Source organism: Argopecten irradians, chromosome 3 (assembly GCF_041381155.1).
Source record: "Argopecten irradians isolate NY chromosome 3, Ai_NY, whole genome shotgun sequence".
Lineage (NCBI taxonomy): Eukaryota > Metazoa > Mollusca > Bivalvia > Pectinida > Pectinidae > Argopecten > Argopecten irradians.
The window spans coordinates 9,216,119-9,277,827 of record NC_091136.1 but is presented as its reverse complement, the minus strand read 5'-3'; the positions used below and the strand labels follow the sequence as shown (position 1 = coordinate 9,277,827).

Here is a 61,709-nt window from a genome sequence, read left to right as displayed (position 1 = left end):
TAAGTACTGCTTCCGTCACTAATTCCTTTTACCATACACATTTAATGGTGCCGTGTTTTTAAACAAAAAACCTTGCGATGTTTATCATAATATTAGGATTGAATTGGACTGTATTCATAGCTATTTGCAGGGATTAAATTTTTATGTTCCCTTATACGTGTATCTGGTTATTATCGAGCAATGGTTTGATTATGAATGCAGCTTACATAGAAATAAAAGCAAAAAAGGAAATGAAACGGTTTCGTTTTTTCTCTATTTTTTTTTTATATTTGTGCCACAAAACCATAATTGTTTTTAAAGTGATGAAATGTTTATTGGACTGGTCAGATTAAGGGAAATTCAAACAAGCTGAAACATATACTACTCGTTTTTTATTTAAAAATTCCAGACCATCTTTCTAGGGGGCAATAAGAACATCAAAACGGCATTTGTTATGTATTTGTTTAGGATGATCGGGTGGTGGTAGATACACTTGCGTTTTACCTAGCCGTTCGGGGTTCGATCCACGGCATGGACGTGAAAAGAGTCACCCGTCCGATCACGTAGGCTTTCTCCAGGCGCTTCGGTATCATCCCACTCTAAGACCCTTCGCACGCTTTAATCTGGCCATTTAACGTGATTTGAATATGTTTTATATATATATATATATTTTGCAATCAATGAAAAATAAAGGTCATGCTGTATAATCTATTTTGATAGAGCTTATGACTTCGAAAGGTGAAGCTATTTTTTCCAGAATTTGAACTAGTCCTTTATTATTAACCCTTTAACTCCTTTGTATCAAATCCAGTCTTTTTATATGATAGTACTGGTGTTGAAATGAAAAGCAAGTGATCTTATGCGTGCATGGGTTATTTTTCAGAATGGATAGCGTTGGCGAAAAACCGAGAAGCCATAGACAGGCGAAGCGAAGTTCCACTATATCATTTAGGCTTCCTTATACAAGCGTTCGTGAGAGAAGAAAACATGATAAAAGATGTCGTTGAAGAAACGGGCACAACTTTCATCGGAAGTCGAGCCAATAATCTGAAAATTTCTCTACGTCACTCAACGATGGCAGACGTGGATTGTTGCATAAAGCGAGATATTTCCTATTTGCAATATAGGTCTGTGGAAATCAGGCCTGATATCCTGGCAGTTCCTTCAAAGGACAAAGCAAGGGACGTAGACGTTATTATGATAGAAACAGAGCCAAAGCGACCTGGGTATATACGCCTCCAAGCTCTTTATCCACAGTATCATAAAGACCATACCTACTGGATTGATGAATCGACTGCACTCATAAAGTACAATAAACAACCGAAACAGAAAACGTTCACAAAACAACACCTCATACATCAGGGAGTGACATGTCTGGAGTGGCCAGAAGTTGCATCTGAATGGCTATCACGTTATCGCCCTAGTGGCTGGCCAGATCAAAGTTGTATTGCATCTGTGAAAGAGGGTGGGTGTTTGGCCCTCTCCAGATCTCATCCGCTATCTCACCAACGTGAAGTAGAATGGCAGCTGATCTTCCCGAATGCTGAAAGTGTTCTAATGAGAGCCTTAACAGATTCTCAGCGTTATTGCCTTCAGGTCTTCAAGATTCTTGTTGACTTCCACCTTCGAGAATTTAATATATTTCTGAAGACAACAACATTCAAAACCATAGTCTTCTTTGCCTGCGAGGGATTGCCATTAGATGCTTGGGACAGGAACCTCAGCGGCTGTTTATTGTACTTGTTAGACAAGTTGTATGTCCATTTGAGGAAGAAATGGCTGCCAAATTACTTCATTCAATCGAACAACATGTATGACCACCTAACCGAATACGAACCCCTTGCAGATTCAATATATGCACTGAGAAGTTTCCCAGCTATCGGGTTATTTTTCCTGGCAGATCATCATGACTTGCAGCTGATGTCATTATTTGATGATACGTTAGAAGATTTCAAAGATTACAGAAAACATCGAGATATTCGCCGCAGCTACCATGATGTCTTCTTACCTAATTCACTAAAGCTCGTTAGTCTGTATATGTTGCACGAACGGTATGGACACGCATGTAGGATCTTACAGTCTTCATACGAGGAAGTTTTAAACGTTGCAAAAGAGCAAGAAGAAACTCCGACATTTCAAGAGTTCGTGAAAAACGTCCTAGCAACTGAAAATGTAGAAGATAGGAGGTATATGTTTCGATTTATGGACAGTGAATATGGCATGCAGCTTGAAAAAACTTTGAGGTCCGATGGGGAATGGGTTACTTTGAGTGAAGTTGACGGCATTGGTGACTTGCAGCATTGCCGTGATGAAATAATTCCAAGGAAATGCTTAGGAGATGAAGTGCATGAATTAGCCTACATTTTACCGATTGCAAACGGCTTTATGAAAGAGCAAAGATATTCCGACGCTGCGGTCCTGCTACAGAAACTGGCCATTAAAGCAAAACGTTTTATAGATAACTTTATGGTGCCAGATATCGTTGACGACCCTGCATTGAAACGTGACTTGATCGAACAAACTACAATGCAACTAAAAACTATGAACATATGTCAGATTATGACGTATACTAAATTGCATACTTGTCTCTCAAATCTTAATGAAATTGATACATTTAGGGAACATATACAAGACTACGAGAACTTGGCGCGCGAATACGACTTCTATACAACCCTAAATGATATTGCAGATATTTGGGAGACTTTAGGGAACGGAGAAAAGGCGGAGAAATTAAGAGACGAGGCTAAACGAAGCAGAGATGAGAAAGTAAACGACATGGCCAGAGCAATAATGCATAAGTTAACTAACTTAACCGGAAGTAGTGTAGACAATATGTTACGCCAATTTATGCAAAGGTAGAGAAAAAAGGTACACGTTTTAATTACATTCTATAAGGCGGATATTCCTTGTTTAAGTTGAATAACAGTTACGTTTTATCGATTTTGGTGGAAACATTGAATACAATGTTAATTACATTTATTTTTTACATATGTGGTGTAGGTGTATAGGCCCAATGATACCAGTACATGTATTTCAATCAGCCACGATTCTCCCGCTTAATTACTAATTTAGCTCCAAACATGGAACAAAAATTTAAAGCAAAAATAACATTGAATAAACAAATGCAAACAATTACGATTGAAAAATTAATAGGAAATACTTTATTTTTAGTTTGATGTTTAAAAAATGGTATCGTTGCGAAAACGATATTTTCGATGTAAATACTGTGTTGTCATTGTTTAATACTGAGTGAAAATATCAAAATTATAAAATAACACATATATATTCACCATTATCCTTTAATCTTGAAAAATAATGTAGTCATATGATTCTATCGGTAGTTTAGTTTAAATCAATAATCGATACATGTTAAAAGAGTTTTCTATGACATAGTATATATTGTAAACCAAACTACGTTTGCGAAGACCTAATTTCACGTTTTAGTTCTTTTTCTTTCATACCTCAACGTGTAATACTGGCTGGTCTAGGGCAATATCCTTATGCCGCCTGAAGCTGTATTGCATGGCTACCCATTCTATAAAGCCTCGTGACGTCACAGCGTCGACAAAATTAATACTTTTTCGGTACAATTTGAACATTTTTTCCAGAAACTATGTTGTATTTACTTTAAAAGATACAAACAATAGAATTTTCGTTTGAAAATATCACGCAATTACCATTTATGGATATCGATTTAGATATCAAAATTTCAAAGATTCACTGCAACATAATACACATGTATCCCTTACATATTTGGGTCATATTGAATAAACTGAATAGAATGTGTGAGGAATCCATTGCTATCCCAATGTAATGTTCTAGTGTACCTGAATATCATCACAATAGTATTAACAACCCTAAATTTGTCACAGGTCTCATGACACTTTCACTTATACATTGACTACCATTGATAGAGCTTCAACTGTTAACATCAACTAAAAACCAATCTGATTAGGAAAAATGCAGATCCATATTCTCACAAGTATAATTGAGGGAGTGACGTCATCCCATACGTGTTACGTTCCCATACTTCAGTTCAAACGCATTTTTCAATCTTGCTGCATTAAAAATTAACATTTGTAGTCATAACACACAAATGCATGTAGTAATGTTGTACTGTGTGGATGAAATTATAAAAAAAATTATTTCGACAATTCGCCGTCCATCTATAGTTTTTAATTTTATAAGTAGTAATTTGATTGGTCAATTTAAAAGGTCAACAGAACGTGACCGCGTATAGGATGCTGTCAGATTCTCAGTGAAATGGAATAGGGAGTTGAATCTGAGTGAACTTTCACCCCACCCCCTTTATAAGGACCTATAAGTTTGTACATAAGAGAGATCTTCCGTGTGTAACAGAACGCAGAATTTCATATATATTTAATTAGGGATCGAACTCGGGACCACTGGTTTACTAGTCTAACGCTCATCTGACGAGCTAAAGAGAAGCTCTCACTAGCTGAGAAATATTTTGCGACTAGTATTACCAGGATTACTCTCCATCCAGGGCAAACTTCATCCAGGTGGTAACAGCGGTACTTTTAGGCATAGCTGAGTCATTAAGATACGAACTCGAAACCTCTAGGTTACTAGTCTTACCTTCATCATTGCAGCTATTTGTTATATATATCTGTTACATGAATTTTTGTTACATTTTATTTCACATATATTTTTGTTTCTTTACAATAATTTACCAAAAACATTTTCTAATATTTCAAGTACAAGGTAATCTGATGTGGCTGTAAAGTAAACCGTTGATATTCTGACCAGAGATCAAGGACGAAACGTTGGCATACTAGTATTCAATGTTGCTCATCAGGTTTTTTTTATTTTCTTTTCGACGGGAGTCGTGTAATTTTCACGTTGCAGGCGTTGGTGGCGTCAACATTTGACTCTAAAGTTTTTTTTATTAAGAACCCCCGTCTTTTCTAAAAAATGCGTTCAAAGGGGAACTGATGAAATTTGATGTGGATAATATTTTGGAAGAGAATATTTATCTTATTCAAGAGCTGGGGAAAGAATGGCTTAGCCTTATTCTCGTCGATATCTTTATTACCATAAATAAGTTGATAAATATGATACAAATAAATTACTAAAAAAATAAAAAATAAACAAAATAAAACTAAATAGATAAAATAAAAACAACAAAATCTGGTCATTACTTATTTAATTGGTAAATAATGTAAACAATAATTGACTCATATTAATCACAATTACCATTCTACTGATGTTGTTATCACTGTCTATTATTTCCGTAAGTTGACACGCATGTATTCTTTTCTGTCTTTCAGATGTTGAGGATTTAGTAAGGAATCGTTCGGCGATCGACAGCCTGAGTGTGATCCCTATGGCACATCTTTCCTATCTAGTGAACACTCTAATTGAGCGGAGGTATCTTATCACGTTTTCAGCAGACAATGCCGTTTACCAATTTGACTTATCACGGGAAGACGATGACCCAAACTATAAAGTATTTCATTTTGGAAGCGTAGTCGAGGAGATGGTAACGAATATATTGGGTTGTGGAGAGAAGCAACCCACATTCCCTCAGATACCTAAGATGATTAATTACACTGTAAAAAGACAACCAGTGAGTTTTGGGAGTAATGCTGATAACGTGAGTGACGACACTGTGTACCTTACTGACAGTACGGAAACTCGGCCCGGTTATGTTCGTTTAAAATTTCGTCTTGGAGAAATGGATAACCTACCTGAGCACTTACGTTCACAAATATCAAAATATTACCTCCATCCTGAGTCATCTGGAAAATGTTTTGTAGGAATTCGTTGTTCGATCTGGCCAAATGAAGCGAGGGAATGGTTCGAACGTGACAGACCAGTCGAATGGCCTGGCGAACACATTCTGCAACTAGCGAAAGAAGACGACTGTTTCCTTTTAAGTCGACACCACCCGCAGAGTGACTTTCCAGAAAGTGAATGGCAGTGGATCTTCCCTATAACGGAGCGACGGCTAGCACTGGAAGCATTATCAGAGGATCAAAAGTATTGCTTCAGAGTTTTTAAACTCTTGGTTGACTTCCACACTAGGAATTTACCTGTGAAGCTGTCAACAACGCATCTTAAGACAATCATGTACACAACATGCGAGATAATCGCCTTTGATCTTTGGAAATTAAATCCTGGTGGTTGTCTTCTGTTTCTGCTTCAGCGGCTCATCACATGCCTTCGCATGGGTGTCATTTCAAATTACTTCATTGCAGCAAACAATATGATAAATCATTTCACCACAAAACAATTATGTGCTCTCCGACAGCGACTCTATGCTGTGAGAGTGTTCCCCGTTCCAGCTTTAGTTATGTTGGTCGACAGTCATAATCTATTCGGGACATGTTTCCTTGATCGAACCCTTGCTGACATCGAAAGGTTCAGAAAGCACCGAGATCTTTATCGGTCTTTTTTCGAGTGCTTCCTCGTAAACTTCTCTCTTTGTTATCGCGCTCACGTTTTGAGTATGTACTTCGAGAACGCAAAGCAGATTCTAGAAGAGGCATACTTTGTGAAAACGGAGAAACTGGCGACTAACCAAAGCGAAGAGCTTGACTTTGAGCAATTCCTACTCGATGTTACTGGAGATGAGTTTGGTGATTTGAAGGGATTGGTTGTTTATGAAATAGACATGGTATGCAATAGTTCATTCTCACATTCACTGCGTAACTCGACAGACTTTGTTGCTTTCAAAGACATCTTAGAATCGACAGATTGCATGGAATATTCGGAAGTCCCAGTGCCTAGAGACGTCCTCGATTCGCGATACAAGGTGTTGATGTTCCTGGAAACCTTAACGTCACACTTAACCCATCAACGCCAGTATCAAAAAGCCGCCCACTTTGTGCGTTGTGCTATCAAGAAATCAATGGAAGCCATTCAGTGCAGTAATGAGGAGAGAGAAGAGCTACAAACTGCATCAAATCATGAAAACTTGTTCCATACACAAATGACCTTGTATAATTGTGTCCTTTTGAGATTATACAATGACCTGTATAATATCTACAAGTCGATGGGGCAGACAGAACTGATGCAGGAGTATATCGCAGACTATGAGGTGGTATGTCTGGCCTCTGATTATACATACCATTACAATCGAGTGGCCAAAATCTGGCAGAAGCTTGGAAACAATGCTAGGGCTCAGGAATTAAGAGACCAAGCCGAATCGATAAAATCTTCTAAAACATCCTATTCATCAAACGTTTCTCGATATAGCAGCATTGACGATGTAGACTAATCGCAAATTAAACCAAGTCACATCAACCCTCATTAGTCATCAATAGCATTTAACTAATGTGTATTTGCTTCAATGACATGGTATCAATTTCATTATCATTTAATATTGAACTGCTTTTTGTACTTGAATCTATTACCAACTATTTTTAAAGAGGTAAATAATGTGGTGTAAATCATTATTATGTGTAAATTAAGCAAACTGTGATATGAAATGATGTGCTTTGTTAACGGCACGGTCTAGATTACATACTTATATAACTCAAATACATTCACTGGTTTTCACCGAATCCAAACTGTATGTGTGAGGTGTCTAAATATAATGTGTTGATGTGAAATTTATTTATCAACCTCTGTATTAATACGGGCTTAAACACGGTAATTTAAGCAGTTTATGATCAAGCTGAGGTCAAGTTAATACATTCCTGAAATGAAATGGTATTATTTGACATACTTTTACAAAGGGAATTCTTTTCAGCTTGCAAATAAGAATTACTGACGAAGTCTACATAAATGTATGTACTACAGTAAAACATGTTTATAACGAACCTCTGGGGACAAACACACGTTATGATCGTGTTTCGTTCACACATATTATAGAATACTTGACGGGGAATTAGTACGTTAAAACCATGATTCCATTGTAAATGCGATTCCATTTGAATGTATAATTGTATTATAATTTTTAAAGTAGTTCAATATTATTGAATATCCCTCATTTTTAAAAAGGGTAACATAAAACGATGTTTTATTGTGCTGATTAAGTGAGCGTTTTGTTTTAAAATAATTCCGATCCGGATCGAACAAACTGGAAAGCTTATGTGAAATTGTCCGTTCTGGATAATAATATTTGAAATAGGAAAAAAGTATACATGACAGCAAAGATATCTAATTGTTATTCTATTTCTGATGCAAACGTTTTCATTTTTTCTTTAATTCTTTTTAAAACTCCATTGTGTACATGTTATGTTAGGCAGATATCCTATTGAAAGTGTTGGTTTAAGTAAGAGGTATTATTGGAAATCGGCCATCAGTAATTTAATGTTGTGATATTTATCTCGGTAACATGAGTTAACACGACGTCTATCATGTATCGCATCGTAATAGTATAAGTCGACATTCCGGGATGCAAGTCGACTTCTCATGATGTACATGTAGGCCGACTTGCCGACAAAGATATCTCTAGGTTACGTTAAAATAACTCGACCTAAAATAACACGATGGCAGAAATATTTCACCATATGTATCAGTACAACGATTTAAGAATGACCCTCTCTTGTATGATCGTCATGACAGCATTATTATTTCAGTACTTTCGTTTCAATGGATTTGTTACGTCAAGTATACGTGTAGTTTTGATCTTTCTGGCAAAACTACCATTATAATACATGAATATAATGGTTTTTTATATTAAAGAGACAATTCAGTCTAAGAGAATATTTAAATTTGTACATATATCGGGAAAAATCAAGTTTTAATGGAAATTATATCAGTCGGTTTTTCTGTAATATGCCTGAAAAGCCCATGGTTGTGACATGTGTAGATGTTCAAACTCGCTCGCTGTCCACCATTACACATTATGGTCGAACTTCTTGTATGCCGAACCCTGTCCCTTGCTCGTACAGTAATGCAACTTTTGTTTAGAACTGCTCAAATCGCCATGAGAGTAGTGTGTTTACCTTATTAGGCCAATTGTCTTGCCTAAAAACCATTTTATCACCTTCTCAGTGGTTATGTAGTTTATTTTTTTAACATGCGTGACTTTGGCTCGGGTATGGGTACAACGTCCATATTGTACCTACTTAATCCTATTGATCAACGATTAAGTGTTTCAATGATATTAATTAAAATACTAAACAATGACGTGGAATTTGTCAATATTTTATATTATACGTTTCATAAGAAATGTAGAACAATACATTTATGCCATATTTTGCTTTTTGCTTATGTAAAATTAGCCTGAGTGAATTGTCCCTTTAAGTTTATCTAAGTATGATTTAATCTTGCATTTAACGGTCATGTCCATTAGCTTAAGAAGTTAATGAAGAAAATTGACGTTGCTGTTTGTAAAGTCGCTTCTGATTGGTAGATACAATGACATAATGATTTCAGAGAAAAAGAAAAGAGTCCCAGAAATTCGAAATTCGATAGAGATCATCTATATTTGATTGAAGCAACATTATTACTTTGAATATATTTTATGTTATTGATATAATAATATAGAAATCTGAGTGTACTGTCATTATGAAGTATACTCGGATATTTGTGTTGTCTTTTAAATATTAAATATCTCATCAAGTTACTTTTCAACCCCGTTTCTCTGACGTTTTGCTAAATGAAACCAACGAGGGTTTACTTTATTATAAATGTGATATGCATCCCGTCATTGCTTGTTACCCAGTTTGCTCCCTTGTATGTAGGTATCGATTGTCACGTCATTATTTTGTGAGCGCAATTCACGTCGTTTTCTCCGAAAAGTATTACGTTACGCTCGCAAACACATGATGTCACAATCGATACCTATCCGCAAGGCCTATAACTCTGCAATATGCAAATATAGAATACGTGCAAATGTGCAGTCGCTGACAGGTTAATATGATCATTTCAGATAATTATATAATTTGCGTTTGTTTACATCATACACTACACTAAATAACATTATTGTATAAATTATAACGAGTTTTACCGATGAAAAAAACGAAGGCTTCGAAAAATAACAATAATCGACTACGAAAAAATGAAAATAAGACGGTCTTGAAAATTGGTTGACGTTGAAAATAAGCCTAAGATTCCTTATTATTAAGATTTCAGGGTAGAAGCGAATGCGCTTTTCGTAATTGAAATGAATTCATCCCATCAGACTCTAGTTTATATTGCCTGTCAATAACAATGTTAACATATAGCTGTTTCTTCAACATGAATTCAAATGTTATGTATGTTGCTTTTCCTGATTATAAATTATTATTTAGGTATCATACGTGTGTGGTGTTTTTTATAATTAAAAATACATATTATATTACCTCTCAAGATGATGCAGCGGAACCATTGTCGTCTTGTTTGGAATGGATAGCATTGGGGAATCGGTGATCGACTTATACTGGCTGTTTAGGGAAATGGTATATGTAAACAAAACTGTGAAATTGTTTGCCAGAAGTTTTCGGAAAATCTATTTTCAGGCTACACTTAGTCTGTAAAAGTGTATTTTACATTTGTACCGTATTGAAACATAAATCAAATGATTTATAATGTTATCGTCTTATTAACAGCCAATTCAGGACGGCTTGAATGGTGAAAAGAGTGCGCGTTAGGAAAATATATCTTTTGTCCATTTTATTAATATTGAAAATTTAACAATAGAGGTCGAAATTCATAGCTATTTCGCTAAATATTTGGATTAATATAATTTGAAAATTAAAAGCACGTATATATCATTTGTGATTCATGCTTTAGAATCTTCAACCTTTCTGATTGGATAGCCAAACATTTTTGCCATCTGCAGTTGGTTTACTTGGAACTCCATACCTTTAAATTTCATAATTTATGGACCATATATCGGTTCATATGTGAATGACTTCACTTTCGAGATGAATATTTTTGCGGATATTTCGGCATTTATCGATACGCTTAATGTAAAAAAATAGATATATATACAAATAAAAAAGTCATACAATTTTGGTGTGTCTGAGCCTTGTGTTATCATGAAACAAGGTTTGATCGATTTATGTAAATATATATCATGATCCTTGGTTCACAGTTGTCACATTCATCAGGAACCCTAAGTAGCTTTATTTGTGGTTTGTGGTTACCGTTCGTCTTAAAAAAAACTGCTGTGTACTATCCTTTGTCTGTGACATATTCATTTATATAAAAAAAGATAGTTGTTTCTGCTGATAAACATTCAGAGTTAGAGGAACGTAACCTGATGTAATGATGAGGAAATGATTGCTCCCCATTATAACTTTCTGATGATTATAACACAGATGGGAAAATGTTGCATGTAAAAACACCTGATATCAAGCATTCGTTGACCATCACTTATTGCAATATAAATGAAACTGTTAGTTGATTAAATATAAGTTGCAATTCCCTTTTGTCTTATTTCTGAATGGTCAACAACAGGTCTTATTTCTAAGTCCTACCATGTATCAGACAGGGCCCAGTTTCATGAACATTCCTTAAATTTAAAGGCCCACTACCTTTCCGGAGCAAAATTTAAAGGTTTCTTAAAAACTTTAATAACAAAAGAAAATATATATATATCGATGGCTTAAGATGAGGCTACAACACCAAACATATGCAAGATTTCCTGTCTAATGTACGATAACAGTGCAGATTCATTTCGCTGTTTTGCCGTCTGGCGCAGTGATAGTCAACTACCGCGCGGCATTTAGGACGACGGCGGGAAACATAAATGACCCGCGTTATGAAAATAAACATTTTATTTATTCTAATTAAACAGTTCTGAAGGTGATGATAAGTGTGCTAGTAAACGTATAGTTAATAACATCTGCGACTCTACAAAATGATTGATCTCGTTTTACATTCCTATTTTAAAAAGTAAAAGCCGTTTCGGAAAGGTAGTGACCCTTTAAGGAATCCCTTAACTTAAAATTCTACATAGGAAATCATTACAGAAGATAAGGAAAAATCTTAGGTTAAGGAGCGCTCCCTTAAATCCGTAATGCTTTCCTAAGGTGATTTTTAAGATAAATTATTCCTTAAATTTAAGACATGTTCATGAAACTGGACCCAGATACCTAAAATGGGCCTTTAAACCTGATAACCGACATACCTTTCCATTTTTCATCACAAATACTTTGACCAGAATTCAATGAAATTTTGCTTGATTGTTAGAGACAATGTTTGTTATGATATGGACGACCACAAGTATTATATCTGTAGTTTGTTTTGATATTACAACCTTTCTTTTGTTCCTCTAAACTAAACACTACTCTTTTCTTTTGCCTATTCGGTTTCTGGATTGACAGATAAAAAAGACGATGTTCGTAATTTTTGTCTGATTGGCCATATATCCGAGTTCAATCCATATCAATAAAAACACTTGATATTCGTGGAAGGCATTTGCATTCCTGTATGCCATTTCCAGAAAAAATAATTTCGAATGTACTCCTCCGATCTGGAGGTTTGATATCGAAATTCAACCAATCACAGTTGTTATTTAATTAACTGAATCACGAAAATAATTGATTTGCTGATTTATTCCTTATTTTATCCGCAAGTTATCCACAGAATATGCATCATTGTGTAATGAATTGTTGAACTTATTAATTCGAATGAAAATCGTGATACCGGGGTTGGGACTTGCCTATTGTAGCCTATAAATTGTATGAATTGTATTTCTAAATGACACCAGGTTTTGTCAGTTACACTGCATGCGAATTTTCTCTTTTACAGATTTGATGCAGGTAGCTGTTGACAAGTACAGTTGTGACAAGGGAATGAGTGGTGTACCTATGCCGCACCTCAGTTTTATCATCCGCTATCTTATCCGACCAAACTACATCATTGATCTTCCAAACAAGAAACAGACTTTGGCTGCTACAGAAGGAGCAACAGTTGAATTTATTGGAAGTAGTAATGACCGTCTCAGTGGGGTTTTGAAAGACTTCGGCGACGAAATAAGAACTATTGAAAAGTTCCATAAACCTGTTGTAGCAGGAATCAACGAGGATGCAGTTGTTTACATCGAAGAAGATGTGACTATTTCGCCTATAGACCTTCGGCTTGACACAGCAGAATGCCATCCTGGCTACACGAGGCTGATACCAAATGATCCTGTATTCTGGAAGAACGGTGTCTTCAATTGCACAAACAAGGGTGTCTGTTGGTTGAAGCATATGAATCTAAACATGTCCATCGCAAAGCAACAAATTCGATTGGTTTCTGGATTTAGGTGTGATGGACTTCCTGATGACGCCATGGAATGGGTTACACGTGACAGGGTGACGTCATGGCCACCTCCGTCACTCATAGAGATGGTTGTTGAGTTTGGATGTATAGTAGTGTCAGTCGCGCATGAAAGCAGTCCACTCAAAGACGTAGAGTGGCAGTTCGTATTCCACGACGCAGAGAGATTGCTTATCAAACATCTGACTACACGCCAGAGATATTGCTTCAGAGTTTTCAAAGTTTTAGTAGATGAGTGCACTACAAAATTAACAACGAAGTTAAAATCGGTGCACTTGAAATCTGTTATGTTTTTTGCATGCGAAGTGATTGGCAGCACAGTTTGGGAAGATAATTGTGGTGGGTGTATAATGTATCTACTCAGTTCACTAGAATCATGTGTATCCGAAAAATGTCTTCCCAACTACTTCATTCGAAACAACAATATGATTGACCACTACTCCGAAGAAGACTTCAGCGTTATCGCTAAATGCTTAAGCCATATCAGACTGTTCCCTATAGCGACTTTGTCATTTCTGACAGAATCACACGGTATCAACCAAACTTTCATGCTGCACCCTGTAATCGCGGATATTCCTAACTTCAAGCGGGACAAGGACTTAAGCAGAACAGTCACTGAGGCGTTTGTTCCAAGTATCATCCTTTTGGCTAAAGCATATCTAGGAAATGACAATGTAACGGTAGGTTCGATGTTTCAAAAAGCGTTCAAAGAATATAAAGATAGTGCATGTGATAACCAGTTGCTGTCTTTTGAAGATTTTTTGTTGGAGGTCTTAAATAAGGAAAGTATGGAAGAAAAGTTTGCTCTTGCTAAAGTATTGGACGACCAATTCAACATGAATTTGAAAGCCACGATGTATCAGCTCAATGACGTTGTAGTTGTCAGAGATATCGCTGGGCCGCATTACGATGGACCAATTGCAGACCAACCCATCAACAAGGGGGTTCTACACTGCACTCTGTCGCAGATGAAGTTACTGGATGATTTCGCTTTCCGCTTTTTTATGACAGGACAAATGACTGAAGCCGCTAAACTTTTAGAATGTGGGATATCGAAATATGACATTGCCAAATCAGAACTTTTAGATGTAAGTAATATAGAGGACCACCAAGTAAAAGCCAACATACAGCGACAGAATGACGACAAACTTAGGGAAGTTAACGATCAGCGCAGCGTAATGCAGTCTCATCTAATGCATTGTCGTCATGCGTTAATGAATGTAAGAATGCCCAATTGTTTTAGGTAGCTAATCTAAGAAGCAGTCTCAAAGTGACCTGTTCTAATCGCCCTTTGTCCGTTGGCGTGTGTCCGTTTATATATTCGTCTTCTTCAACACCATTGAAGCAAATTCGCTTAAATTTTGCACAAACATTCTGAGGCATAAAGCCAATCAAAATTGTAAAGTAAATGCCCACAGCCCTCGAGGGGCTGTTGCCACTGGCCTCCTGTTTTTTCTAGTCAAGCGACATGTCATTGCTTCTAACCTATTTCAAAATACATGCATAGGAATTTATACATTGGTGTTTTAATGTGTTAATCAGTGTAGACTTAGAAATTCAATTATTTGTCGAAATAACAATCAGTTCCACCAGTTTGACTAAGCGGCGCTTCTGCCAAAGTCAATTTAGGAATACCAATTTGTATCGTGTATTCATCATCAATATTTTAAAGTATGGATGCTTTGTCAGTTATAGTGAGGGTAAATATAACGTAAGGCATTCTCCTATGAACTATATCATATTTACGTGGGAATACCATTGCTCAAGAATTCTTAGCCTCTACTTGTTTCAAGTACAACTGTCACCTAATCGAGATTGGTATGTTATACCATGAAAATATTTTTGAAAAAAAAAATAATTCAAAGATACATAGAGGTTACACAATGAGTGGTTGTTGAATATTGAATTTATTCCACACGAGTGAGTTATTTTAAAAGTTACAAAAGACACGAGCTTTAGCGAGTGTCTTTTGTAACTTTTAAAAAATAACGAGTGTGGAATAAATTCAATATTCTACAACCACGAGTAGTGTGACCTGTTTCTACCACAATCATATTCGTTTTTAGTCGATAGAAATACGGCACGATACATTAACGTGTGTTTACTGAAATATGCAAATAAGGTGTAGTAATATTTTTATCAGCAAAAAGACACTAATTAGTATTCAAAAGTAATAGTTTGATAGATAATCCATCGATATCAAATTCTTCTAATTGGGAACATCTTTCGGGTGAAATAATACTCCTATAACGTCTTATTGAGTTCAAATCTTCATATTTGCTTCCAGAAAATAAAACTCAATGTAGGACTACATGTATACATGTAAAAGCATTCGCACGACACGGCATCGTCAATATTTTCCGCCAGATAATCAGCAAGCCATAGTACCATCAAGATCAAGTTCGTTTCATACACGTTAAATCTACGAAACTCATCAGAAAAAAATTTGTCCGTAAAGATGTATTATTAGTACTAAAGGTCAATTTAATATGTATGAAAATGTCACGTATTTTGACACCACGACCACGACGATTACACTTTCAAACAGCAGTTTTGGACGTCAGGCGGCGATCACAACATAGAATGACGTCATTTGATTATTGGTGACGTTGACAATGATGACGTGACACTGAGAAATAAGAAGTTCGGTCAAAGTTCACCGTGTCAGCCAATCAGAATGCGTACAGGGTTTATACCACGTGTGGTATACCCACGTGTGGTATAAACAAATTGTTAATCAACAGCTGCAGTGTTTATTCAATGTCCTGAGAGTTGAATAACACCGCCTATTGTGGTAAAAAAAGTTATACATTTTGGAAAGTTTTATGGTAGACTTGCGCAAGTTCCTATTTGTTGGGGACTAATGGTACATATGCAAATTATATAATATATATATATTTAAATATAAGGAGTCACTGCAATTATACCGTTATACGGGTTTGTTTAATGACAAACGTACCTAAATAGGTTAGGAGAACTGAAGCAGTTCATGCTGAATTTGACTTGAGCTACATTGAGTTGTATACTTGTATAAAGGTGTATAAAATTAGTCATTCCTTAATTGTTTTATCATTGTCATAACGTAGTCATAACGGATACATTGGTTTGCGCTGAAAGCCTCTTATAAAAGTTTAATTGCCATAAGTCAAAGTTGAGGAGGTTAGGAGGCAGTAATGCACATTATCAGGTAAAACAAGTCAAAGTTGGGTGTTTTCAGATTGGCAGGTACGTGTAAGTATATTTCAGGCATTGCCTTTTACTTGAGGCACACGTCAGTATTAACTAATGTAACGTAATGTGTCTAGAGCCATAGTCAATTGACCTTGGAGGGAGGTGAACGAAGTTGGTATAAATATTGGCTCTGACAGGAGGGTCAATATCTATGTAACTCAGTGAATATCGAATGTGTAATTATTTTGTTATAACTACGATATAATTTTGATTAAAGGCTGTTGTCCTTGATTTGTATATTGATAGAAAAGAGGACAATGTATATGATCATTCCATGGGATTCTACACTTTCCCTTATCTCCTCTCCAATGTAAGTTGTTTAGCAGTGCTAAACTGAGTTTCAGAGGTAGATTACAGGAGTAGGTCATTTATCCAACATAACAGCTACAGCTTTCACTTTCCCCAATATTTTAAACTTTCTTTTTCTTTTAAATTCTACAGTTCAGGTTTAGCTCAAAATTGTTTTCAGTAGCTTCCTGAATTTCACAATTTGACATGATATTTATTAATGTTAAATTGACCTCAACTTTAGGTAATGCTCTTTTCACATGTGAAGTATTTTGCTTGCATATAAAATTGTTTAAATTGTATCAATTTTGATTTTCTTTACATGTAACGAAATATGAAATGATATTAGTTATGTATGAACACTCAGTGACCATAATACAGTAAGCTAATGCAAAATGTGCAATTTTTGTTTTTGATTATTATCCTAACGTCATTTTGTAGCCATTTATTTCGTAACGATATTTTATGTTACAGAGGTATAATGTTCTCGTGTAGTCGATGTACTGTAACATTGTTTTGATTCAATTTATTGAATGCATTAAAATCTTCTAATCTAATGTGATAAAGCAAGTCATTTTATGATTAGGTTTTCTTTTTTATTTAGATAAATTCTGTTTTATTTGTATGTGGATGATCATTAAATGTCATTTGATCATTCTAACCTATTATGATATTTTAGCTTGTATTGGTAGTGTTGGATTTATTGACAGTTTGTTGCCATGTATTTGAATAAATTGACAATGATAAGTGCATTTGTTATTTTTATTTTCTTATAATTGATGTAAAATGATTATAATCTAAATACAAATCCATATTCTAACTTTGTTTCATTGAAGTTCTGATGACTTTTACACTTCGCGTACTTCAGTTTAAGCATTTTCTCAATCTTGCTACATCAACTAGTTCCTCAACATTTCGTCCTACCATAAATCTGCTTGTAGCTCTATTGTGATTTATGGGCGAAATGACTGTTACATCACGGAAATGATTCTTACAGCTCTGTATACTATTTCGTCTCCATTTAGAATTAAGAAGCCACGTTTGCAGATCACTAGATCATTATCCTAATGGGGAGAGTATTAGAACTTCTTTGGAGAGGACTTGACTAACGATTTACATTTTAAGCATACTGCAGTTTCGAGGATTGCTTTCGATTTTTTTTCTATTTGAAGAGTTTCCTGCAAACATTAGACAAATCGTGTTTTATTAGATATATCGACGGGGAGACAATTACCACCTGCAACATCTACAACTAGGGTTTGGACTGTGACCTATTGAATTGTCTACATGTAAAGGTAGGTGTTGAAATATACAGTATAGAGTGAATCTTTTTAAATCGCTACTTGTCATCAAGTAGTTGATGTTTTTACACCAAAATCGGTAAATTAACCATTCTAGGAGAAAAGGGTTCCGATTTTGGCGTTAAATCATTTTGCTTCCACTATCATTCTTTAAAGAGAAATAACTAATAAAAGCGAATTCGTTAAAATCTTCATCTTTAAAGTGTATTATTTTAGCATAATCCAGTTGATCAATAAGCATTCTTTGGTCAGTAATATTAAGACTATGATTAATATATTAATATAATATTTGAAACTTTGTATATTCTTCCGTTATAGTTATAGTTAAGGATATAAAATAAAAAATCAATAAAAAATCATTATACCTTAATAATTTCATAGTCTTCAGTCTTCATTAATTCCTGTGATATTTTCGTTTAGATAAGAACTCAATTCAACGATCATAGATTAAATTCATATTTAGAATGGTGTGCAAATTTATGTAGATTTTGATCTCCAAAAAGTAATTTGTATACAATATATTCTTCAGTAAAGCGATAAAGTGTAATATCTATTTGATATCATTTAAGTACAACACGAAAAAATATGTACCTTTTCACCTTAAAGATATAAAAGCATGTTGTTACGTCATTTCGAATTTTATTTATCCCGTGGCTTCATAACATTGATTGCCTACACGTTTCACTTAGAATACTACCAGTTTGTACACTATGTCTAGTGTATTCTAAGCATCAGTTTCCGGTTATGACGCTGTAGTGTTTCCGGATTTTGTGACGCGCTGTTAGCGGATAAACAACACTTAGCGCATGCGCCGTTACTGAATGGTAAATTCTACAGTAACAGTTTCTGTCTGTTAGTTTCTTTTCTGTTTCAGAACTCAAGATGAACGTTCAATTCCTAGTTGTTTGTTTCCTGGGATTTCTCTGTCATTGGTAAGACATCTCAATAATTTAAGTTCATTTAGCACTATGGAGTTCTGCGGACATTTCCAAAATATACATTATTTTGATGTTAATTTCTATATACTATACAAGAAAATAAGCAATCTCTCATTTTACCATTTTGAAACTTGTATTTATTATGTAAATATGTCCTAACGATAATGTTACCGGAGACGGTCGATGAAAATGCCCTTCGCTTCTCTTCATTTTGTTTACCTAGCATCTTTCGATGCCTCTCGAGCAGATGAGAAAACATGGTGACGTTTGACAAAGAATGATATGAGTTTCAAGATTGATATCCCTACCTATCCCGATGCAAATAGGCACAGTTTCTTCCACATTCCTAATATTAAGAAATTCCTTTTCTTAATATTCTCCATAGCAAAGCATTAGACAGTTAAGGATAGGTCCCTTAACTTCTGTAAAAGTTTCCATGGAGAGTTTTAAGTTAAGAAATTCCTTAAAATTAAGGAATATTGATGAAATAGGTCTAGATATATGTGCCCTCCTGTACGTCTCTAGATGTAAAATTTGTCTCCATACTTGTTTATTACATTGGTGTACGTAAACTTTACATTTTTGTTGCCTCAGATCTTTTAAATGAGTTGGAAAATATATACAAAACTCTATATTAAGTTTCAGCTCATCATGATTGTTTTATTTTGCTAAAAATTAAACATTTATTTATTTATTTATTTATTTATTTTGGAAAACAGAAACATACTCCCACTAACATATATTTCTGTAACATGCATTTTAGGAAAAAGAAATTCCCAGAGAGTGAACAAAAATCTGATCAGATGTTGAATTGTGTAGTGTGTCTGACCATTGTTTGCTATTTTTAGTAACAGTTAAAACTGTACCAGGAAAAAACAGTTTTCATGTAAGAGGGAAATAGGATTATTGCTCAAAACAATTGAAGACCATTGCCCGACCTTGAATTTTAAGTGTGGCTTTACTGTAACTGTGCGATTTATGTTCGTGTTTTCACGAATTTCAACTTCTCCACGACTATCTATTTGGCGATATCGACCTATCAGCACTACTTTACCTTTATTTGAAGTATTTTCACGACTATTTATTTGGCGATATCGACCTATCAGATACTACTTTACTTGGATTTGAAGTAATTTCACGACTATTTATTTGGCGATATCAACCTATCAAGCACTACTCTACCTGGATTTGAAGTATTTTCACGACAATTAATTTGGCGATATCGACCTATCAGCACTACTTTACCTTCATTTGAAGTATTTTCACGACTATTTATTTGGCGATATCGACCTATCAAGCACTTCTCTACCTAGATTTGAAGTAATTTCACGACTATTTATTTGGCGATATCGACCTATCAGGTACTACTTTACCTGGATTTGAAATCATTTCGCGCCAATTCATTTTCACGATTTCTTACTGTCGGCATTTAAAGCATTTGGTAAGTTGCATTGTCATCACGATGATAGAATTACCTGATTCCTCAAATACAATTTTCTCTCAATTACGAGTGTGGTCAATGACAAATCTGATTAGAATAACTCCTTATTCCCACTAGAAGATCTGACAATACCCATTAGGGTCAAATCATCAGCCATTGTACTTTGTTCTCCTATCACTTTATTTTTTCACTATAAAGTGAATTATTCTGTCAAAGTAAAATTGCTGAATGAATTTGCGACCCGAGTTTTTGGTCCTATTCTTAATGCAAATTTTGCATAAAGAGAAGATATTCAGTACAATTTGCTTTTAGAATAGGATCAAAACGCAGGTCGCAAATTCACTCAGCAATTTTACATTGATAGGATATTCTTTGGAAATCATATGTTTCCTGTAGTTGGGAGTTATTCATGTGTACAATGATTATTTATAATTTTGTATTAATAAAGCATTATTAAAGAATTTAATGTATGTAAAGTACATATCGCTGTGTTGACTGATTCTCCTCCTGTGTGAGGGCACTTAATATTATGTTATATACTAGGATTTTTCTATATAATAAAATTTGATTTTGAACCTAGAAATCACCCATTAGGTGCGACGTTTTGGTGACAGAATCATTTTCGCGTACATATGACCATAGACTACAGAACACAATATAATTACATACACATGTGTGCTGTGACTCAATGATATTTGATATATATGATGCAATTGAAATGAAGTACATAAATTGTAAAGTTTACCAGAATGTGACCTCTACTGGAATGTTGTCAGATCCTCTATCAAAGGGAGCGATACTATAATCAGATTGATCATCGACATATCGCCATTTTGGAAATACTACGCTATTTACGTTTTTCCTTGAAACTGTAAGTTGTTAAGAAAAAAAATAATTCAAAGTTAGTTGATTTATAAATATGTAAAATGAAAAATTATAACACATATGCTGTTGTTAACATTCTCGGAAATAAAACCACGAAACAAAAAACAATTACTTAAAGCAAAAAACTTCAGTTTTCTCCTTCTGAAACGCATGTAAATATTTTAAGCACTAACTTAAATCCGTTTTAGGCTGTTAAGTTTGATTCGAGAAATCGGGGGTCGAATGTATTCACTGGCCATGACACTACAAAGATGCAGGCGTATAGATGAGTAGTTTTAAAGTGTATATTTGCAGTTTTCATAGACGTACAGGCGTGGTTTGTGTATTAATTTCCGCTTTCTTGATTCAATATTGGTCATACCTTCATGTCTACTATATCTTGTGACGACGTCACTGTTTGAGTAAAATATAATATTTTGACAGTGTTTAATTCATGCTATGTAATTACGACATGGTTCCATCAATCTTTTTAATGTTTCCTGTATTAGTATACGATGTGTATATTTCATCATTTGTCACATTAGCGTATATGTTTATCGGGCACTGTGGTTTTATTTGTAACATAAATGGGGGCCGCGATGAAGATATCTAGACACATTACCACAAGCTCTTCACCTCTAGATCGCAAGTTCGAATCCCATATGAGGCAGTTGCAAGGTACTGGCCACAGGTTGGTGGTTTTTCTCCGGGTTTTCTTGATTTCCTCTACCAAGAAACCTGGCACGTCCTTACAAGACCATGGCTGTAATTAGGATATTAAACTCCTTAAACATATAACTTCATTATGAATTTTATGATTGCACTACTTTAAGATAGAAAATATTTCTTCTCTAATCTCACAGATATAGTATACGTATGGGATGATATCATTGCATACACATGTCATATCGGACACTTGTAAGAAGTGTTTATGACTCATAGTGCTGTCGACATGATATAAGGTCTATTGTCATTCTACATACTATACCACTCGCACCACTAAAATTCTGAATATTTCAGAGTTCAGCTATGTATTTAAAGTTTTTTTGATAAAAATGCAGATGTTATAAGACATTCGTTAATTTATGAAATCTGATTTATCTAAATATAATGCTGAACTCGAACATTACTAATATCATTGGAAATATTTAGGCATATTCCATTTCTTCAACAGAAAGATAAAGCTAACACAGCGTAACTATATCAAATAGAACAAAACATTACAGATTCCTTCATATTGAATATCTGAATATCCAACCTCTGTATATATTCTGGTTCAAAGCTACATACCTACACCAAAATAGTTTTTAATGTTAGAAATAAGAATGTAACACTAGTTTGTTATTTTTGGAGATTCGCAAATAGGGGCCGCGGTGGCCGAGTGGTTAAGATGTACCGATATATTACCACATGCCCTCCACCTCTGGGTCGCGAGTTCGAATCCCATGTGGGGCAGTTGCCAGGTACTGGCCGCTGGTCGGTGGTTTTTCTCCGGGTACTCCGGCTTTCCTCCACCAACAAACTTGGCACGTCCTTAAATGACCCTGGCTGTTAATAGGACGTTAAACTAATCAAACCAAAAAAGATGCGCAAATGTTGTTTACTTACCGTTAATACTACACTTAGAACCACCTCCAGGACAAGATAGTTTTTATGTTATATTTTGGTTCGTCTTGTTCGTTATTGTTTGTTTTTTGTACCCTTAAAAACAAAATTACGACGCATGTACCTTATAATCCAATAATCAATTCCATATAGCGTAAGACTTTACAATAGAAGACTGTTTGCTGTCATTATTAATTTCAATTTTTATCACAACAGTTCATCTACATCAACACCTGATGACATTGAGTATTCTGGCGATGGATCAGGAGACGAAGACATTATTATATCTACCAGACGTGCACCACCAACAACAGTAAAAATACTTAACGACAATAATGATATTGATGACGTCATAATCGATATTACCACGACACGTGCAGAAACAACATATATTAACAAAGAGCTTGGTAGCAGCCCACCAGTTGATTGTAAGTAATAGTGCATCATGTATAAGTTTAAGTATACTGACTATACATTATATAGAAATACAACCCTTAATACCTAAAGAAGATGGAAGATGTGTTTTTATTCTCAGCATGTAATACAAACCCCTTATAGTATATTTAAACATTATACATTGTGAAACATGTCTTTTATTTTCAATATCATTTAATGTGTTGAAAGAAGTATCACTAAAAGGTCGGGGAAAAATACGACGATAACTTTCTAAACGTATTTTTCTTCATTTACAATGGCAAGCAACTCATAGCATTGTAAATGTGCTATACTCACCTACAAACTATTATGAACGGAACAATGTTAAAAGACAAAGAATTTTAAATCCGTCATTTAAGTCTATTAAAACGTATATGATGATGATAATATGGCCAGGGCATATAGATACATACTTATCGATAAAGGATCTTATCTGTCGATCTCTCTTATTTCAATTTTACTTACCTGAAATATATAGGAGGAAGATGGAGATGTGTTTTTATCTTAATCCTTATAGTCATTATACATTTGATCTCTTTTATTTTCAATGTGATCTCTTCTTATTCCACTTTTACTTGATTCGCGATGTTTTAAAGTGAAACGGGTTTAGAGGATATTACTTTTATAAAATCGGTGGTACAAAGCTTACCAAGTAAACACAAATGTCGAGTTGATTTATCATCAATTTCAAATTCAAAATAAAAACATGGTGTAAGAACTGGTTAAATATCTACCCAATAGTGTGACTGTATGACTATTTCAAGTCTTACAGCTGGTGACATTTCAGTAAATTTAGGAAGCAATTTAATTGTCTATCCAAAAGAATGATTGTATGATTATTGTATCTGTTACAGCTGGTGATATTTCAGTAAATTTAGGAAGCGATTTAATTGTCTGTCCAATAGAATGATTGTATGATTATTGTATCTGTTACAGCTGGTGATATTTCAGCCAATCAGGAAGCGATAGTTGTCCTAATAGTGGTAGCGTGTGTGATATTCTGTTGTATCATTGTCCTGGTGATCATCATTGTAAGGAGGACACGCAGTAAGTATCATCATATTCAGAAAAAGAAATTCTTGATTTTTTTCTTAAATTTTAGAGGTTATTAAACAATGATGACAATTTGTAAATTTACATGATTTAGCAACATAGTCGTCTCCATATAAAAATCCGGGCAACTCGCAAAAAATGATTTATCAGTGTTACTAAGTCAATAAACATTTTAAACTAAAAGTCTACTTTCAAATCAAGAAATGAACATCCAAGTTCAAATTAAGAGCAACATACAAGCCACTTATAAAATTTATCGACCGATATTCATGGGAAATAATATCAGAACCAGGAGGATTGACGATAGCAATCATACAGATGTGGGTTAATATTGGGTTATTACGACTAGGGTGGCGAAATATTGGGTTATTACGACTAGGGTGGCGAAATATTGGGTTATTACGACTAGGGTGGCGAAATATTGGGTTATTACGACTAGGGTGGCGAAATATTGGGTTATTACGACTAGGGTGGCGAAATATTGGGTTATTACGACTAGGGTGGCGAAATATTGGGTTATTACGACTAGGGTGGCGAAATATTGGGTTATTACGACTAGGGTGGCGAAATATTGGGTTATTACGACTAGGGTGGCGAAATATTGGGTTATTACGACTAGGGTGGCGAAATATTGGGTTATTACGACTAGGGTGGCGAAATATTGGATTATTACGACTAGGGTGGCGAAATATAGGGATATTACGACTAGGGTGGCGAAATATTGGGTTATTACGACTATGGTGGCGAAATATTGGGTTATTACGACTAGGGTGGCGAACATTGAAAGTCGACATTATATCTCGGACCAGCAAAGGCGTTAGAACTTATATCACGAAATGTAACGCAGATTTTGATGGTGAGATCACGATATTGACCTTAAAACGTTTCTATAGTTTTCATCTTTGGAAAATGTAAACATATTTATGTGGATTTACATTGTTTAGGAACTTTCTACGTCTTTGTCTGAAAAGAAACTATGAGGAGGTATTAATAACATTATCTTTGCAATTGACATAAAGGGACATACTACGCTAGTTTAAAAATATTAATAATTGTTAGATGATGATAAGCAATTTAATTCGTTACAAAATAAAAAAAGTTATTTTACTGTTGTATTGTGTAGTAAGACAAACTAAAACACAAAAATAAGAGTATCTTCATTGTATCATATTATCATTATCAACTTTACATTAATTTTTATACTGGAATGATGTAAATGACATCACTATGTTTATTGTAAATTTCATAAGTGAACGGCACGAGTGGAGTACATCTACTTAAAACAATATGTGTAATATCTCTGTACAACAGGCTATTGTAATTAGGGCACTTGAAGTGTGGAGTGCATATAGGGACGGACGTTCTGACGATTTATTATAGAAAATTTTGTGAGAATTTCCATAGGAAAACTCTCTGACTCATATACCCTCAGTCACCTCTTATATTAGTAAAGCTATATCGACTAAGCCTACAGGCCTGTGTATATTAGTTAGAATTTCACTGTCTTTATTTCAATTCGAAAATGAAAACTTGTTCATGTGTTATGGATACCTTTTTGAAGAAGTATTTAACAAACACAAAGATATATTATTTTTTCCCAATTATACATTAAAATTGTGTATAAGTTCAATGCAAATGTAAATTTCACACATAGAATTTATCGTTGTGTGACATATTTTAAAGTTTTTTTATTGGGTGAATACATCATAATGAAAAACTTAATAGATCTTTATTCTATAAATTCATGGGGCAAATGATAAGTTTAATATTGTACTTGTACACAGAACATAATGACATAATTAAGGATAAGTTACGACTGCCGATGTCGCTGACGAATAAAGAACGTTTACCATTCTGTGTCACCTGCCTCTATACTGCACATTTTCAGGAATATCCGTAGAAATCGATATTTTAGTTGAATTTTGTTTAAATAATATTACTTCAATTGCATTAGATAACAGCTTGATTTTGTAGCTATAATTATTGTGTTTGTTTATATATAACACACTAACCGTTTTCTTTAGTTCTTAAGACCCCTCGAAATCTCTTCCTGTACAAGCAACATTCATTATCATAAACGGACCATAATTTTGGTTTTGTAGACTATAGCTATTTCTTGATAAAATATGAAATGAAGAATTACCTTAACATGGTTTCATAAACGTGAAAACCCTTTAATGTTCTTCCATTTCAGAGAAGAAGAATGTCGAAACAGTGTATCCCAATTCAAAGTAAGTATACCTTATTCCGTTGATTGATTTTTATTTTATCTAACCTACTTTTATTCACCTGGCTTTCTCTTTTTAATTTTGCTGAATTTATTGTGTTTTTGTTCGTTAGAAACTGCTGCACTTCAACCTTAGATTGTGATTAAAATATACTATGATAAATGATTAGATTTAATGCTGTATAAATTAATGACCAACACTTCAATATCATTTAACACTGATTGCATCCTGGTTTAGTTCATCTCCATATCATATACAGACTTTTTTCTTAAATAAATATATCACACGAAACAAAACGTGTATGTTTTTGATGAAATTACTGAAAGTTGAAGTGTTAAACAAGTTTGAAGTATATGGACATCATTGATATCAGTAAGAAATAATAAAAAAACAAGTCTGTTTTTCTTATAGGATGATGTACATGACATCGACTTACAGCAAAAGTACGGAAATTCTGGTATAAAAACCACGACACTCTATTCATATACAACAAGGCTTCTCACCATCAGAGACGAGCAACCAACAAGGAAACATTACCATAATTCCTAAGTGGGAAGTTATGATATAAACATCGGATGTTACCACTCGCGGGGACGAGGAATATACAGCATCTGACCTTGCTGGGAAAATAACTAAAGCATCGGATGTTGCGTCTATCGGACAATCGTATCAATTAAGCAAATGCCACGTCATTTAATTTTTTAAATTCAGTTTGTTTCGAAAGCATCAGAAAAGTAATATGAGTTAACCTTGACGAATTTAGAATAATTGTATCTTAATATGTTACAAACATTCGAAACCTTAAGTTTGACAATTCATTTACCATACCTTTACATATCATGAATCCCGGAGGGGAATCAATTTTCATTTATTATGCCATCTATCGCATGAAAATATAACATTTCTGTTCGAGTGATTTGGAATAAAAATAAACATGTTTTTTAGGAAGTATAAGCGATTCTACTTTTTTTCTTTTCTTTATTAATTAAGAACACAATATATGTAATATATAATATAATTACTTCTTTAAATCTGGGTGCAGCTGTTAGTAAGGTATGTATCTAAAGCATAGCGATTTAGAAGTACTAATAAGGCGTTACAGGGCATTATTATTTGCACTCATAACTTGATGAATCATTTCCGTCATATTTACCACGAATCATATTGTGCTCTAAAAAGAAATTGTCAACATAATTATTATTTTTGAAACAATTAATCGGAAATTTTTGAAACACTTTATTTGAAAATGAAGTTCGACATCAAAGTATAAAGAATTTCAAAAGTGTTAATTTTAGAAAATATTTATTATTCAACCTAAAAAAAAGTCTATATGATTATATGACTCGTCAAGTTGGTACTTACAGCGTTTTGTTGAAATACAACATTATACATATATAGTCTATTAAATTTCATTCGTCAAATACCATTTATATCAAATCTATGACTTTCACTTTCCATGACAGTTTTCGAATAAAAACGTTCTTTTCATTATAAGATTAAATTAACAATTAGATGTATAATAAGAACCAATCAAATTTATTCTTTGAATCACCAGTAAACTAAATATTAATTTCATATTTACATATCTACATTTATTGATATATATATTTCTTATTTCTTATATGTAATAAATTTCTCTTTGAAAATGGGATAAAATAAAACATTAATTTCCAGATGATAACGTGTGTAACATATTTCGAATTGTCTTGGAATATCAGAGTTACTCCCCATGTGTCTGTACATTAAAAAGGGATATGATATGTATGATAATTCACATCTTTATTTCATCAGAACGATGGAGTGTATATATTTAAATCAATTTAAAAGTAAATCTCATTGTTAAAGGCAATGCATTTATGTAAGTGAATACGTTTTTTAAAGTCATACTTCCGATGAGTAACCCTATTCTGCACACAGCTAATTTTGTTTCTTGGTTCTCTGTAGTAGAAGGCTAATTTTATGGTTGATCTGTGTTAACGGCATTTTAGAGTTCACACTTACAACATGATGCAGATTCTGCCTATTACTTTTTCACAAACTAATGTGTTTTTATGATAACATGTGCTACTAAGGTTAAGGGTAAGGCCTATTGCTTTTTCACTCTAAAAACGGAGAAAGAATTTAGTATAAAAGTGCATAAAATTACTTCATGAACTCAAAAGAAACTGGGAATAATGCTTTTAAACAAGTCAGAACAACTGGTGGATGATTGTATTTACCTTTATTTCAAATTATTGCTGATTTTCAAAAAAAACCTTCAAAAACAAAGTCAATGATATCATTCAGAAAAGGTTATTTGAATAAACTGTAATTCGTTTATTCTAAATTGTAGTACAGTTTTAGGACTAAGTAGATATTACCAATGGAAACAAGTCGTAAAAATGTACCAATGGCAGTAAAAGGATAGATACAGTTACCTACAGTACTTACAATCTATTAATATTATACAGTGCCTGGAAATCATTTCTATTCACATTAAAAAACGTCATTCAGATGTGGATATATCTGCCATGTTACTATGTTCTGTATGTACATCATTTCCAATGCCCCTTTTTTTTCATTCCAGAGGAAACCCTGATGTAAGATAATTATCAATGAGTATCAAATTCAATTTCTACTCACTTTTTAAGTCATTTATTACACTTATATCTACATTTACATTTATATAATATTATATTTACATTAAGTTCCTGTGGGGGACTATCATTTGGGTATTTATTAAACGTTACGTACTTAATTACTTATACACTCCCTGGAAATGTGCGTACGTAGTATTACTGGCCTGTTAATATAAGCTCTAAGATATGTTAAATTACCAAACCAAAATTGTATAATGTAATGGCTTTAATTTGACACTGCAGTTGTCTTCCATTGATAATAGAATACGTGAAATCTATTATTAAACGAATCATTACGTTCCCTGTTTTTGAGATGTCTATCTTGGATGCAGTTAACATTTAAAGATGAAATGAAAATGAAAATTACAATGTAATCGAAACGAAAACAATATGGTTATACTTATAACTGGTAGTGTGAAAGAAGAATAGTCTCAAAATTTATGATGGAATCAAAACACGTTTTGCAATGCATAGAAAGCAATGTATTTTGACTGATGTTTACATCTTCAAGTAACTCGAAGTTTTAGTGATTTATCGATATGTCGTATTCTTTAAAGAAAAGAATATACTAATTTTGATCAAGTCAAATTTTAGCGCAAATGCGGAAATCTGTAAATTATAATTGATGAGGACGGATATAAATGAGCGCAATGTGGTAGCTGGTTATCAGAAATACCTTTTTACAACATTCAGTGGTGTATATGAAATAAAAACGCTAAAATAAAACTACAGCTAAAATAAGTACTTTTACAGTATATCAAATCGATATCCAATACAAACACATTCATTATTGTTATATTTTACTTTTGGGCCTTGGGCCTTAAAGACCCTGACTGTCGATAGGCCATTAAACTTTTACAAACAAACTAATAATAGTGATTCACTTATACCGTATGTTAATAGTTGTTATCAACAAAAGGTCCTTATCCTTACATACCAGAACAAGGGACTGTGTCTCCATTTGCCCACTTTTTACAATCTAGTAATAAGCAGAATATTGTTATTCCAATGGTGAAATCTATAAAGACGTAACATCAAATATCTCTTGTAAAATTATGCATGTTTGTATATAGATATATCTATTTTCCCACTTTTGACAAACTGTAGGTAGCTCAGGTAAAGGAACACATGTAACCACAGGTAAAAATTAATATGGAACTGACTATTATTGGTTTTCCATTGTTCTCCTATACCGATATTTTCCTTTGTTCTCTAAAAAATGGGCAAATGGAGAATACACCGACCGAACAAGGATACAAAAGACAACCGTAAACATGATGATTACTGCGTTTCTGTGCCATGTTTAAAGGTATGCTTTAAAATGACCTTGATTTACAATGGGAGTTAATGGATCAAACGATACCCTCATTGATCGCGAAGACTTTATTATAGACAGGTAGACCGTGTTTTCCGTGTTATACATATGCCTGCTACAACTACATATGATCTAGCTGTATTCATATTCTGTAATTGGAATGCCCGAGGTATTCTAGAATCTTCCATAAACAGAAGTGTGGAAGAGTTTTCTTTGTGATTTATCTGAGTCAAGAAAAGTTTTAACGGGAAAACAAAAAGGTGAGTGCAAACATGGCCAGTATTCCAAGTGAATCTCCTTTTACTGGCAGACATATTGTAGTCAATGAAGCGATAAGCAAACCTAACATTCAAAAATATCAAATGGGTGTCTGTTTCTTTTTTCTTCCAAATTTTCAAAGCGAGGGGAGTGGGATGCAGGAGAAAAATTATCAAATAATAAATTGAAATATCTGTGAAAGTACAATGTATTAACACAGGTATAATTTTATTGCTTACACTGTACTTGGTCCTTACCTTTTTCAAAGTAGGTCTCAAGAAAGATGTATATACATGTACCCTTAAGGTTAAATATATCGCAATGAATTAAACATATTGTCCTTCGTTTTCAGAAAGACAACAGGAAAATGAGGGCGCATTTGACATTAATCGCTCGATTGACTCTGATTGGGGGAGCTTCAATTTTCTTCATCTTTCTTTTTAAACACCCATCAGCTGTTCCGTCATCATACCGGCGAAATGAATCATTCATTACATTGTTTACATCTTGGAATACATTCCCAGAAAGGTTTGAAGTTTATAACAATACACTTCTGAACTGGCCTTTACTCCAGCCCTCTGTAAATCTGATATTGTTCACTGACGATGATGTCCCGGATACGTACAGACTGTTAGGATGGACCATTTTACCAATCAAACGAAAAATCAAAGGTTATCCAGTTTTAAAGCATCTGTTCCTCGAAGCAATGCAACAAAGACCATTTTCAAAACTCTATGCATTCTCAAATGGAGATTTACTTTTTACAGACTCCTTTGTTAAGACTTTGGTTAACGTAGTCAATTCCTCTTACCTTCAGCAGAAGCCATACATGATAGTAGGTCGACGAATGAATACACCCAACATCACAAAGAAGGAAGCAAGGTCATGGGAGAATATTGCTAGGGCTGCTAAATGGGGAGAACTGATGAATGAGAGATGGGGAATAGATTATTTCATAACACCGCCGAAGTATCATTGGAAAGATATACCTGAACTTCAAATCGGACAAAACTACTACGACAATTGGTTGGTTTACGACGCTAGACAAATGGGTTATGACGTTGTCGATGTGACTGAAACGCTTCTAGCTGTCCATCAAAATTCCCTTTATCCCAAAGATCAAGTGTCTATGAATAATAATCTCGGATACCTAACTGTGTCCCGTGGTACAATTTATAATAAAGGGGTTGTTCCGTGCTGTGCGTTTTACACCTTTCAAAAAGGCAATACCATAACACTCGGTCGAAAAAAAGTTATACCTGATTACTGTAAGAAGTAGTTATGGATCTCTTTACGAAGTACACATATAACTTCTTTTTCTAGGTGTGTATGAGTCATTCTTCTTTTAATAATCCTGTCACTGAAACGATTATATAGACATTTAAACGCTCTGATACAGTGGATGTCTGGTTTTAATCAATTTACATAATGCCCTCTCCTTCAGAATTGTATTTACTACTTTACCAATTATGACAACTGTTGAACATGCTAGATTAAATTAATTAATTCAAATGTCAATTATGTAGATTTTCATTGTACAATTTTATTACAAGATAGTTGATAAAGTTATATATGAAGTACCTGGGCGAAAATTTTGACATGTTATTTTTACTTCAGTCTGGACTATGGGAAATAATAAAAAAAATACTAAACATGTGATTAAGCTCATTATTCCTTGAACAACCGAGCTCAGGTTTCGTAATTGTAAGGCATTCATACATACGTTTGTCATTGAAGCGACCACTTTATCCATCATCGTTGCTTTAGTAGATGTTCTGTGTCTAGCCATGTTTTATTTTAATAAAATGCCACATATGACCAATTTCAAAAAAAAAAAAATGTTTGGAAACGTAAACAATTTCTATCTCATTGTCAGTAAAGTTCTACATCTTTGCTATGTTTGGTAATATATTTATTTATTTTGTTTGTGATTTAGCTTAGGTTTTTGATATGCTACATGTAAATATGTATTTATTATATAATTTCCTCACAAGGCAGTTGTTAAGTGTTATAGTACGACTTCAATTTTGATTATCAAAAAAAAATGAATATGGTTCCATGTTTTTCATACAAAGTAAAATTGCCAATTGTTTTTCGATAGTTTTCATTTAGCAAAATCAATGAATCTCATGTGCATTTTCTAAAAAGTCAGAACCCTTTCATAACCATAATCGCCAGTGGAGTTATCAGAGTAAGTGTTTGTGCATGGCGACCGATTCTGATTTTATTGTAGACTTATACACATGTCATTTTGGCCACTAAACGAAACATTCAATACAGACAATAACTCGAAACTCGAAAAAGTTGTCGCAAAACTCAAAAAAGTTCAATAGAAACTCGAGACTCGACAAAAATAAATCCTTCATATTAACAGTATGATCAGCTTTGTTGATAAAAATACCTTGAGCATACAATTTCGTATAATTATGTACAGTGTCACGTTAGTTCATATAAGTTCTAGTCAATGTTATACAATGCACGTGTCGGGTATGATTAATTAAGTCGATATTGAACGACCTATCATTATTCATGGTCATATAGGACCTAACGTGGATTTAGAACGGCGTCAAAACCGAACACAGAATATACAATACAAAATGATTCAAACTCGTGAAAAGATATTTAAATAACATCAATTATCCCACTTCCAAAACCGGAGAGGAGAAGCAAGCCAATTAATGCATACACCATTTAATACATACATTAGTATACAAAAAGGAGTTCCATAGTAATAATAATTGATTGATTTATTGTATCCGTTACTTTGGACAGGACAAATGTTAGAAATAAGAGTGCATAACCGCTTTATCATGGGGATTTAAATGCTTGTATATATACATGTACATAGACAAAATAAAACGTTAAAACACAGCTGTGAAGTCATCTATTGTTTTGTACGATATCAACAGACATCACATGCCGGTCCCCAATATGTTACGTTTGGCAGTCCATTATTTACCTGTAGCTGTACATTAAGTTCCTCACCCTCTGATGACTTCTTGGTAAACACTAAAATGACCTCCTTGATTTTACACCTATAGTACATGCAAACATAAAATAAACGCGAAAGGTGTGCTACAATAAAAAAATCTTTTATCGTAGCAATTGTGTAACTACATTGTATTCAATTGTAATACAAACGTGACTGGAAACTGTCAAATATTAACACAAAATGGGGGCTGTGTTTTCAGAAGGATATATATATAATAAAACTGTCTATTATGTGACACAGTGAACTGAATTGAGAGCTATAGTATCGATATAAGATTGTATTAAGTCTTTACCAGCAAAGCACACAGTCGTACTACATACATTATTCCAAGAAATGTCACTAGTTATTAATATGCCTACTGGCTTGTGTGTATACTATGTCATGAATATTTTGGTTTACTATATCACATTTTTATAATGTGATGGCTTTACATTCTTTTACATGCACTAAATGGTATCAATGAGTTGTTATATTTGAAATACATGACAACTTTCAATTCCTTTTAATAGCCTATGCTTATGGACTTAAGATGAGCTAAGATCGTTTTTAAAGACATATTTCCCATAGCTACGTTATTGCAGTTGTCTTCCCTAGAATACATAGAGTCTGATACTGTTGCACTGTAGGCCAGAATCATCGCATATCTGACAGTAAACAAACAAATGCTAACATAAAAAGCTTGTAAATTAAAAAACCAGATATCGACACAGACGTATTAAAGTATTTACAACTTAACACACGTGTTAAAGTGATTTGCAACGTCAAAAACAATATAGATTAGACTTATAATTATAAAACTCTTGTTAAATTGATTGTATGTAAATCATCATTTGCAATTCCCATTCGTTTGCATGGTTGATTCCGCATGCTTGAGGTCTATACAAAGTCTTGTTAACAGCTAAGGTTATGTAGTAAGAATGTCAATATGTTTTGGGAGGATGTGGTATGTTTGGGTGTCGCCTAGTAGTAGAGGAATTTTTGTCCTTTGTATATTGCTATCTCACGGACACATGCCATCGAAGATGCCAAGCAACAAACCTCACCCGGTCACATTATACCGACAACGTTCCACATCCTTTGTGCTAAGGAGAAGAAGAACTAACATTCTTTTAGACTAAGGGTCTAGGACCAGGAGCCTTCCTCACAGTGGCGGAAAGTATTGTGCATAACCCATCGAAGTAATGAACTAGTAAACAAACAACCTCGATCTTGTCACGATTATAATGAGAATTCTAGTTTGATCCTGACGATATTTCAAAGTTATCCTCCCTCCTACATCTAAGTCTCTCATCATTGTCTCCTTACTCTTTCTCTTTCAATAAAATATAGTATATGCCTTGAAGTTTATTTGCTGTATTAAAGATACACTTAAATCAGTTTATATTAGATTCTGATAAACACTGACATCATTAATGTGTTATCTTAACTGTTCTTGGTTGTGTAGTTGATGTCGAATTCAGTCAAACATTAGAAAGTAACTTTGATCACAGTTTCATGTGTTGTATGACGCAGTTATATTGTAAACTGAATTCAACCTTTCATAAATTGTCTTCGGAGGACATGTTTCAATTCTAAATTCCCTTGGTGTCAGATTTATGTGTCTGTCCTTGTAATGCAATGTAATCCAGAACTTAAGTAGTGTGCCACTCACAATGCCATACCTACTATACGGCCAATGTTTAAAATAATTATGCAGACTTTGGTACAGTGATTAATTAATTTCATGATTACCTGGTACATTTCGCTCATATAACAAGAACTATTAATAATTATATATAACATTATGAAGCATAAATTCTGTTGAGATTATCATTAACGTCATAACCCCTAATTAATTTGACACTTGTAATTATAAAACAGAAAATCTTATTAACAAAGAATGCACTATCCCCCTTTGATATAGTATCATATTAAATAATATGCCAGAAAAGCTTACGAACAACTTGGCAGATGCAGTTAAACATGTGTTAAATCTTAAGACTCATTTCTAAACTAAAAAATGTAAGATAAATAGATAAATAAATAAATAAATAAATTGATGAATAGAGCTAAAACAAATACAAAAAAAATCCATTTTTTAAATCAGAAAAATCCAAATCACAATCACAAATCAACAAAAACTCGATTACGTTAATGAAACTCATTCAACAAATGATAGTTAATGCAGGTGTATAATGTGTAGTAAGCTATCAATGCTTCGAGTGTTTTAGTAGGAGGTCTTATAAACGTGGTCTTTTCATTCTAAACTTCCGGAATTGTGGCAAATCCATTTATATTGTTGTTATGATGTAAGAGTTAGTGACAGTCTAACGTTTGTGTATTTCGTGGTGTTGTCACTCGTCTTCTTCGGTACATAAACAAATGTTAAAATTTGGGAGATAATGGCACATAACATTAGTTTTAAAACCGTTTATATTTCACGTGTTCGCATACTATCCACTATCCAAACAATTTACATTTCGGCAACAGGTTTTATTTAGAGATTCTTTGGGGTTTTTAATTCAAGCAGATAAAAAATTCATAACTTTATTTTTTTTTTATTTAAAATTTATTGTAAGAACTGTTTATTGTATAAATTGTCATCTGTTTCTATCATATGACGCAAATATGTATGCATGGAATAAAAATATTTTTTAATGTACGAAAGTACATATCACTTGTGTTGCCTAAGCTACATCTTTGTACAAGAATAATAGATAATGTCTGGTAAAACAGTATTACCGAGACAAACGTTAGACACGTGAATTGTTGGCGTTTATAGGCTATTTATATAATTCATAACAGTGTTACAATGCATGTACGATGCCAGAAATATGAAGCTTTCTTATTTATTACGAACTCAATTGTAGAAAAAGAAAATAATTTTGAAACAAAAAACAAAGATTATGATAAATGTATCTTTACGGTTTTATATCCATTCTGGTTTTGTTTTAAGAGCAATGAAAACAAGTGCATGTTTGAAAGATAACAGTCTAAATGATGTAAAGTCAGAATGAAATTAAATCAAAACATGATTTTTTTCTATTCTTTATATAATACAGGAGTAATTATATAAACAGAAATAAAAGGTCCACTGCCATTCCGAAACAAGATATTTAGTTTATAAAAAACAATAATAACATAAGGATGTGTATATCGATGGTCTTACATGAAGTAACACCATCAAATAAATGCGTTTCCCTGCGTTATATATGTTAACAGTGAAAATACAATTTGCTATTTTGCCGTCTAGCGCAGTGACAGACAGCTAATGTGCTGTACATTAGGAAGATGGCGTGAAACATAGCAAGACCTGCGTTATGAAAATTAACATTTAATTTACTTAAATTCAATTGTTCAGAAGGTGATGATAAGTGTAGTATTTACGTTAAGCTAACAATTGTTTAACATTTCCATTAAAAAAAGCCGTTTCGGTTATGTATTGCGCCTTTTCATGGGTTCAAAAAATAACTTTCACGCGCTTTGTACCACAGTGTATATATTAATGTTATTGTGTTTGAGTCCGGTGAAGAGAATATCTAACTAGACACTTTGTCGGTAATAAACTTAATTGATAATTGACCCAATTTTCACTGGACGCGGCAATCCTTCTACAGTCTTCCTATTTAATAAAACATATATCAACGACAGCATGAATCATGTGGTGTATAAGTAATAGCCATTAGTTTCACACGAAACTGAACGGTCATTCTGGGGTCAAACTTTGAATCGATGATAACCTTAGGTGTAATTAGATCACGCTGTATGGCGTAATTTGACTTGTTTTCTGACCTTTTTATGTGTATTAATGTTCACGACCCGTCAAGCCCAGAGTTGCCTCCCTTGATTCAGTATAACGTTGATGACCCGACAAAGGTCATGCGATCAAGACTGTGACACCTGTTACGTGCATGCCCACTGTCCGGAGAAATTATCCCTCGGTGGCGATTTATCACACAATGTTAGACGAAGGTTTAACGACAATAGCATGATCACACGATTACCATAGCCAGTCCCGTCCCGTTTGTCTTGTTTCCAATAAACCGGTATAAAAGGTTCTGACCCCATACGATCGTCACTGTTAACCTTGAACACGACAGTCACTGACCACCGGCACGGACAATCCCGGACAATGATTAAGGCAGTTCTTATTCTTGCCGTTATCGGCACTGCACGTGAGTTTATAACACCGTTATTTAAATATTTCCTTGTGCAAAGGAGAATCGCAATTTGTTATCATTAACATGTAATTACATTTAAGAGCGAATTAATCTGAATTGTCACAGATTGTAACAACTGAGTATATTGTATTTAATATGTAAAAAAAGTTATGAATATACCAAACTCCAATATTTCGAATTGTTAAGTGTGTATTAGAGTATATTTCGGAATACCATCGAAATTTTAGGAAGAAAAAAATCATAGAAGCTTTGAGCTTTACATAGTTACATATAAAATCGTTAAAAAGTTTTCCGACACAAATTGCTGTATTTTAAAGAAAAAAAATGGTTTTATAGCATTTGAAAGCACACCTTTATCACGTTTGCTTGGTTACAGTTTCCCAGAATCCGTCAATGGTCTACTCGACACTCCCGGCCGGAAACTCAGCAGCAGCCGGTGCAAAAACTATTTCCGGTTTGCCTACTGCCAGACATGCTGGAGCTCATGCCGGGAGACAGACAGCTCTCCAGGGACAGAGACCAGGACAAGAAAACATCTTCATGAACATGCTGAACAACCCAATCCGTCTGTGCCGCGAGACTGAGAACTTAAGGGCCGTACCTTGTGCCAATAACAACAACATCTGCAATGTTATCTCCATGATGCAATACAAGATGCCAAATCTCCTCAAGTGCAGTCCCATGGGTATTGGGTGCTGTCTGAAGGATTACTTATCTCTCCATCTGTCAAAACAATTGAGATAAACAGGTATAGTTTTCTTTTTTCTTATTACGAAACAAGCACAAAAGGATGTTTTTCATTTACCTGTTACATAAGTTAGGTACCCCATATTTTAATTGAACCATCTGTTTACACAAGATAAGCCATTTCAGTAGTAGTCATTGCTTACTGAAGGGGTTCTTGCCAACAACTGTGGACGTATTGCCATATTCCTGTTGATTTTGCTGTGATTTCTATAGCTACAGTAATTTATTCATGCCAGAGTCACTGCTTGTCTGTAAAAATTATCATTAGTCAACATCTTTGTCTAATTGTATTTCTTACTTTCGCGTAAACTTTTGACCCCTTGTATTTTCTATTTCCATAAATATATTTAGTTTTGACGGCGTTCTGATAAATAGATTGTTCTATTGTTAAATTGCACTATCAGGGTGAAGAAAAGGGTTTTACAGATATCAAATGACCAATAAGAAAATGAATGTATTTATATACAAGCGGATTTTAATTGTTAAAAGTGCAAATAATTGAATATCCTTCAAATATTCTCCAATTAAGAAGAGCCTGTTTAAGTTGTTAAGGTGTTTCGTATAGTGTGATTTATAATAATAAAGGGTAGGTAACTAGATAACGAAATCTAAATTGCTGAAACGCTGTCTTTGCACCACGACGTCTAGCATGCACATTTCCGTGGGTGTTATTGATGTTTTTCCTAATTTCTATTCTAAAATCACTTGTAATTGATTCCTTCGCACTTTCAATTTCAACATGGTGTGACATTAATCAGAATAGGTTTATTTTATGGACATCAGAACTTGTTGGTTGTATATTTTCTGTTCCTTGCTGCAGTGCCTGCTGTTTGTGTACCGCAGTGTAGCGCTGTTTGTAACTAGAAATATAAATCCATTTGTTTACTTTCAGAAATTTGGAGCTTGCACCAAATCTTAGAAAGGAAATTCTCTGATCAACACCCAGAGCGAAGACCAAGTTTTTTGATGATGTGAATTCGGACTAATTCGGTTTTCAAAGACTATTGTTGCTCTAATCCAATGTGATCTATATTCGAGTTCGGTACCATGAAATGGGCATTTGTATAACAATTGCGGTACCGTTAACATATTAGTAATTTATTTCAACAGATATATATTTTATATAGATATATATTTTATATATTGTTGTTGCTGTTTTAAAAATTAAATTATTTGTTTTATGAAACATATACGTTGTTTATATTATCTATTGTGATAAAATCTTCGCATTGTGGTAGCTTTCAGGGCTCCCATTAACCGACGGAAAACTAAGTAACAAGTGGAGTCGGTGTCTGTTCATTCAAGCATTCCTGATTTTATAAACGAAACATCTTTGTTCGTAATTTTGTATCCATCCAGAAAAAATTGTCATTTATTATTTAAAACTATTGGCTACGTTTTTTTTCTTCCTGAAAAGAGAATCTTTTTGACGTATATGCTAAAATAAATCAATTCGGTTTTCTAAAATAAACACAAAAAAAAAATAATTAAGAAGTTAAGCTTATGGGGCGCATAAACCAATATAATGTTTTTCAAATAAAACACATTTTTCTGCGATTGATCAAATAGAAGTGGACATTGTGAGGATAATCCTCTCATACCTCAGGCCGTTTTTACTATAAAAGATGTATATTATGTTTAAATTTCAATTGTAATAAGCATTTATTTACTCAGAATTGGTACTTTAGTACCCTCTTGATGGAAAAACAAATTATTCAATATCGTCCTATCATTGCAAACTTTAACGCTCTGATATAATGCTTGTGATATTTAATACAGTTGCATTTCCATTTCATGGTGAAAATTTGAATAACATATCACAGATTGCACTAAATTGCACTTATATCCGACACAAAGATGATCTAAGCTAAAACGACTAAATAAAAAAAATATATGAACCTTTTGGATGGCAACAAAGTGTTTTAGTCCAGTACTAATGTTTTACGCATCATTTCGATATAACATGAAATGATATTACGCCGGAATGTAACTTACGTTAGGAATTATGGAGTAACAATACAGTTATACATCTTAATAGCAACAGTGGAATATAAACTTTATTGAAGAAGTTCAAGAGGATTTTACATATTTTTTGTTTTCCCATGTACATGAGGATGGACAAGACACCTACAATTTGTGAAGGAAATGATATTCATTTTTAATGTATTATTATTATTTTATTAATGAAGTAAATGAACAAATTCATTATTTGTATTTATCTTAAGAAACCAAAACTAAAGTGAAATATCAACTTACTCAAACGGAGAACTAATATCGTAGTCAACACACTGAAAATGATTATACAATGATATGACTGCCGCCTTGTGTCGTCACATCACAATAATATCATATATTATAATACTAATGAATATTGATGAAGAAACGAAAATGGACAATTTATCTAATATTTCAAAGCACATTAAAGTTAATGTTTTTCTCTGCACCACATCATTCATTGTTAGATTGTGATATCCATCTTTTCTTCACGAGCTTCCACTAAGTCTATTAAGACCATTGAGTCCTCTGAGACGGGACAGTTAGACTCCATAGGTACCAATATAACCAATGTCTTTTGTATAATTATTTATCAAACTAACAATACCCAAAATGTTAGAAGCACTTATTGAGATGTTGAATTATTAGCATTTTGGAAAATATGATTTGTAGCAATAGATGACCTTCCCAGAAAACGAGAGACGTTGTATACATGTAGTGCACATTGAAATGAGATTAATAGTGTAATAGTACAATGTCATTTTTGATGTTTGATACAGTGCTTTTGTATGGATAGAAACTCTCGCATTAATATTCAAATTTCTTTTTTATGTTTATTCCATATTTTATTATAGCGTAATATATCTTCTTAAAATAGATGCCCATTCTATTTTATTTCTTTATATCCTTGCCATTGGTGCTGATTATTAATCACAAAAAATAAACAACGATTAAAAATATTGTCTGGAAGAGAACATACAAAGGACTTTCATTAAAATTTTGTTGGAATTGTAAAATCTTCATTTTTTTGATTGTTTTAAATCTCCACAATATTGTAAATAACACAATGCCATTTGACTCAGATTCTAATCAATCTTCGTGGTAATGATACTTCTCTATATTAGAACAGATATGCTCACAAGATCGTCGTTTGGGAAATATGGTTCGTGAAGCATGCGTTCTAGACAATAACCGTCATATATGGAATGGGAAACCAAATTGAATCAGCTACCGGTCAATCTGATGTGATTTATCTGTAGTGATGTGGGACTGGCTAATTACAGGCGTTATAACAATGTATTTTTGGGTCAGGTGTCACTGTGGCCATTCTTACCTGTCAGGTATATTATGAATATTGCTACATGGAGTGGTCCTAGCCTTCGGCCATTCTAAGGTCAACCTAATAGTAGAGATGTGCCTCTAGCCAGCCAGGATGAGAAGTCGTGACCGTGTTAGTCATGATATAATAGGTAAGTATCATTGTTCTGACACCAATGGTAAGCCTACACACGCTTCCTATTGTGTTATTTATCACTAAGACGGTGCAGACACGATCCGTTACGAAAACATACATAAGTCGTGTATTTCCGACTGGGATACTTTCTGATATACAGGAGATTTAACTTACACATCTATCTAGGGAGTCTTAACATAGATGGCAAAAATGAGGAAAAAAATCATTAAAACGGGCAACAAAAACTTGTACAAAAATCACTGGATACTCGATATAATCACTGGAAACTCGATATCAAATTGCAACGTTTCATAATATGATCTCAACCCAAATCAATCCTTTTCTTGCATCAATTTTACAACGAAAATAATTTGATATATCATATGTCCGTATAATTTTACATGTGTACGGTGATTAAGCAGATGTGACCGGAAACAGTATTGCTGAGTGTATTAATTATGACCACTTATCACGATGCTTCGGGGAGATGAATGTTGGGTCCGATATAGCCGACGAAGGATTATTTACATAACACTTTACATTAGAAACTAACCTAGCCTTGACTATGAAAAAAATTCAAACTTAACTCAGATTTTAATAGTTATATTTAGAATACTTATATTCAAAGTAATATTTAGAATAATTATATTCAAGCTTATATTTAGAATTACTTTATTTAAAGTTATATGTAGAATAATTATAATTAACGTTATATATAGAATAATTATGCATAAAGTTATATATAGAATAATTATGCATAAAGTTATATTTAGAATAATTATATTTAATGTTATATTTAGAATACTTTTATTATGCTGCCAAATAAGGAATTTGTATGACCTTGTATTCAACCCACCGTATGACAAGCCAACAAACAAGGCTAGATAAATTGATAACACAATCTGAAATAGTATCACAGGAGGGAATGAACTCTCGTTTTATTACCTTAATTTGTCTACGTCACTTTCAAGACGAAAACATGATTTAACAGATTATACATAGTATCTATTAAACACGTGTTTATGATGTGTAGCCATGGAAATAGTGAATTTAATATTGAAAGTATATATACATATGTAATATTGGTTATGTACGTTATACGATTTAGAGAAAACGTAAAATGCGTTAATACTTCAATGATAACAATAATATAATACTATGTTTCTTAAATCAAAGCCAATTAGGAAAATGAAATGTGATTTCTAGCATGGTATCATTAATCCATACGACGGACTGATTTAGTTGCTATAACTAAAGAAAGCAAGTTTCCAGTGGGTTCTGTGATGACTAGGTACATGGGAGAGATTGAATGATGTAGTTCTTTCTAAATAGAAACTTATTTCACCAGCCACAAACATTGAGAATTTTCCTTCTAAGAATATTAATTGTATGTAGGCAGAATAATACTAAACATCGGTAAAACTATCCACTTTGAATCAGAACCTTGAAGTAACCCCTGACTACATTCAGTAGCCAAAGAAAAGTTCCTACGGATGACAGATTTGTGAAGTGCTGGCCACACCGTCCTTCCCTTTTTTTACCATCCTGACTGGTGGTCGTCATGGGTACGTGTACTCAGTAACCACCCCTCCCCATTGTTACAATCACTGTCAAACTGTTAGTCCTGAATGGTGGTCGTAAAGGGTACGTGTACTCAGTAACCATCCCTCCCCATTGTTACAATCACTGTCAAACTGTTAGTCCTGACTGGTGGTCGTCAGGGGTACGTGTACTCAGTAACCACCCCTCCCCATTGTTACAATCACTGTCAAACTGTTAATCCTGACTGGTTGTCGTCAGGGGTACGTGTACTCAGTAACTGCCCCTCCCCTTTGTTACAATCACTGTCAAACTGTTAATCCTGACTGGTTGTCGTCAGGGGTACGTGTACTCAGTAACCATCCCTCCCCATTGTTACAATCACTGTCAAACTGTTAATCCTGACTGGTTGTCGTCAGGGGTACGTGTACTCAGTAACTGCCCCTCCCCTTTGTTACAATCACTGTCAAACTGTTAATCCTGACTGGTTGTCGTCAGGGGTACGTGTACTCAGTAACCGCCCCATTGTTACAATCACTGTCAAACTGTTAGTCCTGACTGGTGGTCGTCATGGGTACGTGTACTCAGTAACCATCCCTCCCCATTGTTACAATCACTGTCAAACTGTTAATCCTGACTGGTTGTCGTCAGGGGTACGTGTACTCAGTAACCATCCCTCCCCATTGTTACAATCACTGTCAAACTGTTAATCCTGACTGGTTGTCGTCAGGGGTACGTGTACTCAGTAACTGCCCCTCCCCTTTGTTACAATCACTGTCAAACTGTTAGTCCTCCCATTGTTACAGTAACCGCATTCCCTTTGTTAATATCCCTGTCAAACTGGTGGTCGTCAGGGGTACATGTACTCTACTGGACTAAACGACCATATTTAGATAGCAATATATTCAATAGGCTGTCAGCATAAACATTTACATGCATCATTTTCGGCCTATCTTGAATAATTATACCATATACAACAAACCGACACTAGCTGCCAATAATAACACTTGCACTTATAACGCGTAATGGAACGATAAGTTCAGTGATTTGTATATTAAATGTTCTTTTGTTTAAACAATCCCCATTATTTCAGATCGGCTAACGATTATTTCTCCGAAGTACAATAATATCCATAATTTTCTATCCCAAATATCTACCTGGTAATTGATATCGAAGGACACATTATTAAACTTTTACATGAATGTAACTATAGAAAACCAAAAAGATTACAACGCCAGAAATAAGAATATTTTACCTGTAGAATAATGATAACTTTAGCTATACCTAGTTCAGTAGTATTTCAGTTAAAGATGCTCCACCGCTGACAAATGGTATTTTTTCACTATTAAAAACAGGAGCAGACGATTTAGTATTTTTCTTCAGTTACAAAAGTTACTTACTTTACACCATTACCACTCTTGAAAAGTTTGAGCTTTTAATTTTACTTCAGGTTAAAAATATAAAAAACAATTAATTGCATCCCGAAAAAATACCGTACCACTATATCCTATATGGAATGAAGTACTGAATGTGCATGCACCAAAGGCAAAATAAATTATTTCATATTATTTTTTGTGTTAAATAGGCTATTATTTACACGATTAAATACCAATTATTGTTCAAATGATGAATATCATTTATGCTCTGTCCGCGGTGGAGCATATTCAGTTAATAATTTCAAGCAGTGCTACGTGTATAAGTATGTGTCGATTATAAAATATCATTGAATGTAGAAAGCTTAAAACAAAAAAAGGCACTGGTAACTTTCACTGTATGTGTCCCACATGGGGATCCTTTTTAACCCTTGTTGTTTCTACAAAAACTACTCAATAGTCTTTTTTTAAAGCAAATATCCGGTTATTTTAATTCAATTGTTTGTAGGTAAATTAATTTTAGTATCCGAAAATTTAAAAAGAAAAACAACAAAGTTTGATAATATTCACAACTAAGGAACTTATTTTACTTATATTTAAAAAAAACAATAGAAACTAACTTTTTCATAATATGTTTTGAGAAAAACTACAATTTCAGTTGTTCTTTGACACATTCATAGTATTTTTTTTAAGTATAAAAACAACAACACTATATATATATATATATATACATATATATATAAAAAACATCAAACAAACATAAAAGAGGTTGTACTTTTATTACAGAAAACATGTTAGGCGGTGCTGCTTTAATGGCATGTATCGATTTTCATTCACGTGCTAAAAATGAAATGTATTTTGCATTTGCCCACCATCATAAACTGTAATGCATAAAATCAAAATCGGGTTCAGGTCATCTTGCTTCTCCTTCATTGGACTACTTTGTTTTCAGTTAAAAAATGTTCCAGTACAATACAGAGACATAGAAACACTTAACTTACAGAAGTGCTCTAACACTTTTCCTGAAATCGTGTTGGCGTGATAATAATGATCGCCTTGACCTGAATAAGGTGTCCTGCGTTCATGGCCATATGGATGTTTTTATACCTTTTTATGTGGGTATTGACTTTTATGTTCGTTCATACAACACATTGTCAATGAAACTAATATAAATAGCTTATGTAGGCAGTTAGGTGATCAGAAAGGCGACAACGGTTGGAGAGTTGTCCCCGCGGCATCACAGTGGTAGCATATAACGCTCACCAGTGGCTACAAAGAACCAAGAGATTCATATCCAAGGTGGACATTGCTGTTGTATTTTGTATATATACGGCCTATAAAAAAGGCAAACAAAATAAAATAATAATATCATAGGAAATAAACTCTGTATGTTTACATAATTCTGTTTCGTTCATCTAGGATACGTCAATATTCAGTATACAGTTACGATGGCAGTTTTGAAGAACAATGTTGGAAATTTCTGATTTAATAAAACAGCAACATCTTGATAAAAATTGCTAAAAAGCTAGACGATAATTATTTTTAGCAATTGTTTGGCAAGTTGTCAATCATGACAAACAGATTGGTTATTTATAACTGTTTTTTCGACATATCGTCCATATTTTAGTAGAGTAGATGAATATATATACATACCGTCCCTTTACTGTGACAGTCCCAGATTTATGCTACATTTACATTCATTTGTTGTATTTTGAATAGCAATATCAATATCTGCCATTTTCTTCACATTTATTACAAGAAGAAATAAAAACTACCTGGTTGGTTTTGGTATACGAGATAAACAGGATTTGATAGTAGAAATGAGTGTGCTTATAAATGCTTGTTTTCGGGTAATTCACTTTCGCTCACAGTATATCTCTCTTAACATTTTATCAGATAACGCCGGATAGATGCACTGAGAAAGAAAAACAAAACAAAAAAACGTCAGTGTATTATTGATTGCGGATTTTAAAAACATGCTATTTGGACACCTATTATTATTGCATTTGTCAAGGAACATGTATTTAATTGAATATACTATTACAACAATTTCCGATATGTTTCTTTATTCAATTCTTTTACAAATGAAGATTTTTCTAATTTGCAAAATAAAGCGGTTATATTTTGAAAAGTTTAAAGTCTTTCGTTGCTTAAAGTACATGTATGTGTTAGTAAGCTTAAACTCTTACAGTGACAGTTTTACTACTACAAACATATGTATTTCTAATCTTTTAGAACTTTAGTATGTTTTCGTTGTTGTGCTTCGTTATTTTGACATGTCATGTAACAATTATTATCACAAACTCACCGAAAACAGTTAAGTCAATATATAGTTCATCATCGTTTCACTCACGAGAAGATAAAAGTTAATCTAGACTAGAGTATTTAATGTCGAGTTGATTTGATTTTCTGTATCAGTTAGTTTTCTGTAAAACACATATAATGACGTAAAAATACGATAACTGTATTGTAAAAATATTATCTTGTAGCGTCGAATCCGGTACAAATGCATAGCCATTTCCGCTTCCGATAAAAATGCAATAAGGACATAAATATTAATCATTTTTATTTATGTTACAGAAATTGAAGATAGTATCATGTCTTTATATCGTACAGAAAGTTTTTTTTTCTTTCTTTCTGCCTTTCTTACCTTTCTTTTTGTATTTATTTACACTTTTACTTGAAGGACTTTGTTCATGGTGATCACTGTTTAAATGTAAACTTTGATTTTACAATAGCTTACCTTATTAGCGAAATATTCAGAGTAAAATAAGGTGATTGAAACTTTGCAATAACTCTCAATCCGCTTGCCGAAGGCTTTTAATTATTTCGCTGGACTTTATCAAAATACATGTCACTTTCGTCTTCTTGGACTTTCTATTATTAATTATTTATAATATCATCGTATTTGTGTTATGCATATATCTTGATAAATATATAAAAAAAAACTGCCTTGGAAATTTGACATATTTTGTCAACACGGTTTGGACTGCATCCTTACCCCATATTCAGAATTTGAAATAGTATTCTCATCCTACGTACATGAATGTGTAAGAATCTCGCATTAACAGGTCTATTTAAGGAAAAACACCTTCAACCTAAACCAGTGGTAAACAAACCAACCCAGGAACGTGTGAAAGACACCATATTTTTTCTTTCTCAGGTGTGTGTATCCTAAACAGTACATACAACAGCTGTCAGCACAGACACGCGGACAGTCGTGATTGTTTACTTGCTACAAGTCCCGAAATAGAAAATGTCGGTTTTAATCACGTTTATATGTGGACTGACAGATGTGTGTAGGGACCGATTGTGACTCCTTAACAAAACGCCATCATGTGTCATCATACATATACCATACCTAAGATGTGTGGTTAGGGATTAAAGGAGCGTGTCTTATAGTACGTAAATGTTAATATTAGGATGTATAGCGATATATTATAAGTACATTGTAGGATTGGAAATATTCTTGTTAATTTCAATGTTTCAAAGTTAATGTGACGGTGAATAAAATGTATCAATTATCATCATATTTGTTTTGATTATTACGTAAGTATTTATCATGGAATTATCAAAATTTGAGAATATCACGATTCAGTCATACAACGACCACCACTCGTTAGTTTGAGTTTTTCTTTCGGCAATTGCAGGGGATTGGGGGGGGGGGGCGTTAAATAATCTGTTCACCTGTTTGAATTTAAGCTTTTCTACTGCCGACAGAAGACACAAGAAGTAAGAATGTCAAGCTTTTTTTAATTAGGTCTCCTCTTGAAGGTCACAAATTCGTAGTTACGTTCGTTGTTTTCTGTTTCTATCAAAGCTGTATCGACATCACCTAAAAATCGAGAAATATTACCAATAAATTGAAGTGGTAAGCATGGTCAGTATAAAAAACCTTAAGAAATGTCCATGGATCAGTTTAGTCCTTACTGATAGGTAATGTCCTTACACCAGTCGTGCGGGTGTTCTTCATAAATCTTAGTCATTAGTACAGAAAGGTGTAATTTGTACTCTACCTGCCATAAACAGAATTAATTAAACACGAATAAACATTATTTTACCAGGGCATGTCGCCGTAATTACATTTGTAAATAACTGTAGTCTTCATTTTTGGGTAAACTTAAATACTTAATGTTTTGCAGAAAAAAAAAACCAATTTACTATAATTGCTTTGAGAAGGAACTTGTTTTAGGCCCATCTTGTGAGATATTAACTCTGGTTAGTACTGTAACTACTTCTTATGGAACCGTTCGTGGTTGTATTAATATTTGAAATTGAAGTGCTCTTGGCAATTAATACACATACATATATAAGTATTAATTTATATATGTATTAACTAACTCCCTGTCGTGTGGGTATTATCTACGTCAATGAAAATTGGTTTAGAGTAATGGATCCACTTTCGTTAATTAATTTAAGTCATTTGAAGGGGGTAGTTTGGAATTAAATTGATGATGTCAGTGTAAAACATAAGGCCATTGACACCACTTTCAATGGTTATTCTACACTGAAGCAAACTAGTTATATTGCTATTGTCTTTGTCTTCTGTTCAGCGCTGTTTTACACCTTATCCGCCATGACAAGGAAGCCCACGCCCCATGTCGATATACATGTATAACACCAACCGATGCAACCATGTCATATATTGCTGTCATTTTTTGTGCATTACAACGCCATTATGGACGGACTGTGGAGTGTAAAATCTGTATATTTGATCAAGGACACCTATAGAAAAAGCAGACTTATATGTCCAAAAGGATGACAAGGAAACACACTAAAATTGACGGAAATTGCCATAGGATCTAACATATATCCTAAATATAGATATATGTGACCATGCACGTAGATACAAAATGTGTTTGGCGTTCGTTGAATTACAAAATTGCAATAGCTTTCGTAGTTTTAAATTTTGACGTTCAAAGCGTTAGTCCTTCCTCAATGATATTTTACCATCTGTTTACCTATTTACATTGACTATACAGGCCACGTAAGAAACAACAAAACAAGTCAGGATATTTACACCATTATAGCTGAATGTAGAATCGCATAAAAGGTGCATCGTGATGTTCATCTTTTCATTTTTGCCAATTATTTAACTATTTCGTGAATTTCATTTATAATGTTTAGCGCTATAACGCACAATAAATTTTATCAGACACGACATACGTTATGTTGACACGTTATAACCAAAACAATGGCAGGCGCTCCTTTAGGTTCCAAATGTGTTGACAAGTAGCCGTAATAGGCTTGTCTCCACAGACGTGACCAGTCTGACAGTGGACGCACGGCCGTTTACACCTAATAAAGGTTTACCTTATTAATGGACAGGTCTGGGTACACATTACCTTTACTTCATTTTTTAAAGTCCAGTTAAGCGTTGATTATAGCGGTAACCGGTACGGATTAAAATAAATATAATATGGGCCCCTTTAGGGGTAACTTTTGAAAATTCAATTTATATCTTTAACTTTTTTTTTTATTTTGAATGTATATTCATACTTTTAAATCACGTAGAGTTTTCTTGGTGAAATCAATGACACGAAAGTTAAAAACAACTCAAAGCAATCTAAAAAATAGCCTAATCATTTTAGACAGAAAACTAGATAAAAACCTAATTCCCCTTGTTACGTCCTCGTCTGAATCTCTGTAATTAATTGTTTAATTTGTATAAGGCTTTTCCTGCATGCCGCTTTGTATGATGTGTGACCATGAGGGACAGTCGTTTGTGGACAAAACAATGCGTCACCAGCTGTCATATAAAAGACCTGGACAGGTATCCAGCGCTGTCAGTCCTCCAGAATTACACTTCACCTCACTGATCACCCAAGCCATACACTGCAAATATGAGGGAGATTATTCTTCTGATCGTTGTTTCGGGAATCATGTGTAAGTAGTGTAATATTTGTCAGTTTGGAAAAAAAAATTATATTAAAATTTTCTTAAATGTTAAAATTATTAACATAATTTTCAATTAGAAAAAAAAAAATCATAGCAAGAAAAAGTCCTGATGTTTTAAAATTTCAATATGTAATAAATAGTAGTTCCGAAATTATGACTTTTGTACGTTATAAGTCAGACGAAACAACTTTCGCATTGTAGAACTTCTATAATGAAAAATAAATTCAAGTTATAGACAATTCATTCACTTATTCTTTTGAATTATTACGATATTTAGCAAAGCTTCTTTTTGCCTAAATAGCTTTAAATTTATGTTTATATGAATAACCAATTTCCTATGTGTGCCACATAATATCTACTGATGTATTTGTTTATCCTTTTGGATGTTTTTACTTATACTTATTAAGTGTAACTTAATTTTGTTTACATGTACTGACATTTCAAATAAATTGGAACTTATACGAAAATATATTTAAAATGTGTCGTTAATAATTTAAAGACTACTTAGTCTTGAATTAAAATTCTGATATTATCTTATATAGATACTTTGAAATCGGACAGTTCTTTTTTTCAGTTCTACATGATTTAGTTTTTCAAAATCATTTTGATTTGTCGATATTATATTGTTCGTTCACTAGATGCAAACGCCCAGATGATTCCTGGAATAGGCGGGGCTGGTATGGGTAGAGGTATGATGGCAATGGGGGCTGCCGGAGCCGCTGGCGGAATGGACATGAAAAACTTATTGAGAACAAGAGTAATGATGAACATGATCAACAAAACCGGAAAGGGATCATTCTTCCAGAACATGCTGCACGTGAGAACGTTCTGTGAAGCTGGAGATTTCGTCATGGGGGAAGGAATTACAGGAATCATGATGGCCGATTGTAACAGGATGATGGGTTTAAAATGCATGAGAAGGTCCACGGAAAAATACGGCATTCCAACCATCCTAAAGTGCCAGCCTAACGGTCTATGCTGCTTCGACGGTATCAGGGAAAAACTACTAGCCAACTCAATGGGCGCTAAAAAATAAACAGTGAGTACGTCATGTGCCGCATTGGTGATATGCGCCTTTTTTGTTCGCTTTTTATTTTCTATAATGATCGCCATTCCGTGCGGTACATGCGTTATTTCAATACTTATTACCGTATAGAATGTTTACAGGCTATGATTTCACGAACATTTTGTTAACCCGTCTTATTTCAGTCACGGATACATGTTTTGTTGTAACATTAATTGTTTGCAAAACATAAAATATAACTTACAGATAAATCAAATCACACCAATAAAAGTTTTACACTAAGGTACTTACATAGAGAAATTCAGTAACGTATAGTCCCAGCCCATCTGGCGAATTCAATACATTTTTGTACTGAATACAATCAAAACATTTTTTTTAATAAATGACTTTTTATGAATTGTTTCCCCTATTTTCCTATATACTTACTATCATAAAGCAATATCAATTCAAAAGTACACATTTTCATCGTTGTATTTTTTTCTTCCTAAAATCAAAAATAATAATAATAATTCCGGTTACATTTTAGTATTGTACGTCTGTAGAAATCGGCTTTGGTCTATAATGACGGTAATCACTTTATTTCTCGAAAGTATTTGGTTTGTTTTAAAGTTATATGTGCCGTATTTTTCATACTCGCGAATCAAGATGAGTTTTTAATACGTTATTCATCACCAAAATTTACCAACTTTTTGAAAATTACAGTACTTTCAATGCATAGGTTTTAATTTTACATGTACAAATAAGAGCTGAAAATGAATTTTGGCAGTACTGCCAAAAATCATTTAATTACATCAATAGTGAAGTGAAATGAGTACATACGGTCAGACCATGAAGCCAAATTGTGGTCTACAATTTCATTACACATTTTTACAATATTATTAGTAATTGTAAAGTGATTTCTGCAGGTATGTTTCCATGTAAACATATTTAAGGCATGAAAACAACAATTTTACAGTACAAAATTTCTGTGTTATAACTAACGTTTATAAGTCATCTGAAGCCATTTGAATGATTTTTACAGCTTTATTCATCAAACCTTATGGTTTTTAATAGATTAACGATGAAAAAATAGCACGTCAAAATTTTCGCCCAGTTACGGCACATATAACTTGAATAAGAATATAAAGCAACGGGTTAGCTATCATTAGAGTATAACATGTTTTGATATCATAAATCTGAAATGGTATGTATAAAAAATAAAAATATGTATAACTGCACGTCTGTTATGTACCAATGCAATTATCCTCAGAATTGCTTTATTGCCATGAGATAATCACAGATGGTATTATTTGGTTGTATTTTTTGTGTCAGGATTAAGTCTGCGACCTTTTCCGAACGAATAAAGTCTTATGAAACTCTTCAGAAATGTTATTATTTTCCCCAGACTCTATGTTAATATTAACGGAAATTCATCGGGTCTTTAATAATCAATCTCAATGATTATTAAAACATTACTACATTGATTCTGAATATAACGTTATAAAATGTTTATCCAATTGTATTCTTTAGTTCGTCAATGTCATCATTGTCCATGTATGTAATACATTTGTTATGTTGTATGTTTCAGATGACTTGATAATATTGTTCTCAAGCTTACTCTTCATCAACTCCATTATACACTAGAGATACCGCGCCCTGGAAGATTTCCATAACATCATTTTCTGTATTGACATTTCATACTCTAAGTTAAATATATTTTGTTCATTCAATGGGACCCAGAGGTCATTGCGAATAAAATCAATTTTGTTGAATTTTCATCGGTTGTTTCTTGTTAATAAAATTCGAGCTAACAAAGACTTAGAAATAATTCAACAGTTCAATAAAAGTGAAATGGTTTTCCGATTTTTTTCCAGTTAGAATTCCGCAAGCAAAACGACAGTATTACCTAGTTAGCTAAGATAACATAATGTCCTTTCGGTACATGAGCACTGAATGATGTGGCCACATGAAAAATCCATTTGGCTTAACAAGTTTTCTATTCATATCAGAAACGTTCACCTTTTACCTTCGGACAACAATCCAAAAATATCGACGTAGTCTACTTCAAGTGACAGATACCTTGACCTTCGACCTTCGGAACAAAAACTCAATCTTGAACATATACTTTTCAGAAGTGGGATCTGCATCTATTTTTAGCAACATCAAAATAGCCACTTTATCATATTGCCAAATAACCAATGAGTGGGAGAGAATTCTGTTTTGTGTCATTCGTACATGAAATGTTCGGGAGACAATGATACACACTTATCATTTACTCTCTTAACTTTTATCATATCAAAAGTAGGTGCCAATAGACAATGTGAGCATTATGAATCCCAAGGTTAGCCATTTACACCTTTAACCCGTTGAAGGTCACTCGCTCCTGACAGGTGACAGATGACGTGAAATGTTTGATTTACGGTGTCCACATTAGTAGCTATCATTGGTAATATCTACCTATATAAATAGTACATATGTTATAAAATCATCAAACATTGATATAGGGTGTAGTGATTGCAGTTCATTGCTATAAAATATGTATTTCTTTATTTACTGCAATGTCTAGTAGGTTCTATTCTTAGACTTGTAAATCTAGGTCACACGGAGACAGACGATTGGAAAATACTGAATGTCTTTTTTAATCGTTATCATTGACAGAATAACCACCAAATTAGATCACACCTGCTGTTTATTGTATGTATTAAGTTCATTCACCAACTGAGATGTACAAAATGCAAGAAAGGCCTAGTCAGACTTTAACATCCAGTAAAGTAATGATTAACATTACTGTTTGTTACGTTGCCCTTCAATTAGATGATTTGACGGCGTCAGAAAAAACCCAGGTTTTTACATTATGTAAGAAAAGTATATTTCTCTCATTGAGTAGATACATTACTGGCGCTGATAAGTAAATATCTTGGAGCCTGTGTCCTAATTTTGACTGAGACGTTATTTTGGATCCGGTGTCCTAATTTTGACTGAGACGTTATATTAAACCCTGTGTCCTTATTTTAACTGACACGTTATCTTGGACCATATGTCCTCATTTTGAATGAGACATTATCTTGGGCCCTGTGTCCTAATTTTGACTGAGACGTTATCTTTGACCCTTTGTCCTATTTTGACTGAAACGTTATCCTAGACCCTGTGTCCTAATTTTGAATGAGACGTTATTTTGGACCCTGTGTCCTAATTTTGACAACGACGTAATCTTGAACTCTGTGTCCTTATTTTGACTGAGACGTTATCTTGGACAGTGTGTCCTTATTCAAACTGAGACGTTATCTTGAACCCTGTGTCCTAATTTTAACTGAGACGTTATCTTGGGCCCTGTGTCCTAATTTTGACTGAGACGTCATCTTGGATGGACCTTGTGTCTTTATTTTGACTGAGACCTTATCTTGGACCTTGTGTCCTTATTTTAACTGAGACGTTATCTTGGACCCTGTGTCCTAATTTTAAATGAGATCTGAGACCTTGTGTCCTTATTTTAACTGAGACGTTATCTTGGACCCTGTGTCCTAATTTTAAATGAGACATTATCTTGGACCCTTTGTCCTATTTTGACGGAGACGATATCTTGGACATTGTGTTCTTATTTTAACTGAGACCTTATCTTGGACACTGTATCTTAATTTGAATGAGACATTATCTTGGGCCCTGTGTCCTAATTTTGAATGAGACGTTATCTTGGACCCTTTATCCAATTTTGATGGAGGCGTTATCTTGGTTGGACCTTGTGTCCTAATTTTGACTGAGACGTTATCTCGGACCTTGTGTCCTTATTTTAACTGAGACGTTATCTTGGACCCTTTATGCTAATTTAATGGGTGATTAATACAGAAGGCCTTCAAACGCCCTCATAGTCGTACAATATTGCTTTCGTCATAACTCAAAATCCATATATACCATTTTTCGCTCACAGTAGAGAATATCTAAATTTCGCCTAATCAGAAGTTAGGGTATGGCGGCCATATTGGTTTACGGTCAACGATTAATAGGTGTGTACCACTCTGGACTGTGATAAATGTCTCTAAAATTATGATGAAGAAAAAGACGGATTGGAGAGTTAACCAATTATTCCCCCATCATTTTGTGTTTGGTGTAACCCAACTACAAGTAGTAAATTCGTTTTAGACAGCGGTTTTTTTTTTTTTTTTTTTTTTTTTTAAAGACTTTAGGTTTTTACGTTTTTGCGAGCTTGGCGAGCAAATATTAAAATCTAGCGACGAGTTGCATGAAATGACACATATCAGCAACAATCTACATTTCGAAGAATCTCACGTCAAAATGTGTTGTGAATATCCAGCGGAGGCGCCATTTTGGTCAGCAGTCTTATCATGGTGAAACAATGAAGTTCCCTTCAATGAAAATCTTTTTTTTTTCTTCTTATTTTTGTTATTGACATCTTAGATTGATACCTGTATACAATAATCATAATTTCGAAAAGACATCATTTGTCCTTTGGCCATATAGACATACTAACTATCACTTTTCGCTGTCGAAATTAGAATATATTAATAAATATGCCATAAAATATTAAAAACCTCCACTCACTCGCATCACCAATAGTTGGAAACCGTGCTGGTAAAAAAATGCATCTAAATCAATTTGTCCCGTTTCATCAAATTAACTATGAAGTGGAGCATTTTCAGATAACCCCAGTTATTCCCCCTAGTACAGGACATTCACTGACAATCACTGGTGCTGTATTGGAGATACCAAGTCAATGTTAAAGATGATAAAAAGGTGTGTGATTAATTTGTCGCTTTTGATAAATAAATATTATTTTTTATAGCTTGAAATCAGAATACATGTTATGACATTATACTGATCAAACACATAAGATTACAAATTACACAACGCATTGATAGCTTAAAAATCGAAATACACATAAGAGTACAAATCATTGATAGCTTGAAAATCACAAAGGCATAACAGCACAATTGCAAACTTGAGCAATCATTTACAAATGTTGCTTCTTAGATACTTAACATAAAATTGCATGTCATTTTGGAACATGTTATGAATATTGACGTTTTTCTGTCGCTTCTCACTGACCAAAGATGATTTATAAATGACAAAACCTATCAGAACCAAAATAAAGTTGAATTCCTTCAAATGGTGGTCCCTGTTATTTAAACCCAAAACAATGGACTTTTAGTGATCTGAAATTATCTTCCAAACCAATTTCGTGAAAATTTGAGTTCAATTGTTCCCAAAAATTATCTAGACACTTGCATTCTATAAAAAATGTAAATTATCATCAACTTTATTACAATGATAACATATATCTGATTCCTCTATACGCCATTGCTTTAGATTTTTTTTCTGTTGGGAATTAAATAATGTATCAATTTCCATTTGAACATTTTTAATTTATTATCTTTCAAAACTTTAAAAATAAAAGAAAATGTGTCTTCTAGTTCTGTTTGTTCAAATTGGAATTTAGGTTCCCAAATATTACGTATCAGAGGTTCTACTCCTTTATATTCTATAAATTTGTTGTAAATTGATTTATTGGTTTGAATGATAATACTAATGGTCGCTTCTTCATTCCTGTAAACTAAGTTGTTCATTTTATCTTTCCATTTTCTTGGTATAGATGACATTAAACTAGACATTTCAGCAATCCAATTTTGCCTGTTTTGAAGTTTTGTCAAAACGTGCATGTTGTTTATTTTACCCGTATCATCACACAGGTCTGTCATTGTTATAATCCCACTATCTATCCAATGAGGATAAATTAAAGATTTACCTCCCATTTTTATGTTACAATTTCCCCATAAAATGTCTTTATGTACATCCCCGTCAGATACTTCTTTACCATTTTCTTTTTCCTGTAATTGTATCCATGAATCTAAAATACTCTTATAGAAAACAAGTAGTTTGTCAGAATCATTCAGATGTTTAATATTCTTTACCCTCATTTTGAATATTAAAGATGCTCCACCGCCGACAGAGCATAAATGATATTCATCATTTGAACAATAATTGGTGTTTAATTGTGCATATATATATGTCTAATTAACACAAAAAAATAATATAAAACGATTTATTTCGTCTTTGGTGCATGCGCAATCAGTACTTCATTCCATATAGGATATAGGGCCATGGAATTTTTTCGGGATGCAATCAATAATTTTTCATATTTTTAACTTGAAGTCAAATTAAAAGCTCAAACTTTTCAGTGGTGGTAACGGTGTAAAGTAAGTAACTTTTGTAACTTAAGAAAAATACTTAATCGTCTGCTCCTGTTTTTGATAGTAAAACAAAATACCATTTGTCAGCGGTGGGGCATCTTTAAAGCGTCTTTCTCGAAAATATTGTAATAAAATCTAGGAACTACACTCCAATTTGATCTTGAATGTGATTCATTTAATAATCTATAAACCCATGAAATTCTCAACATATCTACATGAGATTCTACATCTCTTATTTTCAACCCTCCCTCAGAGTAATCTCTAATCATTACCGCACGTTTTACTCTGTCATTTTTATCATCCTAAATAAATTTGAAAATTAGTTGTTCTAATTGTTTTATTCTTTCCATACTAATATATTGCATTGACGCATAAAATGTTATTTTAAGAGCGAATTGACAATTATAATCTTTCCTAAAATAGACTGTATGTTTTTTCCCATTTTTGATCAGATAATCTATCGCATTGATCATTTTTCCTAAGTTTTCTTGATCTGCATTGTTTTATTTACCCCAAAAATAACCCCCAAGGATTTGACCGTATTTCTTGACATTTATATAATGTGATAGCTTTTACATTCTTTTTCATGCACTAAATACCATCGATTAGTTGTTATATTTGAAATTAATGACAATTTCCAATTCCTTTTAATAGCCTATGCCTATGTAGAACGGATATACGTACCCGGCCTACTATACCTTTCGGCCGGGTACGAATTGGTCCCTATGTGTCGTAGTGGAGCACTGCCTCTGATAATCACTCGGGCACAGTTTTCTAACCTTTTTTGTAGGTTCCAATTATTTTATGCATATACATGCATTTATATATTATTTTTGTCCAAAACAAACATAACTACCATTCTTAATATCTACCGTACCGCTCACAAGACATCAAATTCACAATTTGTGGACTTGCCGTATAAATTCCCTTCAGAAAGACCTTCATATGTATTATGTAAAAAAATAATGCCTCGATGAGAATTTGATATTTTATGTGGTTCAGTCTTATTGCCTTGTAGGTCAGCGATATCAAACAAGTACGATAAAATGCAAACAAACGTTTTATAATGGTTTGCATGATCATTAATTTGATCAGAAATAGTTGTATATTGTTCAAAAAAAGCAGATTGAATCATCAAAGTCATGAAGCGTATTTTCAAAAAATTCAATTGTTAAGTAAAACAGAAAAACATAAACAGGAAACCAATTCTTTATACAAGACCAAAAGTGTTGTACTTTCATATGCGCAATATCCCTTGATCTGCCTGGAGGAGAAAATAATTAAAATAATAATTAACTAAGATATGAAAGTACCAAACTTGGTATAAAATAAGCATATGAGTATGAACTGACCACAGTGAATATAATAATGACCACGATGGGCACGCAGTTATCACTTGCCCATACGATCATGTCTCCTGATGTATTCAAATCAGTCCATGATGGAGAAAAAAACTTTTTTTGCAATCCAGCAATCATATTTAAATGATATTAAGGAGATATGGAAAACGTGTTTATACTTTATCAAATGATTAGTTGCACTCTTGTGGCAAGAATCGAATAATGTAAAGCCCTTGCACTTTCTGTCAGAATTCAATTTTACAAAATCAAAGGACCATACTTCTTCGGTATAAATTTCACATTACGATATACACATTTTCATATGATACCTCATAACCCATGGTGAATTGCTTAAAACATTGCGTATAAAACTGTGGGACTAGTTGCGCCTATAAGAAAAAAATAAAAAAGTAAAGAAGAATGTACAATGTAGGTATTAAAGTGTCATAACCCTAATTCTGCAAAAAGTTGGAAAGTAACATGAAAACTTGCAATTTGATAAACATCATACAGAAAGGAATACAATGTTATATCAAAAATTATATAAAACAAAAACAAACAAAATTGTAGCTTTTTGTACGGAATTCCATTATTTTGCAATTAAACTGACACACAACTATCAAATATACATGTATTGTTCGAATATATTCACATCCCCGAGAAGGTTCACATAATGCTGCATCCCACAAAGTTTGACGAAAATCCGACTACAGTTGTTGGAGTTATTGCAGAAAATGTGTGGACGGACGAACGAATGGGTAACAAACGCTTTTTCGTATCAACCTTCTACATAATTTCTATTGTTTTATGCTATACGTATATACCCATTCAATCACCTATGACTATGTTCAAGTAACATTAATTATATTTTTGTCCATCTGAGAGTATTCATCTTTTACTCCACCGCCGACAGAGTATAAACGAAACAGATCATTTGAACAATAACTGATGTCTGATCATGTATACTGTATTTGCGTCTAATTAACACAAAAGTACTTCTTGCTCCACTCCAAATTTTTCACTAGGCCCATGTATTATTACTGTGTCATTTGAGACAGCTTGACGACTCTCGGAAAACTGGTATTGTCCGTCAATGGTCTTTGTTAGATATTTTTTACCATTTATTGCAATGGACGACACATTGAAACCATCGTCGATGGGGTTATATTCAGACTCCATTACATCTGGCAGTCCAGACATCATAAAACAGTCCTTGAAGCAGTTGCTTATAGTATTGCTGCTGTACAGAGAAGACTTTTATTTGGAATACTTAAGAACCATATTCGATGGGATTCAGATCCTTGGCGGTTTCCGGCGACAACAGAAGAGTCTTCGGATGGTACCTTAACTCTGGTCACCAAATAAACATTGTATTTTGAAGAGTATAAAATGTGTGCTTTCAAATATTCCTGAAAACTGGATAGTTTACTATCAAGGTCTTGGAATTCTTTTATAGGATCACCTTTGTAATTAGCCAGTGTAACATCGAACTCTGCTAAATTGTCCAGACTACTTATTGCACCTGGAAAGAAAAGCTTCTTCCCCAGATTTGTTAACGTTGTAACACTCTGGGGGTCATCCTTGTTGTATTCAATAGTTCGAACACCTCCTCCTGTCTTCGATGTTACAAGATGGTAACCACCTTTTGAATAATTCTGCCAGCCAATGCGGATCTTGTATATAATGTGTTCATGAGCCTGTAGCTTTGACCTAAAAGTTTGAAAAAAAAGTCAGTGTTAATTTTAGATAAGAATTTGGTCACGTGACATGTAAGAGTTGATCAATATAAGGAAACTGGTTTACACGAAACTAATTTTATTTGTAGATTCGTGAACTTAGCATTAAACGTTGTTCTTCTCTTAGATATACAAATGTAATTGAATTTCGAATTTGCTATTTTTCTCAGTGGTCAGTACTATACTAGTACATGCAGTTATGCTCAACTGGTTGTGTTTATATTTAGAACTACCTGTTTACATTTCACGTGACCTGGAACACATGCTTTAAACTTGTGGATTGGGTCAAGGTACCATGATGTACATGTCCTTTTTTGGGACTTTTTTTAAATTTCTGGAATTTTAGGATCATATATAGGCTTTACGTCGGATTCTGTAGGAATCCCTCCCTTAAAGTTAGTCTTAAAGTTAGTAACCGTTTTTATGACAATGTACTAGAAATGTGTTTTTACAGCCGCTAAAAGTAGGCGGGTTAGAAATTTTGAGCTGTGAGCTTTCCTGGACATGATTTATTATTGTTCTTAATATATACATATGTATATATATATA

General features: G+C 33.6%; 5 protein-coding genes across 6 annotated transcripts; all 5 read left to right on the top strand.

Moving 5' to 3' along the window:
- Positions 1-2,706: 2,706 nt before the first annotated feature.
- LOC138317501 (uncharacterized) lies at positions 2,707-10,191 on the top strand. The gene is made up of 2 exons (XM_069259224.1): positions 2,707-2,847; positions 5,271-10,191. The coding sequence occupies exon 2, from the start codon at positions 5,327-5,329 to the stop codon at positions 7,220-7,222; it is 1,896 nt and encodes a 631-aa protein (XP_069115325.1). The 5' UTR covers positions 2,707-2,847; positions 5,271-5,326; the 3' UTR covers positions 7,223-10,191.
- Positions 10,192-18,737: 8,546 nt separating this feature from the next.
- LOC138317502 (uncharacterized) lies at positions 18,738-27,484 on the top strand. Its single transcript, XM_069259225.1, has 5 exons — positions 18,738-18,898; positions 23,031-23,242; positions 24,186-24,296; positions 26,497-26,533; positions 26,942-27,484. The coding sequence occupies exons 1-5, from the start codon at positions 18,849-18,851 to the stop codon at positions 26,991-26,993; spliced, it is 462 nt and encodes a 153-aa protein (XP_069115326.1). The 5' UTR covers positions 18,738-18,848; the 3' UTR covers positions 26,994-27,484.
- A 3,685-nt stretch (positions 27,485-31,169) lies between these two features.
- Positions 31,170-33,592, top strand: LOC138317201 (uncharacterized; the record flags this gene model as incomplete). Its single annotated transcript, XM_069258755.1, has 1 exon — positions 31,170-33,592. A coding segment is annotated over one exon (831 nt), but the record flags the coding sequence as incomplete, so codon positions are not given.
- A 4,160-nt stretch (positions 33,593-37,752) lies between these two features.
- Positions 37,753-39,810, top strand: LOC138319896 (uncharacterized). The gene is made up of 3 exons (XM_069263015.1): positions 37,753-37,867; positions 38,250-38,621; positions 39,513-39,810. Exons 1-2 carry the CDS (start codon positions 37,825-37,827, stop codon positions 38,615-38,617), a joined length of 411 nt encoding a protein of 136 aa, XP_069119116.1. The 5' UTR covers positions 37,753-37,824; the 3' UTR covers positions 38,618-38,621; positions 39,513-39,810.
- Positions 39,811-50,708: 10,898 nt separating this feature from the next.
- LOC138317498 (uncharacterized) lies at positions 50,709-53,659 on the top strand. Of its 2 annotated transcripts, none has more exons than XM_069259221.1 (3): positions 50,709-50,866; positions 51,517-51,917; positions 53,470-53,659. In XM_069259221.1, exons 1-2 carry the CDS (start codon positions 50,824-50,826, stop codon positions 51,912-51,914), a joined length of 441 nt encoding a protein of 146 aa, XP_069115322.1. In that variant the 5' UTR covers positions 50,709-50,823; the 3' UTR covers positions 51,915-51,917; positions 53,470-53,659. The 2 variants fall into 2 exon arrangements, with proteins under 2 accessions (XP_069115322.1, XP_069115323.1); XM_069259222.1 differs by having other exon boundaries at positions 51,517-51,921.
- Positions 53,660-61,709: the final 8,050 nt, after the last annotated feature.

Excerpts from the sequence above, each read along its gene's own strand:
- LOC138317502 (XM_069259225.1), top strand. The coding sequence starts at position 18,849 with ATGAACGTTCAATTCCTAGTTGTTTGTTTCCTGGGATTTCTCTGTCAT. Across the intron at positions 23,243-24,185 it reads TAGCAGCCCACCAGTTGATT|CTGGTGATATTTCAGCCAAT; the intron begins GTAAGTAATAGT and ends TATCTGTTACAG. Across the intron at positions 24,297-26,496 it reads CATTGTAAGGAGGACACGCA|AGAAGAAGAATGTCGAAACA; the intron begins GTAAGTATCATC and ends CTTCCATTTCAG.
- LOC138317501 (XM_069259224.1), top strand. The coding sequence starts at position 5,327 with ATGGCACATCTTTCCTATCTAGTGAACACTCTAATTGAGCGGAGGTAT.
- LOC138317498 (XM_069259221.1), top strand. The coding sequence starts at position 50,824 with ATGAGGGAGATTATTCTTCTGATCGTTGTTTCGGGAATCATGT. Across the intron at positions 50,867-51,516 it reads CGTTGTTTCGGGAATCATGT|ATGCAAACGCCCAGATGATT; the intron begins GTAAGTAGTGTA and ends TTCGTTCACTAG.
- LOC138319896 (XM_069263015.1), top strand. The coding sequence starts at position 37,825 with ATGATTAAGGCAGTTCTTATTCTTGCCGTTATCGGCACTGCAC. Across the intron at positions 37,868-38,249 it reads TGCCGTTATCGGCACTGCAC|TTTCCCAGAATCCGTCAATG; the intron begins GTGAGTTTATAA and ends GCTTGGTTACAG.